The following is a 72089-nucleotide window of genomic DNA, read 5'->3' as shown; positions in this document are numbered from 1 at the left end:
TGAATGGTCTAGTGGTTTTCCCTACTTTCTTCAATTTAAGTCTGAATTTGACAATAAGGAGTTCATGATCTGAGCTATGGTCAGCTCCCAGACTTGTTTTTGCTGACTGTATAGAGCTTTTCCATCTTTGGCTGCAAAGAATATAATCAATCTGATTTCAGTGTTGACCATCTGGTGATGTCCATGTGTAGAGTCTTCTCTTGTGTTGTTGGAAGAGGGTATTTGCTATGACCAGTACGTTCTCTTGGCAAAACTCTATTAGCCTTTGCCCTGCTTCATTCTGTATTCCAAGGCCAAATTTGCCTGTTACCCCAGGTGTTTCTTGACTTCCTACTTTTGCATTCCAGTCCCCTATAATGAAAAGGACATCTTTTTTGGGTGTTAGTTCTAAAAGGTCTAATACAATGCAAATGTTATGGAAAGAATAGTAAATACAATGTAAATGCTATATAAAAAATTGTTGGCACACCTCAAATTGAAATTTAATTTTTTGGAACTTTCTGGATTTTTAAAAAATATTTTTGATGATCTGCAGGTGGTTGAATCTGTGGTTATAGAACCTGTGGATACTGAGGAATGACTATATTAATAATTGCATACATACAAAAGAATTAAATACCATCTCCTATGTTCTATAAAAATTTTAATTTTATAAAATAGCTAGAAGAATAGAAGATCCCAGTCAATCTACCAAAAATTAGACATGGTATTGGGAATTCTGAACACATAAACCATTCTTAGTCTAGATCAGAGAAGGGAACTTTTTACTGTAAAGATACTCAGACTTCTGCATGGACCCTGACTTTTGAGAAAACTAACCCTGGATAAATCCTGCCAATATTGGAGATAACAGAAAAACAAGCAAATCAACAAAGCATATGGGCTAATAAAATATTTTATTGTAAGGAAAGGAAAATATTACTCTGAATACACAGAAGGAGAATACACATTGAAAATTATTTTCTATAGGAAACAATATATTTTTACTGTGGTAAAATATACATAAAATAAAATGTATCATTGTAATCATTTTTAAGTGTACAATTCAGTGGCATTAAGAACATTCATATTGTTATACAGCACAGAACATATTTTTAATATTCCTTTACAGTACCTTCCCCTCAAAAAAATTTACAGAGATAGCTTCTGAGATTTTTTTTTTTTTTTAATGCAGGAAGCCAGTAGAATAGAATATAGCACAAGGAACTCTGTTCAATGTTCTGTAACACCATAAATGGAAAAACAACTTGAAAAAGAGTAGGTAAACGTATATCTATATCTGAATCACTTCGCTGTACACCTGAAATTAACACAACATTGTTAATCAACTACACTCCAATGTAAAATTAAAAAATAATTTTAAAGAGAAAAAATTGGAACAAAGACAGAAACAAAAGGGAAGTGGTTAAAAAGTAAAATGTAATACAAGTTTTAATGAAATGGCATTAAAATTCATGTTGAAGGCAGTAAAAAGCAAAACTTATTAAAGATGAAATCCATTCAGAAGTGTGGAGGACAAACTGGAGAAAGGCTCCCAGAACAAAAAGGAAAGACGTATGAAATATTAACATTGAGAGAGGTGGTAACAGAAAGGAAAGAAAGAAGTTGACTGATGTAAGGCCATCTAGGCAGCCCTATGCCACCATCATGGTGATTGGTTCAGAACAGACATGTGACCCATGATAAGCCAATGAGAGTGAAACAGAATATTTAAAAAAAAACCACAAATCTATGTTTACAAAGTTATAGTGAAACAAAAACAGCAAAGAAAGACTAAAAATACAAAAAACAGCGATAATAAATTTTTGAGATTGAGGAGGACGTTTCCTGTTGTCTCAGAATTTGTTTAGAGCCCCAAAGCTGATTATATCAGGAACCAAGTATTGCCAAATTCTAAAGAGAGCCATAAGTAGCTCACATATGCTTCCAGGGCTTATAAGACACTCTCACCTCCTTGTCCCAACTTGCTTATGTAAAGAAAAATGAGCAACTCACAGGAGGCTTAGTTGAATTTTGAGTGATTTTAGAGGAGGCGTCATTAGGAAAGTGTGATGAGGCTTTTCTTTCCCCTTGTGAAGGAGGGGAGGGAGCATAAGCCCCAAACTCCATAAAAACAATCTAGAAAGATTGTGAGTGCCTTTAAGAAGAAGAGCCCTAAGGAAAAAAAAAAAAGAAGAAGAAGAAGAGACCTTTCTCTTTTGAAAGTAACTAGACTGGAAAAGGTCAGTTTTTATTTCAATCCCAAAGAAAGGCAATGCCAAGAATGCTCAAACTACCGCACAATTGCACTCATCTCACACGCTGGTAAAGTAATGCTCAAAATTCTCCAAGCCAGGCTTCAGCAATACGTGAACCGTGAACTTCCAGATATTTAAGCTGGTTTTAGAAAAGGCAGAGGAACCAGAGATCAAATTGCCAACATCCGCCGGACCATGGAAAAAGCAAGAGAGTTCCAGAAAAACATCTATTTCTGCTTTATTGACTATGCCAAAGCCTTTGACTGTGTGGATCACAATAAACTGTGGAGAATTCTGAAAGAGATGGGAATACCAGACCACCTGACCTGTCTCTTGAGAAACCTGTATGCAGATCAGGAAGCAACAGTTAGAACTGGACATGGAACAACAGACTGGTTCCAAATAGGAAAAGGAGTCCGTCAAGGCTGTATATTGTCTCCCTGCTTATTTAACTTCTATGCAGAGTACATCATGAGAAACGCTGGGCTGGATGAAGCACAACCTGGAATCAAGATTGCCGGGAGAAATATCAATAACCTCAGATATGCAGATGACACCACCCTTATGGCAGAAAGTGAAGGAGAACTAAAGAGCCTCTTGATGAAAGTGAAAGAGGAGAGTGAAAGAGTTGGCTTAAAGCTCAACATTCAGAAAACGAAGATCATGGCATCTGGTCCCATCACTTCATGGGAAATAGATGGGGAAACAGTGGAAACAGTGTCTGACTTTATTTTGGGGGATCCAAAATCACTGCAGATGGTGATTGCAGCCATGAAATTAAAAGACGCTTACTCCTTGGAAGGAAAGTTATGACTAACTAGACAGCATACTAAAAAACGAGACATTATTTTGCCAACAAAGGTCCATCTAGTCAAGGCTATGGTTTTTCCACTGGTCATGTATGGATGTGAGAGTTGGACCGAGAAGAAAGCTGAGCACCGAAGGATTGATGCTTTTGAACTATGGTGTTGGAGAAGACTCTTGCGAGTCCCTTGGACTACAAGGAGATCCAACCAGTCTATCCTAAAGGAGATCAGTCCTGGGTGTTCATTGGAAGGATTGATGCTAAAGCTGAAACTCCAATACTTTGACCACCTGATGTGAAGAGTTGACTCATTGGAAAAGACCCTGATGCTGGGAGGGATTGGGGGCAGGAGGAGCAGGGGACAACAGAGGATGAGATGGCTGGATGGCATCACCAACTCGATGGACATGAGTTTGAGTGAACTCCGGGAGATGGTGATGGACAGAGAGGCCTGGCATGCTGCGATTCATGGGGTCACAAAGAGTCAGACATGACTGAGTGACTGAACTGAACTGAACTGATCATAACACTGTTAATCAGCTATACCCCAACACAAAATAAAAAATTAAAAAAAAAAAAAGAGGAGACTTGCATCTCAGTCTCCTGTCAGGTACTCAACATGCTAAACTGCAGAAACTTGTAAACCCCTCCTGGTGTTGACATCAGAGCAGAAGAGCAAGTGGAGAAGAAGTTCTCTGAAGTTTGACATGCATCCCAGGGAGTTGAGGGCTTCCCTGGTGGCTCAGATTGTAAAGAATCTGCATGCAATGCAAGAGACCCAGATTTAATCCCTGGGTCAGGAAGATCCCCTGGAGAAGGGAATGGCTACCCACTCCAGTATTCTTGCCTGGAGAATTCCATGGACAGAGGAGCCTGGTGGCTACAGTCCATGGAGTCACAGAGTTGGACATGACTGAGCGACTAACACTTTCACCAGGGAGTTTGGGGGTGGTGAAAGAAAAGTGTGTGGTGCTTCTCTGAGAATTCTGAGAGCGGGAGTCTGGCTGGAGGAGCGTGGAAGGAGTAAAGAGACACAACAGAGTGGCAGAATAAGAGTGAGAGAGTTTTCTCTGGGTCAGGAGGACCTGGAAAGGCAGGCAGGACTTGACATTGTTAAAGAGAGTTCTCCAAAGAGAGCTGCTTTCTAGGGTGAGGAAACCCAACAGGAAGAAGTGTGCTGCTGGGATAAGAGTTTGGGGCAGGGGTCCTAAGATGACAGCAGAATTATGCAGTGGGTCTCTGATAGTTCATTTTATGTGTCAACATGGATGGGCCACAGTACCCAGGTATTTGGTCAAACACTCTTCTAGATGTTTCTGCAAAGTTTTTCTCTGGACAAAATTAGCATTTAAATCAGTCAGCTTTGAAGTAAAGCAGATTAGTCTCCACAATGTAGGTGGGCATCATCTAATCAGTTGAAGGCCTTAACAGAAAAGAGACTGGCCTCCTCCGAGAAAGAAGGAATTCTGCCATCAGACTGCGTTGGCACTTGAACTGCAACCTCAGTTCTTCCCTGGGTCTCCAGACCCAGTCGGTCTACCCTGCAGAGTTGGGGCTCACCATCCTCCACAATCGTGTGAGCCAGTTGTAAAATCAATCAATCAACCCCTCATATTTGCTCACTCTCTCTTCCCTCTCCCTTCCTATATGCATGCGCGCGCGCACACACACACACACATCTTATTGATCTGTTTCTCTGGAGAACCCTGACTAATACAGGGTGCTATCACACAGAAAGTATCTAAGCCAGGTGGTATTAACCAAGAGATTACTATACCACAAGATTAGTGTTTTGTTTTGTTTTTTTAAGATTTTTGATTTTTCTCTTATTGCTTCTGCTATGCATACACCCCCACCCTACTGCAGAAGACCTGCAAAATGAAGGGAAGAGGAGAAAATAATGAGGAAAAAAATCGATGCTGCCTGTTATCAGTGTCCCCTCAGTGTCCTGAACTTAGGGTTCTTTGGATGGAGATGGGGGTGCCTGGGGAAAGCCACAAATGGATGAGGAATTAGACTTTTACCTTAGACCGAAATGAACACTGTGGTCATTTCATCAGAGAGGGAGAGAAATATACAGGGCACATTTAAAGGCAGAGACCCGAGAGAAATAAAGCTGTTCTTAATTGTCTCCCAAGTATTTTACAGATTTCAATAAACCAGTTACTGCTAGGTCAGAAAAATACCAAAATATAGGGGAAAGAAAAAGGAAGAAAACAAAGAAGAGAAAGAGAGCTTGAGAGGGAAGCGAAAAAAGCCATCAATAAGCAGGGGAAGCGAAATAATTACCAAAGTAGGAAGAAGTCAAGGCAAAAAGTCATTAAATTGGACTATGGATCACTATATGTTAATTAAAGTATAACTCACAATAAAATTGAAACAGACATGAACCTAATAAATTAAGTAATAAAGCATAGATATGAATAAAAAATGGAGGTAGGGGGAATGTAATCTTCTAAAACTGATTCTAAAAATATTAGCCTGAAGAGGTCAATAGCCAGAGAAGAAATTGAAAAAGTTATCAAATAATCATTTTCCATAACAGGTCTAAGTTATTTCATAGCTACATATCCAGATACCTGAAGGAACAGATAATCCTCAGGCTACTTAATTTTTTCAGTGCAAAGAAAAAGATGAAAGGTGACCCAATTCATTTTGTGAATCTAGCATAACCAACTCTGACCCTAAAACCTAACAAAAATGTTTTAAACAAGAAACCTATATATTAGTCTCATTTTAGGCATGCTAATTCTAAATAAAAAGACTAGCAAATTCAATCCAGTGGAACTGTATAAGAATAACCCCCTATGATCAAATAAAATGTATCACAAAATGTAAAAATAGTTAAATACTAAGAAATTAAAAATATCAAACCAATAATGCAGTAGGAGATAAACCATAAGATCATGACAGCATATGCAGAATAGGTATTTAATAAAATTCCAAACTTGTCACTAACAATCTGTCTGAAGCTTAGAGCTAATGCATTTAACAATGAAATATTAGATATAACCCCATTAAAATAAGAAGAAAGTGTACGAATTCATATCATCACCATTATTTAATCTTCTGGAGGCTTTAGCTGGTATAAGACACAGAACAGGAAGCAAGAGACATAAACCTTAGGAAAAAAAGGAATCTTTCTTTGCAGACAAGAAATAATAATATGTCTAAAATTTCCAAGCGGATCAATTGAAAATCTAATGCAACATAAAAACATAAAAGTCTATTATGTTTAGGTACGGCAGTAATAACTAGTTCAGTTCAGTTCAGTCACTCAGTCGTGTCCGACTCTTTGCGACCCCATGAATCGCAGCACGCCAGGCCTCCCTGTCTATCACCAACTCCCGGAGTTCACTCAGACTCACATCCATCGAGTCAGTGATGCCATCCAGCCATCTCATCCTCTGTCGTCCCCTGCTCCTCCTGCCCCTAATTCCTCCCAGCATCAGGGTCTTTTCCAATGAGTCAACTCTTCCCATCAGGTGGCCAAAGTATTGGAGTTTCAGCTTCAGCATCAGTCTTTCCAATGAACATCCAGGACTGATCTCCTTTAGGATAGACTGGTTGGATCTCCTTGCAGGCCAAGGGACTCTCAAGAGTCTTCCTCAACACCACAGTTCAAAAGCATCAATTCTTCGGAGCTCAGCTTTCTTCACAGTCCAACTCTCACATCCATACATGACCAGTGGAAAAACCATAGCCTTGACTAGATGGACCTTTGTTGGCAAAGTAATATCTCTGCTTTTCAATATGCTATCTAGGTGGGTCATAACTTTTCTTCCAAGGAGTAAGCGTCTTTTAATTTCATGGCTGCAATCACCATCTGCAGTGATTTTGGAGCCCCAAAAAAATAAATAACTAGTTAGAAAACATAATTTAAAATTCCCTTTGTATTACAGCAAGAAAAACAGAACATGTAATACCTAGGAATAAACTTTTAAAAATAGGACTTGCCTGAAAAAGAACTAAACTTTACTAACAGACTTTCTTGTATAAAAATCACATAGAAAAATAAGAAAGAAAATAGAGAGGTAGATTAAAGTAAAAATGACACCATTTTTCACCTAGCAAATTAAGTTTTTTTGGTTTATTTCAGTTCAGTCGCTCAGTCGTGTCTGACTCTTTGCGACCCCATGGACTGCAGCATGCCAGGCCTCCCTGTCCATCACCAACTCCCAGAGTTTACCCAAACTCATGTCCATTGAGTCAGTGATGCCATCCAATCATCTCATCCTCTGTTGTCCCCTTCTTCTCCTGCCATCAATCTTTCCCAGCATCAGGGTCTTTTCAAATGAGTCAGTTCTTTCCATCAGGTGGCCAAAGTATTGGAGTTTCAGCTTCAAAATCAGTCCTTCCAATGAATATTCAGGACTGATCTCGTTTAGGATATGACTGGTTGTATCTCCTTACAGTCCAGGGAACTTCCAAGAGTCTTTTCCAACACCACAATTCAAAAGCATCAATTCTTTGGTGCTCACCTTTCTTTATACTCCAACTCTCACATCCATACATGACCACTGGAAAAACCACAGCCTTGACTAGACAGACCTTTGTTGGCAAAGTAATGTCTCTGCTTTTTAATATGCTATCTAGGTTGGTCATAACTTTTCTTCTAAGGAGAAAGCATCTTTTAATTTTATGGCTGCAGTCACCATCTGCAGTGATTTTGGACCCCCCCAAAATAAAGTCAGCCACTGTTTCCTCTGTTTCCCCATCTATTTGCCATGAAGTGATGGGACCGGATGCCATGATCTTAGTTTTCTGAATGTTGAGCTTTAAGCCAACTTTTTCACTCTCCTCTTTCACTTTCATCAAGAGGCTCTTTAGTTCTCCTTCACTTTCTGCCATGAGGGTGGTGTCATCTGCATATCTGAGGTTATTGATATTTCTCCCAAACATCTTGATTCCAGGTTGTGCTTCATCCAGCCCAGCGTTTCTCTTGATGTACTCTGCATATAAGTTAAATAAGCAGGGTGACAATATATAGCCTTGACATACTCCTTTTCCTACTTAAGTCTCTGTTTTTAATGGAACCACCCAATACTGGCGAGAGTGAGATAAAGTAGATACTTCGTGGTTTTACACACTGCTGGTACCATATAATTGCAACAATTTCCCTGAAAAACAACTTGTCCATGTATATCATTAATATTAGTTATGATATTACATTTGAACATAGTAATTCTTCTTTCAGGGATCCTTAGGGAAATATTTGGATATATCAACAATGATTTGTTCCAAGGTGTTCACAGCAACATTAAAGCAAATAAAAGGGATGAGGGTAAGTAAATTTATAACATTAGAAAAATAATGAGGCACATTATATTTTTACATATTATTTTAATGATTTGTAATATTTCAGTGTATACTATTTATAAATATATGTATAAATTTACCATGAAAAATGATGTCTACAAAGTTTTGGAAACTACTTACTATTATATTGTTAAGAAAAAAATATAAAATCAGTATATAAAATCATATCAGTAACAATTAATGTAATCTCAACTTATTTTTAAAAATGAAAATATAATGATCAAAAATAAATATGTCCAAATACTGTGAAAAATAGCTGTCTTGGTGCTGAAGTTAAAAGTAATTCTTCTGCTTTTTCATGCTTTTTGATATTAAAATTTTAAGAATATGTAGTATTACTTAAAAAGAAAAATAACTTAAAAGCATTCATAACCTGGGGTTGATTGATGGATGGCTTCAGGGTGTCCATGGCTCAGCTAAGACTGCAAATACTTTTTTTGTGCTAGTGAATTTGCTTGGAGAGAGAGTGATAGTTTCAAAGGGTTTCATCATCCCAGAATTAGAAGCCGCTGATTTAAAACTTTCAGGAAGTGATTTAGAAGGGTCATTATTATATATTGACAGTGTTCCAGATTTGCACCCCCCCAGAGAAGGCAATGGCACCCCACTCCAGTACTCTTGCCTGGAAAATCCCATGGATGGACGAGTCTGGTAGGCTGCAGTCCATGGGGTCGCTAAGAGTCGGACGCGACTGAGCGACTTCACTTTCACTTTTCACTTTCATTCACTGGAGAAGGAAATGGCAACCCACTCCAGTGTTCTTGCCTGGAGAATCCCAGGGCCGGGGGAGCCTGGTGGGCTGCTGTCTATGGGCTCGCACAGAGTCGGACACGACTGAAGCGACTTAGCAGCAGTAGCAGCACATTCATATTAAAGGGTTAGATATTTTAAACATCATTATTTTCAAAACTAAGCCAGAAAAATTCTACTTGTCTTATATTCAAATGGAAAAATTCTCAAGATATTCATGAGTATCTTTCTCATTTAAATTATAACCACTACAAAAACTGTAATTCCATAAATATTTATTGAGCATCTATATAAGCAGGGTCCCATGAAGCATGAAATGCTTTTTCAAATAAGAACTCCAAGTTCAGGGTACACTGAAATAAGGAATATATATGATACCTTCACATGATTTGTTTATTTATGTATGCTTATATATGTGTGCACATCAGTTCTGGGGGTCTTATTTTTATTCATGTCTTATTTTGTTTAAAAAAATATTTAAGGAAACTTACCAAAAAAAATATAACATAGAATGAAATTTAAAATAAGTAGGTGAGTCAATTGGGACAAAGGCTAAAATGAGGTAGAAAAGGTAAGATGAAGCCAAGAGTCAGTACTCCTAGTTCATGCCAAAGTTTCAAGTTCCCTTGTAGTCTAAACAAGAAGGTAAACATGATCTGTTACATGAGTCTTTGTGCCTGAAAGATAAAAAGAAACCAGTTACTCAGGAGAAGCCCAACTATTGCAAATTGTACCACCAAAGGGAAAGTTCTCCCATGGGCCTTCATAAAGAAGGCACTGTAATATAATGAACAACATCTTCTCAAGGTTAAATAAAGAACAACAACCGGATGTAAAATACACAGGGTAATATGTGGGTTGTACCAGGCATCACTGAAGAGCTCTTCCGTGACCACCTACTTAAAATCACAATTCCCCATCCCCCTTCCTAGCTCCTTTTGTTCCTGTAGCACTATCATCAATGAGGCTTTATCTTTTTTAAAATCTCTCTCCCCCCTCCATATAAATTCAATGAAGGCAGACATTTTGGTCTATCTCATTCATCCACATTCCCAGGGTTCAAAACAATTTCTAACACATAGAAGTTGTTCAATATATATTTATTGAATGAGTGAATTCATGAATTATCATCATACAATTATTAGTGAGTAATATCATTATTACTATCAACATGTCATTGTCATTAGCAGGATTCACAGAACTCTTTTGCATTATATTCTTCAAGTGAACAGAGCATAAAATTAAAACATAATTTTGTAAAAGCAATTTTATGAAAGTCAGATAATGTGGCATAAGAATGTAGCTTTCAGGAGTCAAGATATGAATTTCAAAACATCTAAAGGAATCAATAAACTGCATGTTTTTAGACAATCCTTCTTAAATAAGAATTTGAAAAGTATGATGAAACTACAAGTTGGGGTTATATTTCCTGAAAGCAGTTGGTAAACAGCTATTCTGTGTTCCTGCAAATGGCACGGCTATATGGTTTGATTCAACTAAGCTGGGTTAGAAATTAGAGCAAGGAATCTAAAAATGAGGTATTCCTGAAAGTAAGTTTTGATACTTGCAAAGACAGGCCAAGAGATAAACCCCAGCCAGAACCAAGACTTTTTTCAGAAAGAGATTAGATTACCATGTTAACATAAAGACATTTATATGATGTTGGTGCCAAATGGATAGATTCATAGCCCTAAAAGATCTTCACCTAGAAAAAATTTAAAGCAGGACACCCAAAAGTTCATCTGAGCCACATGACATCTTAGTAAAACTCCCAGAAAGTGACATAACCTTTCAGTATGTTATAATCACGAAATATACACTTAATTAAGCAAGTAAGTTAGCCTGCTAGATAGGGCTGTTTTCCATAAGAAATTTAAATATGGAGAGATGTTTACATACTTGAGAACATTAATTACATAAGCAATGTTCTATAGTGATTCTTCCTGAAACTGTTATATAACAGAATCAGTTCAGTTCAAGTCAGTCCTGGTTGTCGATAATAAAACTGTATATCGAGCATCCAGGAGAACCTTTTTCTTGCTCTCAGGGCTTAGAGATAGAGAGATGGCTCACTGAGTTCAACGTGAACAGGTCCTTTTCTTTTTTTTTTTTTTTCAGTGAACAAGAGGAACCATAACACCTCTCTTTTACTCCTGCCAAATATTGTTTGATTCATAAAAGCCCATGCACACCAACCTGACTCCCAGTGACAGCTAATTCCCAGTGATGCTCAGCGGGAGGTGTGCGTCTATCGAGGATGCTGAGGTGCGCCCCCAGGTGCCCCTTGAGGACTGAAGGATTTATGACCCCAACTCCTGGAAGTGCTGCCCACAGTCCTGCCTCAGCTGTCAGCCTCTTTGGGAACCCGCTGAGGCAATGGGTGCCTGGCCCAAGTGCACGGCGACCCCCGGGCACCCCTGCTGTGCTCTCTTGGGCTGTCCATCTCTGTGTGTCCAAATCCAGCCTGCCCATAAGGCCCTGCTCAAATACCACCCTCTTCCAGAGGCCTCTCCAGATTCTTTCCTTTTTTAAATGTTCTTTTCTTTTCTAAATGACCATGCTCCCTCCCCAGGTAGGGTTGCCAGATAAAATACAGGACACCCTGTTAAATTTGAATGTCAGGTCAACAGCAAATAGTTTTTGATAAAGGCATGTCCCAAGTATTATATGGGATACACTTGGACTAAAAAACTAATCATTGTTGATCTGAAATTCAAATGTAACTGAGCATTGTGTATTTTTATTTGCTAAATCTAGCATCCTTATGTCCAGGCAACCAGAATCCCATAACTGTTCTACACAGAAGGATAAAGGCCAGTCCCCTTGCCCCAACATGGGAGAGTTCTGAGGGGTCTTCCCAGTTTCAGAGTTCCCCTGGGGGACAGTTGATGTTTTCTATTGAGGCTGTATCTAAGTCTAGCTTCTCCCTCTGTGTAATCCTGCTTCTTTGTCTACATCGGTCATTAATCCCAAGTGTTAGTTGTTCAGTCATGTCCAACTCTTTGCAATCTCATGGATTGTAGCCCACCAGACTTCTCTGTCCATGGAATTCTCCAGGCAAGAATATTGGCATGGGTAGCCATTTCCTTCTCCAGGGGAACTTCCCAACCCAGGGATCTAACCTGGGTATCCTGCATTAGACACAGATTCTTTACTGTCTGAGTCACCAGGGAAGCTGATTAATCCCAAACAGCTCCCCCTAATAAATTTCCTGCATAAGCAGACTCTCCCTCCTAGAGTCTGCTCCCTGGAAACTCAACTTGAAACAGGGCCTGAGGATAAATAGAGTGGTTTGGATAAAAAACAAGGTGAATGACTAAGAGAGATGGGGAGTGGTCCAGAGAGAAAGATTCAGGTCAAGTTATGAAGAGTATACACAAACACTGTATATGGTTGAATATTGCAAGACAGACTAGTTCATAAGACACACGACCTTATAATTTAGAAGTTAGTATCTGGGAAATCCCAGTTGTTTGTGACTCCCCGTGGTGCAGGGTGGGGGGGTTGTGGAAATGGAGGTCAAATGGTGAGGAGTTTTTCCTTTCCTCCCATCAGTGCTTCCTACACCTTTCTACCAAGGCTGGGTGAACCTCCATGGTCTGTGGTGGCATAAAATTCCCTTGAGGTCTTTTCTTCAAATACTGGTGCAAATCATGACTTTCATTTAATCATTTATTGCATTGCATTTTAAAAACTATTTTTCCAAAATTATTCCATTAACTGACTTCCAGGAAGATGTCCCCATGTCCTGTAGCTTCATATACTTCACAGAACCAGTCACTCACACCTGAGGGCATTTGTATCCCAGGGTGAGTGGCACTGCCTTTAAGAGGTTTGTTTCTCTCCTTTCCTTCAGGGTCTATTCTAAGGAAAGTTATGTAAGCCTCTCTTGAGTCCAGAATCTCTTTCTCCCTCTAGCTTTCTCCTGGCTAAAAGTTTCTGCTCGTGTGAAGAAAAAAACTGTACCGTGGCAGCGCATCCCGACTCCCACTGCTTTTCCACACAGACTCCAGACTCCTTTAACGGGCACACAGTGTCTGAGGTTGATGTATATCTTTTGTCTAGGTTGCCCCTAGCAACACTTGATAACTAGATTCCAAAATTATATTTAAAGATATCAGATCAGAAGCTGAAACAGCCCCCAAATATAATTGAGTGATATTATTGCCACATAAGTTGGGGCCAGTTCACCTCAACATACTGTCTGCCACATGCCCATGCCCACACAGAAGTGTGACATTTTACTAGGTAGACAGGAGCACAGTTATGGGGAAACCTGGAGTTTTCTCCATGGTACAATCTTCATTCTAGATTACCTATAAAAATCTTCATTTGAAAATCAGGTAAGATTCATTTGAAAATCATTTGAAAATCAGGTAAGAAAAAATAAATTTACAGTGAGCCACACCAAGCCTCCCTTTCTGTACACGTGTACATTAGCCAGTCAGTTGTGAACAACTCTTTGTGGCCCCATGGACTGTAGCCCTTCAGACCCCTCTGTCTGTGAAATTCTACAGGCAAGAACACTGGAGTGGGTTGCCGTTTCCTTCTCCAGGGGATCTTCCCAACCCAGGGATTGAACCTAGGTCTCCTGCATTGCAGGCAGATTCTTTACCATCCGAGCCACCAGGGAAGCCTTCTGTATGTGATTCCCCATGAAAAGATGTTGGTTAGATGACCAAGACATAATTTCTCCTTGCACAAATCTATTCCCCAAATTCTGTGTCAGTTAATGCAATTTCTAGCAATACAACAACAATTAATCCTGCATCCTAGCCATTCTTCTATGAAGACTAAGTTGCTGCAGAATTAACAAATTTTTTAATACTCGTAATATTTCCTGAAGATGAAAAATAAATCAGAGTGTTCAGAGACTGTGAAATGAGTCCTGTGTTGATGAGAATTGTAGATAATTGTCTCATATATAGGAGAGACAAATGTTAAAATAAATGTAATTTCAAACTCTGAGTCTTGGAAGTGACTTATTTCTACATGAAATAAATTTTTCTCATAATCGTATCAATGCAATATGTATATTCCTTGTTAAGTAGAAGTAGTAAAGGTACTTCCTTCTTTTGGAGCAGACAGAAAGGAAGAATGCTTACCTCTAATTACCTGTAAAATGTTAAGATAATCTTCCACTTGGGATACCATGAGAGTCCTAGAAAAAGAAATAGCATCATATTTATTTTATAGGGGAAAATAATCACCTATCTACTTCTCATGATACAAAAGATGTTGTTTCAAGCTCACTTCCAAACTCTCTGCCTTTTTCAAATTTCTTGAGAAATCTACATGCAAATTCTTATGCAGCTTTTGAAACCAAATACAACCAAGATTTATTGGTTCTCCTTCCTCTGTGAAAATCTACTGTGCCCCTTTGATTTTCTAAAAGACCTAAGAAAACCAATCTTAGGGGGCCTTCTAGATGTTGTTAATACAAAGTTATTAGTGATCACTTCCAATAGACATCAGATGCCCCCTCCCCTGAAACTGTCAGCGGCACCACCAACCCCAAGGTCTTCTAGAACTAACAGGAAGCTAATATAAACAGTGAAAATGAGTCTCAGGGAGGTGCTGACAAAAGAGAAGAAAGGAAAGTCACAGGGGAAAATGAAGAACATGAAGAGGTCACTCCAAAGACATCAGTGCCTAGGGCAGGGCCTGGCAGGCCACTCCACATTCAACAGATATTTATTGAATGGTGGAGCTCTTTGTTATCAACTGAATAGTCTTCCCTAGAGCCATGAGCAACCTGCCACACAAAGACAGCATCCAGGGATAAGAATATCAGTGGGAAAGGGGTTGACAAGGTGGGTGGCAGAGACCTCACTTCTGTTCACAGCTCTGCCACAACTAGATGTCTGACTTAGGGAAAGTCACTTAAATGTCTGAATCTCTAATTCCTCAGCTGAAAAGTAAGGGGATTAGACTCTGATCTGTAAGATTCCTTCAAATCCAAAGTCTACAATCCCTAGGACACAAAAAAGGGTGCAGTCATCACACAGTGTCTTGGCCTTGACCAGAAGTCAGGTTTGGCCTGTCTTCCCTCACACTCTCTGTGGCCGTGACCTCTGACCCTATCCTGCTGCAGTTCCAGCCCTGCCTTCCTTCCATCTCAGGGTCAGCCTGTTATGGGACCACCAGCATCAATAAGTTTAGTAACTGACCTGCACAGGGACTAGAGAAAACCACTCTCCCCTCAACTTATATTCTCAAAGGTTTTTTTTGGTTGTTGTTGTATATTATGGACCTATACTTTTTTTCATTATTTTGTTTTCATTTTGTTTTGTTTTTAGTTCAGAAATAACCCTGTCAATGGATACATAAGCTGTTTCTCTGGCATGGTAATATTGAGGTTACGAATAATAGCCTGATGTACCTTCTCTCTGTTCCATGAAGAGATGCTGAACTCTAATCTTAGCTATCTATCTCACTGACTGTGGGCTATTAATCATCAAAAGACCAAGAGAAAGAATTTAGGTGTAACCCAAAGTCAGTCCTGGAAAAACATTCCCAAGAGCATTGTCCATTGCTGACAATAAGTTCTATCAGATGTACACAAAAGGAAAAGCTGTACCCATTTCTCTCTTCTCTTTCACTTAACCCTGGCATAAAAGCAACAGATTCCTCATAAACAGACTGAAAAAATAAATCATTTACCACTTATAGGGCCAGATTCAGGAAAAGAAAACATTTATGTAAGCCACTTCCTGAATAGTCAGCTTTTAATGACAGCTACAAAGCCTCCTGAATGTTGTACCCTAAGGCTCCCTGAAGACCCTAAAACACAAACAAATGTAAATAATGGTCAGGAAGTCTTTGTGAATTGATTAAGCTCCTTTAATTCTGACCTGTCCCTGAGATATGATCAAGTGAGCTCATTAGTAAAATCCCTTTTTAAATAAATAACAGATGCTTTTTAATAAAACAAACAAGCAGATGGGTGGCATCACTCAGACCCACCATTCCACCTCATTTTTACCACTCAGCCAGTTACCGTTATAAACACTCAATGAATTATATGGTTTCCTTATGGTGGAAATGCAGGGGAGGAAAACAAGTTCTTGTTCGATGGACATGACTCCTTTTAAATAAATTCCAGAAGAAGAGGCTTTGGCTCATTAATTTTTAAATCTGCTAAAATGTTCAATTAGCAGCAAAGCACAACTTCCGAGTCTAGTTTGTCAACACAGAATCTGAGAACACAAATTTAAGGAGACATAAATCAGTAAGGTCGAATCCTCTAAATTAATAATCAATGACTTCCTCCAGAACAAAAAGTGACTAAAGTCAAGGTATTTTCAAGAAAATATCTTGATAGATATCAAATAATAAAAGTCTCTAGGGTTCTAACTGAGCAGAAAACTTATCAACTTCTTTTCTATACACAACTTTGTTCAGGGTCGTGAAGCCAAAGCCTTTCCATAAATGCAGGGACTAAGTCCGCTAGATGCAGCGATTCTCTAAGAAGATCACAGGACTTAAATCAGTGGTCCAGATATCCTGGGAAGTTGTTTTCTGGAGTGAAGCAGAAGTAAGATTTTGAAACCAACCAGCTTTAACATTATAAAATGATCTCTTTCCATCCATTCCTAATTATATGTTAAGGGGAATAATTAATTGAGAGAATGAAATAAATTTCATCTTATTAGATAATGAAGGGCATTTTGCATCAAGCAATAAAATTGAACCTCCTGCAACAAGTCAAAACCATGATAATAACTTCAAATCATCTTATAAAATAAACCAAGGTGAGGGGGAGAAGTCCTTGAAGTAATGTCAGGCCAAATTGATATTTAGAATCCACAAATTTTATAAAGGGCATACATCAGCAGAGACATCGGGTGTTTCCCTGCATCCAGTCTCAGCTTACATTTAAGTTTGTTATGATGGAAAGGGGAGAAGTTCTTAATATCCTGCATAGATTATTAGATTAAATAAAAGGTGACCTCAAGTTAATTTCATCAGGTTACTTTATTCCTTCCCAAAACCAACCTGAAATAAGGCACAGTAGAAATGGGACTTTATGGGGATGGTTCTAAGTGTTGAAAAGGAGGTCATTCAAGAAGGGGAAGGGAGAGGAATGGGAAGGACAGGGTAGCCAGACAGCATCAGGGGAGCAGTGAGTGCAGAGGGTGAGGAAGTAGGCAGGTAGTCAAGATTAGCTTTCCCCAAATCCCTCCTGGGGCTGGTTCCATGTGGAATGTTCCCAAATCTTTCTGCTCTATCCCCCCCTGCCTCCCTTTCCTGAAGTTTAATTTGAGAGTTACTTCCCACCAGTGTTTATATGGGAGAAGGCAATGGCAACCCACTCCAGTTCTCTTGCCTGGAGAATCCCATGGACGGAGGAGCCTGATGGGCTACAGTCCATGGGGTCGCTAAGAGTTGGACATGACTGAGCGACTTCACTTTCACTTTTCACTTTCGTGCATTGGAGAAGGAAATGGCAACCCACTCCAATGTTCTTGCCTAGAGAATCCCAGGGACGGCGGAGCCTGTTGGGCTGCCGTCTATGGGGTCGCACAGAGTCAGACACGACTGACACAACTTAGCAGCAGCAGCAGCAGTGTTTATATGAGGATAAGAGAAGACACCTCCTCCCAATTATCAAACACCATCCTCAAGGTTAAACAAATAGTTGTACTTGGCTTTGTCTCCATTTTGCAAATTGCATTATAATTGACCCAAAATTCTCCTCTATGTAGCGGGGAATGAGGGAAACAGCTGTCAAGTATCTACTTCTAGCTCCTTTTCAACCCCAGCACTTGGTCAACCTATACCTTCCTAAGGTGGCAAAATACTGAACTTAGCAAAACTATCCATAAACAGGGATATCTTTCTTTCCATCCCATCATTTCCAGAACCTACTAATGGCAAGCACACATACAGATTTTTTAAAAGGTGAAAAACACATTAATAGATTTTGGATTTCCCAACCACTGGAAATAGGTGTGCCCCTGTGGTCATGCATGGATGTGAGAGTTGGACTGTGAAGAAGGCTGAGCACCGAAGAATTGAAGCCTTTGAACTGTGGTGTTGGAGAAGACTCTTGAGAGTCCCTTGGACTTCAAGGAGATCCAACCAGTCCATCCTAAAGGAGATCAGTCCTGGGTGTTCTTTGGAAGGACCGATGCTAAAGCTGAAACTCCAGTACTTTGGCCACCTCATGCGAAGAGTTGACTCATTGGAAAAGACTCTGATGCTGGGAGGGATTGGGGGCAGGAAGAGAAGGGGACGACAGAGGATGAGATGGCTGGATGGCATCACTGACTCGATGTGAGTCTGAGTGAACTCCGGGAGTTTGTGATGGACAGGGAGGCCTGGCATGCTGTGATTCATGGGGTTGCAAAGAGTCGGACATGACTGAGCGACTGAACTGAACCAACGCTTACACCAAAAAAGATTCTGAATAGATATGTCCTTTTGAGAAACCCTTATTAAGGAATGACCCTCAACATTGTATGTATTAAAGTCTCTCATTCATGTCCAACTCTTTGCAACCCCTTGGACTGTAACCCACCAGGCTCCTCTGTCTTAGGGATTCTCCAGGCAAGAATACTAGAGTGGGTTTCCATGCCTTCCTCCAGGGGATCTTCCCAACCCAGGGATCGAGCTCAGGTCTCCTGCCTTGCAGGCAGATTCTATACCATCTGAGCCACCAGGGAAGCCCAGATTCTCAGCTCAATGCTCTTAATGGCCTGAGACTAGTTCCTGCTGTAAGAATCTGTTAGGTCCTGTTGAGTCACCATCCATCCCTCGACAGACCACAGGGGTATGGACACGGGTTCCCTCTTGCTTTTCTTAGAGAAGGAGGAGTTTTAAGTTGGGAGTAATCAGTAGCAGTCTGCCTCAGCCTTTAGGATTTCTGGCCCTGAAGCTCATCTGATGGCCTCAGGTATGCCTACTACAGTCCTGGTACCTCACCACTGATGTTGTGAAGTGACAAGCCAGAAAACTCAAAAATGCCTACAGCTTTTTCATCAACCAGAGATTGTCAGTGGGTTGACGAAAAGGGATCTCCTTAAAAATAAGTATATATACAGAGCACTCGACAGACCACAAATTATTCTCATAGTTTGGATGACAGAATCCTCACAATCTTATGAGATGGGAAGGTAATTTTATCTCCATTTAAAAAATGAGATTCAAAAAAGTTAAATGGGATTTTTATAATTGTAGGGTTGATCTGTCATAGGAATAGAACTTGAACCCAAGACTCCAGATTCCAAGGTTGAGTGTGCTTTTCAAGGTGCCCCAGTGCCTGCCATATCAGAAATAAAGAAAACTGAGTCTGGAAGCACAGTGCATACCAGTTGGCTTCCTTGACTCTCTTATATTTAATTGTATTTTTATCTTGTTACATGCCCTATATTTTTATAAGTTGTCCCACATCCTTTGGGAGAGCAAGGGAAAAGAAAAAAATTAGAAGAGAAAGAGGAGAAGAGGGGAAGGGGAGAAGGCGGGAGAGAGGAGGACAGCTGGAGCCCAAATTCCCCATCTTCACTAAGCATTTTGTACTATTTACTTGTTGCAGATGATATTCTTATGAATATGGATATCATATTACTTCAAGATACTCATAGCTCATTGCTGTGGTTTTCTAAAAATGTGTTTATGTGTTCTAGTAAGTAAGACAAATAAGACTAACTGTTCTTATACATTTCTCAATTTAGAACTGTAAAATAAGTAAAGCAAGGGATAAAATTCATTTGTTTCTGTAGCAAGTTCCCTACTAAGCCCTTACCACACTACATCATAATTACATATTAGTCTATCTCCCCTAAGAGACATGTCCCGCCTGCCCATTACAGTATCCTGGCACATAGCAGTTGTTTAATAGATTTTTGTTGAATGAGTAAATATGATTAAAGCAAAGTCATGTTATTACTCATGTGCCTAAAACTGATTCTCAGCTCCCTGGAATCTAGTACATATGTTAATAAAACATATAAACATGTGAATGCAAATTATTGTCCTATAAAGTAAGGTATGAAAAGCATTATTTAAGTGGCAGAGAAAAGTGTTATAGGAATTCCAAGAGGGGAGAGCTTTCTTTTAGGGGAGCACCCAGGGAAAGATTTATGGAAAAGGGGATTGTCACTAGCTGGAAGCAGCAGAGAACATGCGTTTCAAGCAGAGAAGACTTCACAGGAGCAAAGGAAAAGCGGGAAAAAGCAAAAGAGTTGAGGAGACAAGTTGGCTAAACAAGTCAGTTGAAACTGAGGGATGATGGTGATTGGTATGAAAGACGTTGCTGTTATTTCCCAACACCCATCAACCCCCTCCTCCTTAACATCAGAACCTTGATGTTAGCTGGTCCCCCCTTGCTGCCTCACGAAGAGATTACATTCCCATCCTTTCTAGAAGTTAGCTGTATCCATAGAGCTATGTTTGGGCCCACAGAGTGTTACCTAAAGCATCTTGTGGACTTCCAGCACAGCTCTGTAAATCCTACAGGGGCACACACTTCTCTCCTTCATGACGTAGCTAATGCTCGTCTGTGTGGACTGAAGCTTTAACAGCCATTTAGGGCCATGAGGATGGAACACACAGCCTAAGGTTGGTGAGTGCTCAAAGAAGCCTTGGTCCCTGAGGATTTCATAGGTTCACATACCAGGCCTGCACCACCTACTACTTATTTTACAAGAGAAAGAAAGAATTTCTACAAAGTTCAAGACTCTCATGGCTGTTTGTTAGTCACTAAGTTTGTGACCGTATGGACTGTAGCCCACCAGGCTCCTCTGTCCATGGGATTTTCCAGGCAAGAATACTGGAGTGGGTTGCCATTTCTTCCTTCAGGGGATCGTCCCCATCCAGGGATCGAACCTGAGTCTCCTGCCTTGGCAAGTAGATTCTTTACCACTGAGCCACCAGGGAAGCCCTCAAGAATTTCATACCAAATTTTAATATTATGTGAAGCAAAACCTAATCGAAATGGGTACATTAAAAAAATGTGAGCACAACACATATAAACACAGCCACACTATATAAAAATATAACCCTACTGCCTTTCTTGTTCAGCCAACTTTTCCACTTGTCACTTTTTGACTTTGCTAAACCCGGATGACACAGCTCTGCTACATTTAAGTAATGTTTACCACCAACATAGCCCCTGAGAAATCTTTTTCAATAGCATCGTTGAAAGCAATTTTCCAGCATCTGATTTTGGTGTAAATCATTAAGATTTTTGCTTTGGCATGCTGCAATTACAGCCAGGCAGGGCTGCAGCCTGGAATTAATCAAGAAATCGCAACCAGGTCAGCTTCAAAGGACTTCATTCCCGTGGGAGATGATGGCAAGGGCAGGGAAAGTAGTGACTGAAACTTAACCGACAAGGCAGAGAGCTGCTTGTTATCCCTGCTGCTGCTCCTGCTGCTAAGTCTCTTCAGTCATGTCTGACTCTGTGCGACCCCATAGACGGCAGCCCACCAGGCTCCCCCATCCCTGGGATTCTCTAGGCAAGAGTACTGGAGTGGGTTGCCATTGCCTTCTCCTGTTATTCCTAGCAGATATAATAAATACCAAAATCTAGATTTAAAGAGACAATTGTGCAGCAAGATAAATTTATTTGCAAAGCAAAACCTGGAGTCTTCTGCGTAAGTGCAGGAAAGCCGGTTCTGTGGTAGGAGCTCCAGGGAACATTAAAAAGGAACACACAGAAGTAGACAAAACAGAGTTTGGGAAAGGGTGGCGCTGATGAGAAACAGGAGCCATATGATAACAGCAATTAACCTGAAACTGAGTTAATCAGTGGGCTTCCCAGGTGGCTCAGTGGTACAGAAGTGAAGTGAAGTGAAGTGAAAGGAAGTCGCTCAGTCGTGTCCGACTCTTGCGACCCCTTGGACTGTAACCCACCAGGGTCCTCCGTCCATGGGATTTTCCAGGCAAGAATACTGGAGTGGGTTGCCATTTCCTTCTCCAGGAGATCTTCCCGACCCAGGGACGAACCTGGGTCTCCTGCATTGCAGGCAGATGCTTTACCATCTGAGCCACCAGGGAAGTCTCAGTGGCATAGAATCCATCTGCAAATGCCAGGGGTTTGATCCCTGGTTCGGGAAGGCCCCCTGGAGGAAGAAATGGCAATCCACTCCAGCATTCTTGTCTGACCTGGTTGCGATTCCTTGATTAATTCCAAGAAAATGCCATGGACAGAGAAGTCTAGTGGGCTATAGTCCCATGGGGTCACAAAGAATTGGATACAACTGAGCAACTGAGCACACAAAAGGAGATAAGCATATCCTGTCTGATTAGTTATCCAATTGCCCCATTTCTGGGTGACCTGAGTGGCCCCAGAAGTTACTCCAACATTTACCAGTGGCTTGGAAAGTCCCCATTGAAAAGTAGGGCTCCCAGGAGCTCGGGGAAGGGCACATAGCTTCCTACTGACTGGACCCGTCCCTGACTCAGTCCAACCTGGTTTTCTCATCCGTTTCTGATCGGCTACCTCCATCTTCAGAAAGCTCAAACAAAACCCATACTTTTATCACAGTTTAAAAGCATTTCCACATAGATCTTTTGATGCTCATAACACTTCTGGCCAGGAACTGAGTCCCAGAGTTTCACTTCTTTCACAAGCACCACTGAGCGATTCATTTTTACAAGAGTCTGCTCCAGGTGGCGCTGGCGGCGCAGCTGCAAAGTCAGAGGGAAGAAGGAGAGGAAGAGGGAGGGGAGCCCGCGGGAGCAGTGGCAGAAGCCAGAGTACAGGGAACACTTGAGAAGAGCTGTTTGCTTTGGATGAGGATTCATAACCCAGAGAAGGAGGAGGTCAGAATGGAAAGGCTGTGGGGCTCAGATTGTGAAGGACTGCTTCGAATGCCAGGCAGAGACCTGTGTTTTGATTCCATGGTCAATGTGAAGTCAGGGGGTATACATCTATGCAGGCTAATCACATGCCTTAAGAACTGGCTTTGGGGAAACTAACCTGATCATGATGTGTAGGTTGTACACACATGCAAAAGCTTGAGACTAGGCAGAAACTTTGGGAGAAAGTTTGTTCCTGTTGTTCGATCACTCAGTTGTATCTGACTCTTTCTGACCCCATGGACTGCAGCACACCAGGCCTCCCAGTCCTTCACTGTCTCCTGGAGTTTGCTCAAATTCATGTCCACTTGAGTCGGCGATGCTATCTATCTCATCCACTGCTTCCTCCTTCTCCTTTTGCCTTCAGTCTTTCCCAGCATCAGGGTCTTTTCCAATGAGCCGATTCTTCACATCAGGTAGCCAAAGTATTGGAGCTTCATCTTCAGCACTATCAGGAGCGAAGTTTACAGGGTGACAAAATTTTCTGTACACATTTGTACCCCCCAGTTGTTCTTTATGGCCAAAGCAATTCCTAAGCTGAGGTTTCCTTTACTTTTGGATGTCCCTACATTCAGAGCCTAAGCCAAGTCTGAGCATCTGAGAAGCCCATGTGCACGTCTCTTAAGGGACCATGCTCTTTCTCCAGCAGCTACCCAACATCACCACAAAACAAATAAGTGTGACTATTGACAGAAAGCAATAACCCTTCCTACATCTGTTGAATAAATTGCCTATTAGTAGTCCCACACCATAATTCATGTCCGATTATGCAGATTCAGCCCTTATGAATGAGTGGAAAAATCTTATCATTAAGTGAAGTTCTATACCAAATCCCTAAGCATTTTCTTATTATTTCCTAAAGCTGTTCCTCCTTCCGTCTCATCCCTGAACTTTCTGAGAGCTAGCTGAATCAAAGATAAGCAAGAAGTTCATACTCTCTGTATACCATTCCTCTGGGGAAGAGCCTCTTGGGTGCTTGGGATTTATATTATAGAACCACAATTTAAATGCAGATTTTTAACTCCCATGTTGAGCAGCCAAGAAGGAGGTTTCTGACTTGATTAAAATACCGACGCATAAATTTTATACTTAACAGTCTTCTTTCTACAATGGGGTGGTATTGAAGAGATGTTTTTAATGAACTTGTGGGACATGCATGAGGTCTCCAAGAAAGTTTATTGTTCATAGATTGGTTTTCTAAGTCTTAAAGGAACAGGGGTCTGCTACTTTTAAAACAGTATTTTTAACCATGTCTCTTACCAGTGTATGCTTATAAACTGATGGGACATGTTACTACTTGGTCTTGTTGGGGGACAAGGGAAAACAGCTAAGTGATAGGAGATAAAGTGTGGAGTGAGCAATCAGGCTGAATAGGGTTTTGCAATTTGGGGCTGGGAAGATGTCAAGTACTTTGAGCCTCAATTTCATTATTTGTAAAGGGTGTTTACCATGATGAATGAGATAGCAACTAGATAGCACCTGAAACATAGATGTCACACGATAGACATCAGTGCCATATTCCTGCACTCAGGGCATCTGGGTTTGCCACTTACTTTATGAACTTGTATAAACCACTTGACACTCTCATCCTCAATTTCCTCTCCTGTAACAATGAGAAAGTCTAGGTTAGGGGATCTCCTAGGCTACTTCTGGGCTTCCCTGTTGACTCAGCCGGCAAAGAGTCCACTTGCTATGATGGAGACCTGGGTTTGAAGCCTGGGTTGGGAAGATCCCCTGGAGAAGGGAAAGACTACCCTCTCCAGTATTCAGGCCTGGAGAATTCCATGGACTCTATAGTCCATGGAGTCACAAAGAGTCAGACAGGACTGAGCAGCTTTCACTAGGCTGCTTCTAGTCCTAAAACAATGACTCTCTGACTCTAAGCATCACAATTATTATACTAATCAATATAAATATGAACACATACGTGGAGGGCAAGCAGTGATAAGTGATTCACTATATTACTTGCTATGTAGACAGCAAATAGTATGAGAATAAGAGAGAAAGGGGGAAAGCAAGCAAAACTGAGCTATTCCTTATTCCCTTTCCTAGCTACACATGGGCCATCGCTTCAAGGAAAAGAAAGGGGGAGATCTTGGTGAGAGATGGTGAAAAAAAGAAAAAGTCAAGAAGGAAATTAAAACAGAAGTATATATAACAAATATCATGCTTGGTGTACCATATAAAGCAGAAGATAAATAAAAATTCTATACTAGAGACAACAGAGCCTCTTTTTTTTAATTTATTGGAGTATAGTTATTTTACAATGTTATGTTAGTTTCTGCTGTACAATGAAGTGAATCAGCTATCTATACACACATATCCCCTCCCTTTGAGGTCTCCCCACACACTATCCCACCCATCTAGGTCATCACAGAACAGAGCTGAGCTCCCTGTGCTATACAGCAGGTTTCCACTATCTATTTCACCCATGGTAGCGTATATATGTCAATCCCAACCTCCCAGTTCATCTCATCTCTCCTTCGCTGCCTGTGTCCACACACCCTTTATCCACACCTAGTCAGCAGAACTTCTTAAGGCCAAAAGGTCAACATCTTTCCTTCTCTTTCACATTTAAAGATCTTATTGTCATGAAGACAGCCTCGGGACTCGAGTATGAACAACTCTCAAAAGCAGTTCTAATTCTGTTAGATCTTGTTCACAGTGACTAACCAATCTAGTAGACAAGTCCAGTACACAGAGGTTTGGGAGGACTGTACTGCTTCTAAACCCAGACAGTGAGAAATGGGGTTGAGAAAAGTCTTAGTGAAAGTGTTAGTCTCTCAGCCATGTCCGACTCTTTGTGACCCCATGGACTGTAGGCTGCCAGGCTCCTCTTGTCCATAGAATTCTCCAGGCAAGAATACTGGAGTGGGTTTCCATTTCCTTCTCCAGGGGATCTTTGTGACCCAGGGATCGAACCCTGGTCTCCCACACTACAGGCAGATTCTTTACCATTTAAGCCACCAGGGAAGACAAAAGACAAAGAGAATGAACATCATTTGTGTTTGCCAGCTGCCAAAAGGAGATTGTTGTTGAAAATGTTTTAAATTATAAGGACCGTCCATACCCACTCCTTAGGAAGCAGTAGGTCTTCCTTCATTAGGCAACAACATTCTTGGGAACTCAGTAAGAGAAAAGGTTCAACCACAGGCAGTACTCAAGCAAAAGGCATGTGGTTATTCCTCAAGAAAGTTCACCAAAGACATTCTTGGCATTTCATCATTCTATTACAGACAATGAAGAAAGGAACATGTTGGTTATACTGAATTCAGGATACTTATGCCTGATTAACCAAAAGAAGCAAAAATTACTCTACCACCACCAGGAAGAGCCATGTTGATGTGTTTTGAGATCTTAAGCCAAAAATTGATGAACTTGGTCACTTGATAAGAATCCCCTCAAAATTACATTTCTGGTAATACTATTTGCTACCCATGGACAGAGGAGCCTAGTGGGCTACCATCAATGGGATCGCAAAGAGTCAGACACGACTGAGCGACTTCGCTTCACTTCTTCACAATAATCTTTCTCTGCCTCCTGCCAATATTTCCATGTCTCTCTTTACTGAGTGGACTTGTCAATAGCTCTCTGTTTTGTGTTTTATGTATGATTCACATGCTGCCTGCTACTTCTGTTTTTGCCTTTTGCCATTTATGGGCTTGAATTCTTTGCAATCTTGCCTCTGACCTCAAGATGATCCTGCTATGACTCTCTCCCTGTAGAACCCAACTTTCCCCATCTGCTAAGACTGGAGCAGAAGGATTTTCAGGATTCTGCACTTCACCACATGAAGAGACTTGGCATTAAGGCGCTAGAGCACTGTTTCTCTCTGAGAGTCGGCAAGGTCAAAACTAGATTCCTAATAACATTAAGGACTTTTTCACTGTTGAAAAATGCAAAAGCAGTAGTGGATAAAACTTCTGCCACCAGAGTATGAACCAAGGCCATGGCTCCAGGTACGCACAAAGCCCTTCTGCCACGTCCAGGAGCAAGTACCATGTTGTCTCAAGGAAAAGCTCTGTGTAAATGTTTGGGTTGTGATTGAACTTGCTGCTTTCTCCATGGAACGCCATTTTGAGTTGGCACAACAGTTGATAAACTAGAACCTACTAAGGCGTGGCAGATATTTTGTCAAAAATGAACAGAAGGAGCCTATCACTTCAAGGAAAATGATGACAGTGTTCGTTTCCAATAAGAACATTTGTGCTCTCAGGCAAAAATTCAAATTTCAGAGAACTAGAATTCACTACCTGAACTTGACACATCCCAGTACTTAAAGATCTTTTTTATAAGATCAGTGGTGATATTGATGAATGTGATTTTTATATTATATAATTAAATGTGTAGATATTTGGAAGATCTATATAGCTCCATGAATCAATATTTTCCAAAACACCAATGCACACTGTTATAAAATCATGCATGTGTAAAAGATCCACTCAAAGCACAAGACAGAGCAATAGATTTTAATGTAATAGAGTAGAAAAGTTTATTAATGTGGTTTCAGATTTTATAGAGCAAATAACCTTTCAGGAAGTACAACTTGTCAAACTTTGTTGTAATATCAAAGAAAAATATCCACAATCACCTGAAAAACCTCAACGTACTTCTCCTGTTTTCAACTATATCAGTATGAACAAGATTTTCTTCTTGTATATTGTTCAAAACACAATCTCAACAGACTGAACACAGAGCCTATATCCTGTGGAGTGCAGCCTCAATAGCTGGTTAGATCCCTAGTTCCTGGGTCTCCCAGACTCCCTGTAGATGCCCCCTCACTTGTGTTTGCTTAAAGGCTCTCTGTATCCCTTACTTTCCATTGACCATCTAATCATCCAGCAACACTAGCTGTTAAATACTATTGTTGTTGCCATTAACCTAGACAAGGTGATTCCCATTAATCTGGCAGGTATGTGGCAACACAGAAGCTGAAACCAAGGTGGACCAACTCCAGAATCCAGCCTCCAGACCTACCACACTTCACTGTTTCTGTGCCAGGACCCTCTCCAGGTGAGGGATATCTTCAACTTAGAGCTTAAGCCATGTTCTTCAAACTAGCTGAAAAGACTTCATGCCTCTTTATTGATCTCCTGAAACTAATATTTTTCCTCCTAGTTGTTCCTCTAAACTAAAATATGAGTTGGTATGATCTGAATGGTATTCCCCCCAAACTCATATCAATTTGGAGTCAGGGTCTTTGAAAGGAACTTAAATTCAAATGAAATCAGGAGGGTGGGGTCCTCATAAGTGGGATTAGTGCCTTTATAAAAGACAGCAGAGAGCTTGTTTTCTCTCTCTCACCCCTCACTTGAAAGCACCAAAGAAAGATCATCTACAACCCAAAGGGAGGGCCTCACCAGACACCCACCCTGCTGGCACCTTGATCTTGGACTTCCAGTCTCCAGAACAGTGAGAAATAATGTCTTGTTGTTTAAGCCACCTAGTCTGTGGTTATAGAGACTCAAGTAGACTAACACATGAGCACACAACTTTGTTTTTTAGTTCTCCATTTCACTTGAACTACAGTTAAGGTGCCTCCTGGTTTAGTTTTTCTCAGTCACACATGATTTCCCAGGCAAGGTTACTGGAGTGGGTAGCCAGTCCCCTTTCCAGGAGATCTTCCTAACCAGTGCTGTCCTGAAAATGAACAAGCTGATAGAGGACTGTGTTCTGGCAGAGTGGCTATCCTTCTTCAGGCTCTGGAAGATCCACAGCCCTGTTTCCAATCATAGAAAGCAGAAGAGATTCGCCCCTGGAGTTCCTACACACACGTTACATTCTCACTACTTTTAATCTTCTGTTTTTTTAATGTCCATATTCTCCTAACTTCTTGGGAAACATGTAATGATATTTAATTTTAATTCCATGGCTACAGTGGATTTTGCTGATTAGAAATGGAGGCTTCTTGATGCAGTACCTTAATCCTTTTTAAAGACAGTGCCTGGGGCTCTCTATAGCTGTAAATTATAAAAACAAAAGCTGGATTAAAAAATATGCATGTGCAGTGAATAATTATTTAAAATGCAATATATCAGGCTTAAAAAGTATGTAATAATGTATCCTTGGGATAAATGAGACATTATAAGTATAACTCTTGATTATTGGTTGCTCTTCTCTGGTTTTATAATGTAGACAGTATGTAGCCCGCTAGGCTCCTCTGTCCATGGGATTTCCCAGGCAAGATTACTGGAGTGGGTAGCCATTCCCTTTTCCAGGAGATCTTCCTGACCCAGGGATGGAACCCAGTCTCCTGCATGGCAGGAAAATTCTTTACATGTGAGCCACAGGGAAGCCCAATAATAAAAATCACTCCAATGGGAAAAATTAACCCATGTCTTTCTCTTCTTGGGCCCAGAGATAGAGACAGATAACAGACTTGAGGAGCCTTTCTGCTTCTATAACAATAGGCGCCATCTTCATTATTTGCATGATTCCTCCATTACTTGTGCTCAGAGAACATTTTTTTCTTTCAGACACGTCTAGGTTTACAACCACACATGTAATTATTTGCCATGAGACTGTAAGCTCTGAGGGCAGACCCTATGTTTATTTTTTTCTACATCATACTCCTAGCTTAGGGTGAGGTATAATTCCAGGTTGCTTGGAACAGTCTCAGTTTCAGCACTAAAGGTCCTGCATCTCAGGAAATGTCTAGGTTGCAGGCAAACCAGGATAGCTGGTCTCCATGTGCTAGCACCCACTTCAATAAACAGGTTTTGAATGAAGGAACAGCCATAAGTAGTAGCGTATGCCTTGTCTAAAGGAAATAACATGCATTAAAGATAGAACCAGGTGTTTGTTAGGAACATGACTGTGGAGCTAGATAATGCTCAGTCACAAAGTCATGTCTGACTCTTTGTGACCCCGTGGGCTGTAACCCACCAGGTTCCTCTGTCCATGGAATATTTCCAGGCAAGAATACTGGAGTGGGTTGCCATTTCCTACCCCTAGGGATCTTCCCACCCAGGGATCAAACCTGCATTTCTTGCATCTCCTACTTGGTAGGTGGATTCTTAACCACTGCACCAAAGATAGCCTGGGTTCAACTCCAAGCTCCACCACTTACCATCTGTGTGAATTTGACCTTGGGTTACTTCCTATGCTGCCATCTCCTCATCTGTAAAATTGGAAGCTAATGGTATCAACCACAAAAGGGCTGTTTGAGAATCAAGATTGTTAACATACGTAAAGCACTTAGAACAGTGCCCACTGAGTGTTATTAAAATTCATGAAAACCTCTAATATAGTACTTGGTCTGGTAGATGTCTGAGCTTATTTAAATTAGTATGGGCAGGAATAAGCCTAGGCCAAATTATGAACAAAGTGAGATTGTTCTTCAACTGACTGTTTTCTAGGCTAGTGAGAAATCAGACCAGGTGCCTCACTCCCGGCTATTCCATATAAGCCCCAGCTCACTCAGCCCCCACCATGGAGCACTCTCCCACCATCTGCTCCAGACTCCTCCCTTCCTTGTTCATCAACACACACTCTGTATCCATCACTGTCTTTGCCCTGTTACAGAGCTGAGTTGCTGGTGGTCGATGAATTCGGTTGTGCTGAAAAGCCTCTGTCCCATCTTACTTCTTCATGTCCCTTCCACAGGATATAATTTAAAGAGAACTCCCAGAAACCTCATCCTTAATCTAGGGAAATTAATCTCTAATGATTGGGACTTGATGCTATGTGGAAGGGGAGGAGAGAATTTGAAAACTGGGTCATTTCAGTGGCATCTTGCAAATCACCATGAGGACAACTGCCTGCTCCATGGAGAACTGGTTTGGCTGGATGCTATCTCTGAAAAGTATCACTTTGAGACACATATGCATCACTGGTTATCTAATATGTCCTGATGCTGATTATGTTGGAAAGCTGCAAACAGATGAAGACTTACCTTTTACACTTGAGTAGAGGTCCAAGGAGAAGTAGCCTGAAGAAATCATTTGGAGGGAATATAAGTTGTCAGCAACCACCTATTTGTTAGGGAGAATTTCTGGAGGTGGACAATGCTTTGAGAGATGCTTGAAGGTGAAGCTCAGGATGAGTGAAGAACACTTCCACTGTGACCTTTACTTTTACCTGGGAAAGAAGTTTTAATCATACCCAGCCAAACTCACAATTGTGAAGTGACCAAAGATTAATTGTAATTTCCCTCTATTGCTATGGAATACTCTTGTTATAGCCTGGTCTTGGGCATTAGATGCCAGCTAAACCCACCTTGAAGACCATATAACCTGTCTTCCTATATATAGTTTGTCTTCCTATGCTTCTGACTCCCCTCTCATCAGAACTTACCTATTCTATGTCTCATTTCTTCAGAATCTTATTCCAAGCAAACCTAACACAGTTGTACCAAGAGCTGATGGATATTGGTTCCATGTGACCCCTCCCATTCATATCCTTGTAGTGCCTTAACGTGAAGGTGAGTCTCAAGCATAACAGATTTTAGATAGAATAATAGGCATATAGAGAAAATTCTTAATGAAGAGTGTGCATATTATACTGCAAAATACATTCTAAAGTTTCCCATTAATAATTGGACAAGGTAGAATTGAGAACAATAGTCTCTTTCTATGGCAAGATTTTTTTTTTTAATTCTCGTTCTATTTTGCATTTGGTGAGTGTTTAAAGATACGTCACCTTTAGTTTGGGGTTTTAATTTTACAGAAAAGAAATGTTAACAGTTCAGGTTGACACTTGGTGACCACCCACTGCCCTTCTAATGCTCCTTTAAGAAAATCAATGCAAACAATAATAGCCCTGAGTACTCCAGGGACAAGAATCCTACCTCCTTCTTTAATAAGCCTGGACGGGCCTTGACCAAGACCACAAAAAACAAATGTCAATGCATAAGGAATTGTGTAGAAGCTCTGAAGTTCAAGGTTAACCACAAGAACTTCAACAATAACATTACTGGTTAAAATATAGCACACAGTAACCAACAAACTTTAAACAGAAAATGCTTCCTGGAATATAGTCAGTTACTTGGGTTATAATATAAGCTCCATTTCCTTTATTCAGTTTTCCAGAGGTGTGGAAATCCAAGGTGTGGTGTCTGGTCCAGATCTGTGGAGCGAATTCTCTCATAGATGATGTCATCTGGAGGGGGTGGGATGGAGGGGTGGGTACATTTTGACTTATTCTCCTCACAAAATATTTTCCTTTCCCAACTATCACAGAAGCTGAAATTTTTATTCACTTTCCCCCAAGGTGGAATCTCTCTAAAATTCTCTGAATACCACAGAAATGGCAACACATGAAGCCAAAATCTATCATTAGGACTTTCTGATTGCCATGGAGGAGGGAATGAAAAGATAACCATAGTATTCTGATATGGAAGATCTACTGAATAAATGAGACTTCTCAATAAAAGTGGATTTATGTACAAGTGATAAAAGCTGAGTTGTGTCCCCACAAAATTCACGTGTTGAAGTCCCAACCCCTATTAACTTAGAATGGAACCATCTCTCGAAATACGATCTTTACACAGGTAATTAAATGAGGTCATATGGGTGGCTTCTAAACCTGTGACTGTATATGGAAAGAGAGACTTTCAAAGAAATGATAAAGGTATAGTGAGGTCATTTGGGTTGAGTCCTTTCAAGAGGAGGAAGAGACACCAGGGATGCATCAAAGAAGAGAAAAGACCGTGTAAGGACACAGCAAGAGGGCTGCTGCCTACAAGGCAAGATCGGCCTTGGGAGAGACCAAAGCCACCAAGCCACTGATCATGGACTGCCAGGCTCCAGAACTGTGAGAAAATAAATCTCTGTCATTTAGGCCACCCGATCTGTGGTATCTTGTTATGGCAGCCCAGGCAGACTAATCCCACAAGGATCCCACTCACAAATGAAATGATACTGCATTTACTTTCTTCCTAAGAACAGATATGCAGATAACACACCGCTTATGGCAAAAAGCCAAGAAGAACTAAAGAGCCTCTTGATAAAAGTGAAAGAGCAGAGTGAAAAAGTTGGCTTAAAACTCAACATTCAAAAAACTAAGATCATGGCATCCAGTCCCATCACTTCATGGCAAATAGATGGGGAAACAATGGAAACAGTGACAGACTTTATTTTGGGAGGCTCCAAAATCACTGCAGATCATGACTGCAGCCATGAAATTAAAAGATGCTTGCTTCTTGGAAGAAAAGCTATGACCAACCTAGACAGCATTTTAAAAAGCAGAGACATCACTTTGCCAACAAAGGTCCCGTCTAGTCAAAGCTATGGTTTTTCCAGTAGTCATGTATGGATGTGAGAGTTGGACTATAAAGAAAGCTGAATGCTGAAGAATTGATGGTTTTGAACTGTGGTGTTAGAGAAGACTCTTGAGAGTCCCTTGGACTGCAAGGAGATCCAACCAGTTCATCCTAAAGGAAATCAGTCCTGAATATTCATTGGAAGGACTGATGCTGAAGTTGAAACTCCAATACTTTGGCCACCTGATGCAAAGAACTGACTCATTGGAAAAGATCCTGATGCTGGGAAAGACTGAAGGTGGGAGGAGAAGGGGACAACAGAGGATGAGATGGTTGGATGGCATCACCAACACAATGGACATGAGTTTGAGTAAGCTCTGGGAATTGGCGATGGACAGGGAAGCCTGGCGTGCTGCAGTCCATGGGGTCACAAAGAGTCGGACACAACTGAGCGACTGAACTGAACTGAACTGAACTGAGTACAGATAACCATACATGCTGGGTTTAGGGGAGTAACTCAGTGCCCAGTAGCGCTGCTTATAGTGCTCATCTACTTGCCTAAATCATATGATAGAAGAACAAATAAGTAAACAAACTAATTGTAACAATATCAGATATGTTTAAAGAGTTTCCTGCCTGAAAGGTAAATAGTGGAGAACAGGAAGTACAAGTTTTTCTTTTGCTGGTTGTTTGCTATTATTCATTATTAATGTTACAAGAGTAGGACAGGGAAAATATTTTACCCTCTACCTTCTAGGCTCTTGGCTGAGACCTCTCTGTAATACAGAATAACAGGAGTAAAAAGTTTAGTATGTATTCCTTCTGTAAACAGGGGAGATACCCAGGAAAACTGAGGAACTCTCTGAAAGGGACCAAGTTACCATCTTACATACCACGACCAGCTAGAAAAGGCAGTTATGGGAGGTGACCAGGAAAAGCACAGGAGATAAGGGTAAGGTGGTCATGCAGATTTGTCTTCAGTAGGTACCTTTTTCATTGAAAAGAATTTCTTGTTTAGTCATCCTTCTCTTTCTGTACAAAAAAATCTTGTATTTGTACCCTGACAAATAGAGGTTTCCCTTCTAATGTAAATGTCTTTTACAAAAGGGGAAATATACAGTTCAAGATTTTCAGAGATTGAAGTTTCCTGCGTCTGAAGTTTCTTGAAATAATCAACTCAATATAATCCATATGCCAAATAGGCATTTTGGGGGAGCTCAAATTCTGCTCCCCTTCACATGGTTGACTAGCTTTCAGCCTAAACTCAGACCACAAAGATTCCAACTTTCACCACAAAACAATTTGCTGGCCTTAAATCACTGAATGTTTTAGGTAGCAAATATCTTCCTCTATGTCTCTGCATGTCTCTCTCTGTCCCCCTTCCTCTGTCTCTACTCATATAGTAGAATAATTTTATGGAGATGAAGTAATGCTAACAAGTGAACCAAAAAGGGCCTCATCTTGGGAGGCTGTAGCAGATCCTTTTGGTGACTAGTCCATAGAGCTTTGCACCCAGCACTTCAGCACACACCAAGAATTCCAGGGCTGCCCTGGTGGTCTAGTGGTTAAGACTCCCAGTGCAGGGGAACTTGATTCACTCCCTGGTCAGGGAACCAGATCCCACATGCCCCAACTAAGATCTGCCACAGCCATATTTACAGAAAGAAAAGAATTCCAGCTGTACCTTACTGCTGGATGATTCTTGTAACTGCCAAAACCAGGTCCCCATGTCCATGCCCCACACATGCACACTGCCCTCTAGATACCGTCAACCAATGACTACAGGCGTTAGAGCATAAATACTCCAGCCCCCTCTCCCCTTGGGTGGATAGCTGATGCGTGTGCTACACAGAATGCAGATGTGCACTAGTAGCTTAATAAGTTACCTTCACTGTCTGTCTTCCTTCTCATTTTCTCACTTGTCCTTCACATCCCAAATAAACTAATTGTACTTGAATCCTTAATTCAAAGCCTGTTTTTAGACAGAGCTAAATTAGACAGGATAAACAAGGATTCCTAGTTTGGAATTCCCAGTTACCCCACTTGCAAGGTTGCTGCTGCTGCTGCTAAGTCACTTCAGTCGTGTCCGACTCTGTGCGACCCCATAGATGGCAGCCCACCAGGCTCCCCCGTCCCTGGGATTCAGGCAAGATAATAATGTCCCTAAGTCACAGTTTACCTATTTTTAAATGGAAACTGTTAATACCTACTTTGTAGGTTTAAATGAAATACTGTATATGAAGCATTGAGTCTGGCACATAGCATTTGCCTAGTAAGTGAGTTTCTCCCTCTTTGGGTTGGCTCTCCATGCAAGAGATTTCAAGCCAGCAAAGAGGTATATCATTTGGAATTGCTGTGTAGCAAATCAACTTAGTGGCCCCAACTTAGTGGCCTAAAACACCAATGTTATGTAACTCACAGTCCTGATGATCAGCAATATGGGCTGGGTTCAGTTGGATGGTTTTTCTACAGATCTGAGTAGGGCTCACTCACACAAACGTGAGCAACAGTGAGTCAGCTGGGTACTTGGGCTCCTGAGAGTCAACTAGCTTCTGGGGAGACCAGGTTGATTGAGCCATATGTCTCCTATCTTCTAGAAGGGTAGCCCAAGTCCCCAAGGGCAGCAAGAGGGCAAGGCCCCTTATGCACAGGTGTTTCACAAATCTCTGCTTGCTATTGTCTCTTTGGCCAAAGCAAGTCCGGATGCAAGGAGGAGAGAAAGATTCTTCTTAATGGGAGGTGGTATGAAGTGATGTTGAAAGCTTTAAATATAAGTGGTGCAGCAATTTCTGGCCATTTTTGCAATCCATCAGAGACTCTGCCTTATATAAATGAAGTGAAAGTCACTCAGTCGTGTCCAACTCTTTGTGACCCCATGGACTATACACTCCACGCAATACTCTAGGCCAGAATATTGGAGTGGGTAGCCTTTCCCTTCTCCAGGCGATCTTCCCAGCCCAGGGATCAAACCCAGGTCTCCCACATTGCAGGCAGATTCTTTACCAGCTGAGCCACAAGGGAAGACCTAAATAAATGAAAGGCTTGCATAAAATGTCTGGAGACCACCAAAGTGATCTCCCCTTGCTGAGTAGCTTGCTCAAGAATTGAAAGGCTGCCTGGCTGTCACAGAACACAAGGTAATTCCTAAGTATTACTAAGTAAATTGAGGAGGCAAAAAGTATAGCTTTTATCTTTGATGGAAGCTAGAAATTTATGTTGGAAGATGGTAAATTGAAAAGGTCATTTTGGGACTTTTTTGAGAAAAGGTTTTTAAAACTCAAAAATATATTTGTTATACTAAATTGTTTAGATGTGTTATCACCATTTTTCTGCCATTATTAATGTAGCTATATTAATCACTGAAATGGATGTCCATCCTTCTAAATATAGGTGTTCACACAAACACATTCTTCAAGATTCTGCCTAGAAATGTGACTATAATCAATCTAGGGAACCATTTTAAGCTAAGCTGCTGCTTCCTTCCACCAAAGACCAATTAATTGCAAGCCTGAAGACTACACAAGGTAGATAACAATAATTTCTGCTTCCTCATGAAAACAAATAATTTTTCTAAGTTTACTGTGGGTCATAATTACTCATCTTAATTTTGGTAATAATTACCCTTATAAAATTCCTTATAAAAATGCCTTTATAAGACTGTTTTATAAAATTAATTCCTAATAAAAGAAGAAAAAAATTATAAATAACCTCAGAGGGGAAAATGGCACCTTGGAGTTGGTAAACTGCAAGCAGAATTTCTGGCTGCCAAACAAAATTTGGTCTACTCAGTAAAATCCAGAAAGGCTTGGAGCACAGCCACAAGATTGAAGTCATTCTTAGGCTCTTGTAATTGCATTTATTTCTCATTAAATTGCTACATACTTCTGGTATCTTGTTAGACTCTGTGCATAATTAGGACAAAAGAATCAAGGCTTGAGAGTCAGCCTTCCAGGAGTCTCCTGAGAGGACTAGGGTGGTGGTGACAACCTCCTCCCCTGCCCTCTCCCAAAACTAACAGCAATCAGCTTGAGCAAGGCTCACATGCTTCCTCTAAGTAATGCGATCAGGACTCAGGGCAACAGGTGAGACAAATGAGTAAGTCTCATTCCCCCACATGTATAAACGGAAGAACAAGTCAGCGCCTTGGCAGTCACGGTGCAGCTCTCTTGGGGGCCCCTCTAGAGGGACCAGTCTGAGGTCTGAGTCACCCTCTCTCAATATGGAATCCAAGAGAATGGCTCTTTGGCAGGCAGAGCGAAAGGGAAGTTCCGGGCATAAGGGACCTCTGGGTTCAGCTAACCCATATCTAGAGACAGATTAACTGCACAGTGAGACAGGATGACACAGTGGAGGGTGAATGTACTGTTTATCATCCAAACCAGGATATGCTTAATTATGTCCGGAAACAGGCATAAACCGGAGCTGCCCCCAGTTTGGGCAACATCTATATGAGAAAGCTAATAATTTCTCTGATGACTTAAAGGCTTTTTTTTTTTTTTTTTTCTGGTCTTGTGAGACATACGATCAGACCAAGCAATGACAGAGCAGAAATCAGCTCTAACCCATCACAGGGCCGCTTTCAGTACCCAGCCTCCCAGCAGGACTGTCACAAGCCATACCGAACATGGACGCTCCGTGTGAGTGGTGGGTACAAGTGGTTGACTGCAGCTCCCAGGGCCACATGGGCCCCCTTCCTGTGACTTTGGAGAGAGTCAAGAAAATATACGGAGGTTATTCTAGCTGTGGTCTCTACTCTATTCATATCAGCAATCACTGGGAGAAAGAAGGATTTGTATTCATCCCTAATAAAGATGCTCGTGCATGTGTGCTAAGTCACTTCAGTCATGTCTGACTCTGTGTGACCCCATGGAGCCCACCAGGCTCCTCTGTCCCTGGGATTCTCCAGGCAAGAATACTAGAGTAGGTTGTCATTTCCCTTCACCAGGGGATCTTCCTAATCCAGGGATGGAACCCATGTCTCTTATGTCTCCTGCATTGGCAGGCAAGTTCTTTACCACTAGCGCCACCTGGGACACTTTATGTGGCTCAGCTGGTAAAGAATCTGCCTGCAATATGGGAGACCTGGGTTCCATCCCTGGGTTGGGAAGATCCCCTGGAGAAGGAAAAGGCTACCCACTCCAGTATTCTGGCCTGGAGAATTCCGTGGACTGTATAGTCCATGGGGTCGCAAAGAGTCGGGCACAACTGAGCGACTTTTACTCACTCACTCACTCACTCACTCATTCACTCCACCGGGCTAAGGGGGGCCAAATTGGTGGTTTGGTAAAAGTTCTCAAATACTAAAATGCTCTCTGGGAATTCTCAAGAATTCTAATCACCCTCCCCATGTCAGGCCTGGGGGTCTTTTTGGTATTTTATCTCCCTGTTCATACCAGGGATCTTGCCATGCCCCTCTGGAATGATCTGGCCACATGCATCTGTGTCTTTAGGAGTAGCTTCATTCATTATCCCCACAGCTCACCCTCGGTCCTTGTGCACTGGCCTCGGGGGTTCAGATGAAAGAGAAGGCTGCACTGTGCTTTTACACCTCTTTCCCTTTCAAGACAAGAGAGGGATTAGAATTTTAGTCTTCCTTTTGATTATTAGCGAACTTCTTTTCATCTAGGCACTTCATGGGAGGAAAAAACACCCTCTCCTGCCCTAGGTGAATGCTTATACCACAGATGACAGTGGGAAGATCTTTCGAGGGCTCAGTAAGTATTAAAGTATTAGAGTTTTATCTCATTTGAAAGAACTGACTCATGCCGACCGCAAGCCGAGTTTCTTTTCTACTGCAAAGTTACCAAATACTACTGTATTAAAAACAGGTTTGTGGACATGATGCAAACTGCCATGAAATCTTTACAGCTAACACTCACTTCGTCACTGCCACACACGGTGTTGGATTCTGCCCCTCCTAGTAATACCTGTCACCTGAGACAAAGCTTTCTTTAATCCTTCCACGCTCTCTCTCCCCCACATCCAGTCACCTTCAGTTCTTAAGGACCCGCCTCTTCCTTTCATTTCCGTTTCCCTCAGCCCAGCTACTGACCTGTTAACCTCACACCACCACTAGGGCAACAATCATCTAACTGGACCCCCAGTCCTCAGCCTCATTCATCTTCATTATCAGTCCTGCCCTTGAGCTAAATTAGCTTTCTCAAATCACTATCTCTTGGAACATGTCATCCCCCCTTTCAAAGCCTGTAATGGTTCTTTCTTACCTTGGAGAAACTTCCCAAATGCTTCAGATCTGCCAAAAATCCAATGTCAATCCAGTCACCATTGCATCCCTTACTATTCACTCCCCCCAAACAGGCCAGAGACCCTGCCATTCCTCCTGTGGGTTTGGACTGCTTCCCCAACTTTCCCAATGCTTCTCCCATTGTCCAGGTTAGAGGTCAAAGTGGTGCTGTTGCTGGTTTTGAAGATGAAAGGGGCCCACAAGCCAAGGAATACAGACAGCCTCTAGAAGCTGGAAAGGCAGGGAGATGGAATCTTCCCTGGAACATCCAGAAGGAAACCCTGCTGACACCCTGACTGTAGCCCAGGGAAACCCATTTCAGACTCTGACCCTCCAGAGCATATGGATGATAATATGGTGTTCTAAGACCCCAGTGTGTGGTAATTTGTTATGGCAGCACGTCCCAATCACTTAAAATTAGGCAGATGCTATGCTAGAAGCTGAATGCTCATTACTTCCCTCTGTCACCCCATAGCCCTTGGGACAGTTACTACTGTTACTCCATTTTACTTACAAGGCAAAATATTTAAGTTACAAAGGTAGATAAACAATTAATAAGCCCATGAAAAGATATGCAACATCATTAGTCATCATAGAAATGCAATTAAAGCTATAATAAATATCACAGTAAGTATCATTAGAATGGCTAATATAAATCCTGACAACACAAAGTCATTGCGTGACACGGTTGGAGCTCTCGAACAGAGCTGATGGGAGCATAAATTGATCCAACAGCTTTAGAAAACAATTCAAAGTATCTACTAAAACTAAACCTATGTATGTCCTAGGATCCAGCACTCCTGGATATATATTCCACAGAGTGGTGTAGACACGTTCACCAAAAGCCAGGTGCTGTGTGTTAGAAGCATTATTTTAATTGGGAACCAAGCCAAGTGCCCACTGACCAAAGAATAGAGAAATTGAGATGAATTCATACAAAGAAATGAAAAAAAAAAACCACCATAATTCCAAGCAACATAATACTGAGCAAAAGAAGCCAGACACACATGTGTATACATATGGCTGATTCATGTTGATGCATGGCAGAAACCAACAGAACATTGTAAAGCAATTATCCTGCAATTAAAAATAAATTTTAAAAAATAAATGTAAAAGAAAAATTCAGGACCACTGGAATATGTCAACTTTTGTTTTGGAGTTGTGTGTATAGTTTTTGTGAATCTGTTTGCTCTTTTTAATTGGAGTATAATTGCTTTACAATCTTGCATTAGTTTCTGCTGTTGCTTATTTTTGAAAGAAACTGAAACTGCTGGTAAAATAAATGCTTTGTTTTGCTTTGAAGTTTTGAAATTGTTCAGGTGTATCATGGTTCATAGGCTTATGAAGGATGCCACGAATTCTTTTTACTCTTATATGAAATGTACAAATTTGGGGCGATGATAGTGTTAGTCGTGTCTCTTACTGCTGCTAAGTCGCTTCAGTCGTGTCCGACTCTGTGCGACCCCACAGACGGCAGCCCACCAGGCTCCCCCGTCCCTGGGATTCCCCAGGCAAGAACACTGGAGTGGGTTGCCCTTTCCTTCTCCAATGCATGAAAGTGGAAAGTGAAAGTGAAGTCGCTCAGTCGTGTCTGACTCTATCGACCCCATGGACTGCAGCCCACCAGGCTCCTCCATCCATGGGATTTTCCAGGCAAGAGTCTCTTACTACCTTATGTAAAACTTGAACATTTTTATCAATATTACCATAATCTGTTTAATACTCCCAGTGTATGTTCTCAAAGTCTATTTACTTAAAATTGTATGCTGTGCTGTGCTTAGTCATGTCCAACTCTTCGTGATCACCTGAACTGCAGCCCGCCAGGTTCCTCTGTCCATGGGGATACTCCAGGTGGGAATACTGGAGTGGGCTGCCATTTCCTTCTCCAGAGGATCTTCCCAACCCAGGGATGAACCCAGGGCTCCTGCACTGCAGGTGGATTCTTTACTGACTGAGCCAATGATACAACTAATGAGTCGTGAAGTCTAAATAACACACACACACACACACAAAAGAAGCCAGACACAGAGTCAATTTTTATGAGGTTCTAGAACAAGTAGCACTAGACAATGGTGTTTGAAGTCAGGATATTGATCACTTTGGGGAACCAGAGATGGGGAAATGCCAGCTGGTGTTACTAGATTTTATAGGTAAAGAAACTGAGCCCTAGGAAAGTTACCTAAGGTCATGCAGACAGCCACTAAGTAGTGGAGCCAGAGGTCAAACTCAGGGTCTTCACACCAAATCCCATGAGTCTCTCAACCCTTTCTTAACTGAGTGAAGGCAGACTCCCAAGGTAATAATACTAGGAAGAGAAAAGGAAATGGCATTGCCACCTCCTGGCTGGCACACTCATGGGAAAGGAAGGCTGTTGCTCTTTTCAGTGGACCCTCTAACTGATAAAAAGAATAGGCTCTTTGCTGGAGCCTGGCAAGCAAGCAATTTCTGGGAATTCACACACAGTGTTTCTGTTTTATTCTTGCATTTTCTTAAGAACAAAACTTTATCTTTTTGTAGGCTCTAGGAATAAGGGGAGGAGAAGGCAATGGCAACCCACTCCAGTACTCTTGCCTGGAAAATCCCATGGACAGAGGAGCCTGGTAGGCTGCAGTCCATGAGGTCACAAAGAGTCGGACACAACTAAGTGACTTCACTTTCACTTTTCACTTTCATGCATTGGAGAAGGAAATGGCAACCCACTCCAGTGTTCTTGCCTGGAGAATCCCAGGGATGGGGGAGCCTGGTGGGCTGCCGTCTATGGGGTCGCACAGAGTTGGACATGACTGAAGAGACTTAGCAGCAGCAGCAGCAGGAATAAGAGGAGGGGAGAATGGGAGTGATGTGGCTCTGGGTACAAACCTGACCCTTTCCTTTGCTAAACAGCCTGCCCAAGATAGAGGAGGGGATCCCAGGATGAGATGTTTCCTCCGAATATTGCTTCAGATTTATGAATAGATTTTAGTCCAAGATCATGTCTATCTTGGTTCACATTCTATCTTCAAGGAGTTACCCTTCAGTTCTGTCTCTTCTAATACCCCTTCCCCCCACATAGGACCTTATCTGCAAATCCAGTCCGCTCTACCTGCTAATTTATATCCTGAATCCTTCTATTCCAGCATCTTCATTGCTATCATCAGTGGCCACCCCTTCATCATTTCTCATCCAGGTTATTGTCACAGCGCCCTGCTTCTGCTGCTGCTGCTAAGTCGCTTCAGTCATGTCCGACTCTGTGCGACCCCATAGATGGCAGCCCACCAGGCTCCCCTGTCCCTGGGATTCTCCAGGCAAGAACCCTGCTTCTGCTGCTGCAACCCAAAGTGCTTCTCTGCACAACAACAGAGATCACAGTTACAGTAAAACCCAGACCCTTTCACCTGATTTCCAAAGTCCTACAAAATCTGACCCATGCCTTCTTTTATAACCTCATGCCATGCCAACCTCATTTTAAGGCTTTTCTGTTCATGCAATAGGTCAAGTTCATCCAAGTCTTAGGATCCATGAGCTTTGTCCTCATGTTCTGCGCTTCAAATGCTCTGACCCCAACCTCCCTCCAAATGGCTGAATCCTTCTCAGCATTCCAATATCAGCAAAGTCACCTCCTCTGATGTTCCAGTCTAAAGCAGCCACCTAGTTGCCCTCTGTCATATTCCCCTTAATAAGTTTTCTGCATGGAACTCACTGCTATGTAATATTTGTTTCTTTGTTGATTGACTGCTCTTTTCATTTAAGCTTCTTGAGAGCAGTGACATTGTTTTTCTTGTCTTCACAATATCCCAGTGACAAGAACAAGGTGCTCACTAAATGTTCCTTAAGTGAATATATAAATGAGTGACTTCCTGGCACTTTGCCTGGTGTGTTTTTAGCAAATATTTTTTGAATGAATGCACAGTAACCTGGGTTTAAGTTATTACAGCTTTCTTCATTTTCTATTCAGTTTGATGACACAGTTAACTTCAGTATTTGAACATTCTGATTACAAAGCCTCAATTTGACATACATAAATGAAAACCTAGCAAAACTTGCAGAGACAAATCTGAGATCCAAAAGTATGCAGTGCAGCTTTGCTTTGAACAAAAAATAAAAGCTTTCTGGCTCTGGGTCCCTGCTTTCTACACATTCTGAGATCAACCTAGCACACAGAAGCACAAATGAACTTGTAAAATGCCTTCATAATGACCCCTTACATTTGCATAGCTACCTAACAAACACTGCTCAAGTTTCCTGTCCTTTCCTGCAGGGATGAAATTAAGATGATAGTAAAAATCATAAAATGGTAAACACCAGGGGCGCTCTGCTCCCCAGTTTCTCTGAGAGGGCTCTCTGACCATACTTTCGATCCCCCTTCCAAGCTATCACAGCGCTCATTCCCTGGGGCTGTCCTCCACATGCTCCTTGAACTAACCTCCTTTTCACTTTTATTCACTCTGAAAAGATCTCCAGTTGTTGCAGCTATCAAGATCCCACCAAAGCCCTCGCTGATGAGGCTCCCTGGCATGCCCACCCTCCCTCAGGAGCCCTCATCTCCTCTGTGAGGCGACTGCCAGAGTTCACATGATAAAGGGGCATAACGTGCTCTAAATGACACCAGAGGTCATTTTCTATCACTGCTGTGACCAACCTGCTGAGAATTTCCATGTGGTCTCAACATTTGCCAGGCATTTGAAAGAAGCTATGGCTTTTAGTATCCGCTTGCTTATTAATTGGAAACTACCCGCAACCCATCCCTCCCCGGGGAGAGACAAGTTATATCATGCTCAGAATCAGGATACCCTCCCAATGGCCATTACTCTTGAATCAAACGTATACTTCGGCTTTCTCTTTTTCTAAAATAAGCCATTTTTCAGGGTGCAGGATGGCCAGGCGTATAAATAAATCATTGGTAGATGTGCCCTACCAGACCTTGGATACCCTGAGAGGAACACAGCTTGCACTTATATTGACACCATTGCTCCTCAATTACTCACATATATCTCATTTGCTTCTCATAGCAATAGTGTAGTGGAAGCAAGACGGCGATTTCTACAACTATTCTACATGTAAGGAAATAGAAAAAAGATTAAGCGAGTTGCCTGAGATCACACAAGCAAGTTACTGCTGGATCTGAATTTCAATTCAGGCCTCTAGACAACAGCTCTAGAGCTCTTCTAGTATAACAAGGTCCCTCGACCATCTCTGAATCCAGCTGCTTCGCCAGCTCTTCCACAACCTCAACCACACTTGAAACATCTCTTGAATCATTTTAGAGTTCTACTGATTTCCAAATGAAAGGTTTCGTTTTCACTTTGGGTTTCACTGAACCTATTGCCAAGCCCCCAGTTCAGCATCTCATAATAGTCACGGATGCTACAAGGCTGAATTCTTACTGGTTTTAAATAGAATCTGGGAATTCCCTGGTGAAGAGTCCAGTGGATAAGACTCTGCACTTCCACTGCAGGGGATGTGGGTTCAGTCCCTGATCAGGGAACTAAGATCCTGTGTGCCACACAGCATGGCCAAAAATGTTAAAAAGTAAAACAATAGTTTTAAAACATGGTTTAAAAAATAAAACAAAATGGGATTTACCAGCCCAAATCCCATAATACCTGGGTATTATAATACAGAGTCATCCACTATACTTATTCAGAATAAAGGCTCAGTCAGAGCTGAGCAAATTGAGCCCCTGTTAAATTGTATCCCGGTGCCTTTACTCCATAACTAAATAAGTTTTCCTAAAAAAGGATTTGCCTTTCTTTTATGAGTACATGGATTGCTCCCCTATTATTCAAAGGGATGATGACATTTTTGTTTGTTTGTTTGTTTTTTGCATCACATAGATGATGATCTTCTCTGATCCTCAGTTTTCTCATCCATAAAAAGGAGAAAGCAACAGAAATTCATAGGGTTATGGTAAGCACCAAAAAGATTATCATTAAATACCAATACAGGGTGTGGCACACAGATGGAAGACGGCAGTCAGGGTTTCCTTACTTCCTACAGAAAATCGAACAACTAGGATTTCATACACATTCTCTGTTCTCTTCGAGTTTACCTGATGTGTTGTAAAGAATCTGTACAAAATCCTTCCTCAATTATTTTTTAATCCTTTGCCTTGTTAGAAGATTTTGCTACTTCCTATTAAACAGAGTAAATTGATCTTGGCCAAAGTCAGAATAATGTAACTCCTGACTAGCAATTTAACTGAACATTCTAACTATAGAAGGGTTGGAAGCAGGGAGGGAGAAATGGAAAGGGAATCTGTCACCTTAACAGGAAATCAATCACTACTGACTAAAATCAACCAATCAAGAAATAGCAGTGAAAGCATATTGTTTAGCTGTGTAGAGAGAAATATGAAAAGAAACAGCTAAATTTGTTGAAAGCGGTTGTTTCTGGGAAGCACCTAGAACATTGCTCAGCAGATTGTGTATTAATCAGAACTATTGCAGTTGCCAGTGACAGAAACTCAGATTCAATTAGCTTTAGCAAGAAGAGGGATATATTAGTTTATATAACTTAAAAAAAAATAAATCCATGGATCAAGGAGGCTGGAATCATGTTTTCAAATACTGTTTATATAATATCATGGCAAATAGATTGGGAAACAGTGGCTGGCTTTATTTTTCTGGGCTCCAAAATCACTGCAGAGGGTGATTGCAGCCATGAAATTAAAAGACACTTACTTCTTGGAAGGAAAGTTATGACCAACCTAGACAGCATATTCAAAAGCAGAGACATTACTTTGCCAACAAAGGTCCGTCTAGTCAAGGCTATGGTTTTTCCAGTGGTCATGTATGGATGTGAGAGTTGGACTATATAGAAAGCTGAGTGCAGAAGAATTGATGCTTTTGAACTGGGTGTTGGAGAAGACTCTTGAGAGTCCCTTGGACTGCAAGGAGATCCAGCCAATCCATCCTAAAGGAAATCAGTCCTGGGTGTTCATTGGAAGAACTGATGTTGAAGCTGAAACTCCAATACTTTGGCCACCTCGTGAGAAGAGCTGACTCATTGGAAAAGCCCCTGATGCTGGGAAAGATTGAGGGCAGGAAGAGAAGGGGATGACAGAGGATGAGATGGTTACATGGCATCACCAACTCAATGGACATGGGTTTAGGTGGACTCTGGGAGTTGGTGATAGACAGGGAGGCCTGGCATGCTGCGGGCACATGGGGTTGCAAAGAGTCAGACACGACTGAGCAACTGAACTGAACTGAACTGAATATCTGCAAGAAATGGTCTCTTGTTCTCCTTCTCTCAGCCCTTCTTTCTTTCCCCTGGGTTGGCTTAATTTTCAAGCACACTTTCCCTAGTGGGAGCAAAGATGGCCCCTGTAGAGCCAAGATTACTTGGCCTTAGCACCCAGACTCTGAGAATAGCACCTCATTCCTGGTAGTTCTAGCAGAAATCCCAGGAAGGGCTCTCATTGACCTGGATTTGGTTGTTGTCCATTCTTGAAGCAGTCCCTCTAGTCAGGGTAATTTTATACTGATTGTCTGAGCCTGCATCACATGCTCACTCTTGGAAACAAAAATGAGGGGCCCCATCTAAAGCACATGGACAGGAGAGCAGTTCTCCAAAAGCAAGGGGGGATATGTGATGGTTAATTTTATATGTCACCTCGGCTGGGCCACAGGACCCAGATATTTGGTCATGTTGCTATTAAGATATTTTTTAGATAAGATTAACAATTTAATCAGTACACTCTGAGTAAAGCAAATGATCAGGATAGGTCTCATCCAATCAGTTGAAGTCCTTAAGAGAAGGAAAAAACTGACTGCATGTCTGCCCTCTCCTTTCCCCCTTCCAAGAAAGAGGGACTTATGCCTATAGGCTGTGTTCAGACTCAACTGAAATGTCAGTTTTTCCCAGTCTCTAGCTTGCTTCCTATCTTATGATTTTTAGGCTTGCCAACCTCCAACTATTTCAAGAGCCAGTTCATTAAAATCTCTCTTGAGATAGAGCTGATAGAGATATTGGTTCTGTTTCTCTGGAGAAACCTAACTAATATAGACACGTATAGATATAGACACATTAACCTAAAGAAGGAAATAAAGATGCTAGGTAGACCAAAAAAAAAAAAATATATATATATATATATATACTCATTGATAGTTAACAAGTGTTACAAAAGGTGAGTTGGCAGATTTTTTTTAAATAAGGCTATCATTTCTACCTTAAGTGGGAACACAGAATGCCTGAGTGTACATAAATCAACAAACACCCACGTAATAAAAATATGATTTATCCAAAGTATGTAGCATGTGTCTAAAATCCAGCTTCCTATTCTTTTTCAAATATGGGAGATAAAATCAGTTTAGAGACATCACCAGACGAGGATATGGACAGAAGTGGGTCTGAAAAGTGCTTTGTGGATGCCCACAGATCTCTAATAACCCAGAGCAGGAACTGGTGCCACAGCCAATGTATCTGATAGATTCCAACAGGCTGAGGACTCTGCGGGAACACGGATGTACACTGGACCTTCAGGGATGCATGTATGGAGACTTAACAGAACCTTCAGCTGTCCTGGTTTCTCTACTATCTGAAGTCTATTGTTTGGGTTCTTTTGCTTGAAAACAGAATCTTTTTACTAAATCACAACCTGCATTTTTCCAAGTGAGAAAACTGGTGTCAACATTTTAGGGATCATGGAAACAGATTTTTTTTTCTAGGTCTTTGGATGGGGGTCCAAAGTGTTCTAAGAAAAGCAACCTTAAAAATTAATCCAGGACATTTCAGTCTATGACACAACGATTGCACAGTGAAGCTTGCTTTACAGCTCCTTCAAAGGACACTGAGGAAGTTAATAAACATTTCTCACCCACCATAAACAATAAAAAATAATAATTTTTAATGCCACGTATAGTATGCCTTTCACTGAGGCACACAAGTTGTTGTTTTTGTTTTTTTTAATGACAATTTCAGGAATTTTACTGGCCTCTGGTCACACCACCTTGCAGTTCAGTCTATACTGAAAATAGCTGGCATGCTAGCACCATGCCAACACCCACCTAAACACACTAGCTTCTCATAAAACTTCCCTGAGGGCAGCATACAATGAACAATTTGAATTTCAAACAATTCTTGAGTGAAACAGGGAAGAGATGATGACAAAGCAAGTCAATAAAGACTGGGACAACAAATCTAACTTGAAAGTAATTTCCTATATTAAACAAAAATGCAAAAGATTCAGCTACAATTCAGTTTTGTGTTCATAAAAAGTCATAGCTATGAAATGATCAAAATAAATAGATAAAATTAAAATTTAAAAAGTGAATAAGAAAGACAAAATTGGAGCTGAAGCTCCAATACTTTGGCCACCTGAGGCAAACAGACAACTCATGGGAAAAGACCCCGATGCTGGGAAAGATTAAAGGCAGGAGGAGAAGGGGGAGGCAGAGGATGAGATTGTTGGATGGCACCACCAACTCAATGGACACAAACTTGGGCAAATTCCAGGATATACTGAGAGACAGGGAGGCCTGGTGTGCTGCAGTCAATGGGATCACAGAGTCAGACACGACTTAGTGACTGAACAACAACAACAAATGAAACACAATTAAATAAATTGATGTATTAAAAAGACTGACAAAATGGTAAACTAAGTTTTAAAAACAATAAAAATGAGTCTTAGGTAAAAGAATATTCTAGAAAACATAAAGAGCATGAGAATAATTTAGAATATCAATTAAAAGAATATCAGAAAACAAAATAAAATTACAAACATTTTTAGAAATTCAGAAGTCCTATGATTAATACCCTATTGAGAAGTAAATAGGGTCCCTTGAAGCAAGACGACTCATGGTAGCCTTTCAAGAGGTTTTATATCTCTGGGCAAATATTCCTAAACAGAGGCACGTGGTCCAGAGAGTATCTCAGAGTAACTTCTGTAGATCACATTTCCAATTACTAATCAAACCCAAAAAATTACCTCATAAACAACACAACCACAGAAGTCAACAACTTCTTGGCAGACTGCCTGGAGAGGAGAAACAACACTCTCCCAGGAACCCCTCTAAGACTGTAAGATCTCAGAGGACTGGACCCCATCATGAAGCACAGAGCCTGAGGGGAACTCAGTTGAACTGGACAGAGCTGAATCATTCCATAAACTTCTAACCTTAAGGAAAGTGTGTGCTCACAACATAATTAAGCTACCCCTTTAATCTCAAAGCACGTCACCAGCTTCATCCTCTTCTTCCAGGTACATCATGGAATGCATCTCATATCAAGCTAGAGCAGCCCAGTTCCTTCAGGTTTTCAGCACCTAAATGAGAGTCTTGAGTACAGAAATTGCAGGTAGACCAAGGCCACATATGGGAGTGAGCATTTTCACCTTTCTCAGAATCTCTGGGGGTGCTAGTTCAAGGTGAGATTCTTGGGGCACATCACAGACTTAACACATCAGAATCTCTGAGGTTGCTGCCCAGGAATCTGCCCAGTGAGTAAGCACCAGGTAAGTGACTGGTGTGCTCACTAACACTAGAGAGTTACCAACTTCAAGGGAAAGTAGGATCAGGGAAAACTAGAGTCCATAAGCCAAAGATGCCCACTCTGGGTAGGAGTAAGGATTTAAAGCGGAGACTGTGGCGAAATCCAGCAGCAAGAGTAAGGTCACAGGAGTCAAGGTCATAGAACCAGAAAGGTAGCATTAGGGTCTCAAAATATTTTCTGGATCCCAGTGGCATCTCTTTGGAAAACCACAGTCACCATCCCCTCCAGGCATGCCTCTGCAGCTATTAAAGGTGTGGTGTGCTAACAGATTACAACTCCTTACTAATTAAATTACAAGTCTTGTTTCAACTGTCTTAAAAAAAGAAAAAAAAACCCAAGGACACTAAAATGCAGGCATCTTGAAGCTAGCACAGAGTCACTGTCTTAATCTTCAAAGAACACAGCACCCCAACAAAATCTATATCAGAGCTAAAGCAAAGAGTCCTTGAGAGCTGGAGAGGGGAATTGTTAGCATGATCAAGTGTAGTTAAATATTGCCAGAACAAGAAGTCCTGAACAGACCCTTGAAGTCTTGGCAACAACCTGAGAACCTTCTTTCCAAATTTATAGTCTGCTCAAAAGATCGTACTGCCACACACCTTAAATCTTGTGCTCAATTCTAGATTTCTCCTAAAAATCTGGGTCTCTCATAGTTTTTGAACAATAATGCTAGAGTTTCTCCACTAATTTTAATGGAATACAATCTAGAGTTCCAGATCTAGGAGATTCCTGGGAGGTCAACACATTGTCCCTCTACTCTAAGAAAGAAGGCAATTACAAACATTTTTTACAAAAGATGTCTCTGCTTGCCACACTGGTTCATGCTAGGGATTCAGAAAAAAAAAATAATCACAAGATCACCTTTGACATATGATTCTCACCCATGTCAATTTCTCATGGTGAGGAAGAGAGATAACACATACTTCTATTAACCTGGCTTCAGGCTTCCATGGGACATCATCACTATAGCTCATGACCTCTCCTCACATGCTCACTCATTTTATTCCATGGTGGGTGGAATGATTTGTAAGACTACTGAGGTCTTTGACCTCATTTTCCCATTCTTCTACCTTCCTTGCAAAGAGCTCTGGCCTGATCCTCTATCTCCTCAAGGTTGCAAGGAAGCCCCTATTTTACAACTGGGTAGGTGAACCTCCTTAGTTCTGGGATAAAAAGCCAAGAAGTTCAGTATTCCCAAAGGTTTAAGTCATAGTCTCCAAATTAGCCTTTATTACTAACAAAGGGGATATTCAGAATTCCACCTACCTTATTTTTTCTTTCTCAATTGGTTGAAGGAATTGGAAAGGAAAAGTGGAATAATGTATTCAGTTCAGTTCAGTCACTCAGTTGTATCCAACTCTTTGTGACCCCATTGACTGCAGCACACCAGGCCTCTCTGTCTATCACCATCTCCCAGAGTTTACTCAAACTCATGTCCATTGAGTCAGTGATGCCATCCAACCATCTCATCCTCTGTCATCCCCTTCTCCTCCTGCCTTCAATCTTTCCCAGCATCAGGGTCTTTTCCAATGAGTCAGTTCTTCGAAGTAGGTGGCCAAAGGATTGGAGTTTCAGCTTCAACATCAGTCCTTCCAGTGAAGATTCAGGACTGATTTCCTTTAGGATGCACTGGTTGGATCTCCATGCAGTCCAAGGGACTCTCAAGAGTCTTCTCCAACACCACAGTTCAAAAGCATCAATTCTTTGGTGCTCAGCTATCTTTATAGTCCAACTCTCACATCCATACATGACTACTGGAAAAACCATAGCCTTGACTAGATGGACCTTTGTTGGCAAAGTAATGTTTCTGCTTTTTAAAATGCTGTCTAGGTTGGTCATAGCTTTTCTTCCTCAAATGGACTGGAATGGACTGGAATGGGTGAATTTAACTCAGATGACCATTATATCCACTACTGTGGGCAAGAATCCCTTAGAAGAAATGGAGTAGCCATCATAGTCAACAAAAGAGTCTGAAATGCAGTACTTGGATGCAATCTCAAAAACAACAGAATGATCTCTGTTCATTTCCAAGGCAAACCATTCAATATCACAGTAATCCAAATCTATGCCCAGACTAGTAATGCTGAAGAAGCTGAAGTTGAATGGTTCTATGAAGACCTACAAGGTATTCTAGAAATAACACCAAAAAGAGATGTCTTTTTCATTATATAGGACTGGAATGCAAAAGTAGGAAGTCAAGAAATACCAGGAGTAATAGGCAAATTTGGCCTTGGAGTACAGAATGAAGCAGGGCAAAAGCTAATAGAGTTTTGCCAAGAGAAAGCACTGATCATAGCAAATACCCTCTTCCAGCAACACAAGAGAAGACTCTATACATGGACATCACCAGATTGTCAATACCGATATCAGATTGATTATATTCTTTGCAGCCAGAGATGGAGAAGCTCTATACAGTCAGCAAAAACAAGACCGGGAGCTGACTGTGGCTCAGATCATGAACTCCTTATTGCCAAATTCAGACTTAAATTGAAGAAAGTAGGGGAAACCACTAGACCATTCAGGTATGACCTAAATCAAATCCCTTATGATTATACAGTGGGAGTGACAAGTAGATTCAAAGGATTAGATCTGATAGACAGAGTGCCTGAAGAACTATGGACGGAGGTTCGTGACATTGTACAGGAGGCAGTGACCAAGACCATCCCCAAGAAAAAGCAATGCAAAAAGAGGCAAAATGGTTGTCTGAGGCAGCCTTACAAATAGCTGAGAAAAGAAGAGAAGTGAAAGGCAAAGGAGAAAAAGAAAGATATACCCATTTGAATGCAGAGTTCCAAAGAAGAGCAAGGAGAGATAAGAAAGTCTTCCACAGTGATCAGTGCAAAGAAATAGAGGAAAACAATAGAATGGGAAAGACTAGAGATCACTTCAAGAAAATTAGAGATACCAAGGGAATATTTCATGCAAAGATGGGCACAATAAAGGACAGAAATGTCATAGACCTAACAGAAGCAGAAGATATTAAGAAGAGGTGGCAAGAATACACAGAAGAACTCTACAAAAAACATCTTCACGACCCAGATAATCATAATGGTATGATCACTCACCTAGAGCCAGACATTCTGGAATGCGAAGTCAAGTGGGCCTTAGGAAGCATCACTATGAACAAAGCTAGTGGAGATTATGGAATTCCAGTTGAGTTATTTCAAATCCTAAAAGATGATGCTGTGAAAGTGCTGCACTCACTATGCCAGAAAATTTGGAAACTCAGCAGTGGCTATAAGACTGGAAAAGGTCAGTGTTCATCCCAATCCCAAAGACAATGCCAAGAAATAATGTATTGGCTGTCTTCAAATCTCCAAATTAACATTTGGCTTTTAATTTTAATTTTAAAAAGAGTGTAAACCCCTCTGGTCAGAGAAATAGAGGATTCCCCTCTGCCCAACACCATGGATACAGACTACAAGGAAAAACAGCTTCCCTATATTGCCTCATTACAAGTATTTCAGGGTGACTGTTGGCAGAAAACCAAAAACCAAAAGCACCGGTTGCACAGTTTGCAGGTAAGGATTACTAGTGGATTGAAAGCATCATTGCTCTGTGATCCACCCTGTTTCTGGTTCTAAGTGGACTAAGTGAATTTTCTGTTTGCCATTTCCACAATTGTTGATACTTTCTCACCTGCACACCTTTGCACACACTATCCCCTCTGGAATGGCCTCTCTCCTGCCCATCTCCAGCTGTTGACCTAAAACCTCCTGCTTATACTTCAAGACTTAGTTCAAATTTCACTTCATCCTGGCCCTATCAGACAGAGTTAAATACTGCTTTGTGCTACAGTAACATCGCACTTCCACCTTTATGAATTGCTATCATTATTCTTTCCATGCATTCCCCTTCTCTCAACCCCTACCCTGTTAGACTGAGAACTCTGGAAAGTATAAACTGCCTTCTTTAGGATCCGTATAATCTCCAATCCCTAACCTAGTGCCTGGCATGTGGTAACACATAATAAATATGTGACGAGAGAGGCGGATGGAAAAAAGAGAGACAGAAGATACGAGAGAGAGAGAGACACACACACAGATACAGTGTCAGGAGAGAGACAGAGAAATAGGAACAAAAGCCCAGAAAGAGAAACCAGAAAAGGGAGGAGAAGCCCTGATGAGGAAGGAAGGAAGAAAAGAAAAATTAAGTCATGGACATAATAACTACATAGCCCCCTACTCCTACAAAAATATTTGCTAAGTTCTTGCTGAATGTTGAAGACAGGTATCAGTGGAATAAAACTAGCCAGCACGGACAGGTACAAGGGCACGTGGAAATGGCTAAGAAGCAAAGGGACTGCTCTGACAAACTGTCTAGAATCTAGGCAGACCTGCAGACCTTCATTCCCCTGCTCATCGAAGTATAGGGGGAATAGCGAGTTTGCTTGCTGCAAATATTCATGAATCCTCCCACATGTGGAAGCTTTCTATTTCAACTGTGTTGTGAATAAGTGACTTATCTGCTTGCTAAGAGCATTTCCCAATTCTACTTGACTTGTTTCATGATTTAAATGCAGAAGAAAAGAGTTTAAATGGATTCATTTTTAATTTTGACCTCTAAACCCGAGGGCGGGGCTGTGGGTCTCTTTGGTAACTTAAACATTCATGCTTGCGTCAGAAGGCACTTCCCAGTAGTCATGCCATAAATCTGCAGGATGAGCTGTGAGTCACTCCTGTAGGTGTGGAGGTGTTAGTGTGTGATTACATAAGCATTCCCAATAATGGAAAAATTACTGGAAATTATGACAAAGGACAAATAAAAGCAGCAATATCTATCGAAATGTTGTATCTCCCTGTCATAATAAAAGATGGTCTGTGTATAAAGTAGTTTATAACAGCTAGCAAGCAAATCAACACTTTTTAGATGATCATCAGCCAAATCATCATGTACCAAAGAGGAAAAAAAAAAGAACAAAACATAAATAGAAATAATAACTAGTTGTCTGTTATTGTTTAGTCACTCAGTCATGTCTGACTCTTTTGCCACCCCATGAGCTGTAGCCCTCCAGGCTCTTCTGTTCATAGGATTTTCCAGGCAAGAATATTAAAGTGGGTTGCCATTTACCTCTCCAAGGGATCTTCCTGACCCAGGGATTTAACCTGTATCTCCTGCACATCTCTTATATTGCAGGCGGGTTTTATACCACTGAGCAACTGGGAAAGCCCAATAATAACTAATAATAATAACTATGAGATGTCCTCATTTTTACATTGTTTCCTCCAATGAGTTTGATTAATTTCTTCACAGAGTAAGGAAGTCCATGATGTATACAAAGCATTTCCTATGTCTACCTTAATGCGTCTCTACTAGGCTGTCAAGTCATAGTGGTCAAGGACCAAAGTAATTCCTTGGTTTGCATTTAGCACTAAAGCATGTAAATAGGTTTTTATATTTCTCTCTTGGTGGTAGCAGTAGTTTTGTTTTAGGGGTTCTGTTTTTTAACATTTTGTTTCCAGCTCCATGCACCCAGCATCTGCTGGGCACCTTCTCTTTGGCAAATACTATGCTAAGACCTAAAAAAATGTTGTAAAAAAACAAATGAGACTCAGGCTCTATATTCAAGTTTCTCAGGGTCAGTAGATTAATATAGACATTCTATCTTCCATCAGAGTGGTCCCCATAGTTTCCCCAGGGAACTTAAAGAGAGAGCTTAGAGGTCCACTCTGCCACCCTCCATCTCTCTTTCCCCTCAAGCATGTCTCATTGGGCTCATTTCACTCTTTTAACACCTATTTTATTTGCCTCTACATCAATGCCACGCATCAACTTGCAATATCCTCTAAGCAGGTCATGGGTGTTTTCAGTACAAAAATAGGTCTTACTTGTTTGATGTCATTCAGACCAAGGAGACAATACCTAGGCTAATAAACTGTTTTGTCTCATCTTCCTAATGCTTATTTGAAGACATGAACTATGTCTGATTTTTTTTTTTTTTTTTTGGTGATAGCCAAATACTCCAGCATAACACAAATTCCATAGAACACTCTTAGGAGATATTTGTTGAATGAACTAATAGGAACATGAACTACTCAGAGCAGAAGCACTTTTGTCTGCTGGTCTAATCCCATTCTCTTCTGGCTCTGGAATTTTGTTCTGCTGTTCTGTTTATTCTTCTAAGAATGATTTCAACTACCTCAAAGTGTGTTATAAAAATGAAATACTTTGAAATGCTGTATACAGTTCTTGGCTCTCAGAGAGTGCCTTAGTAATAGTAGATGTAGTATAACTTAACTCTCAAGATTAGAGGATTAATCTCAGGATGAAGGAAGACCACCCCTCCAACTCTTACTTTGAGGGGTGAAGGAAATTGAACCTCCATACTCTGGCCTGAAATGTGTCTCAAAAAAGCTCAATTTGTCAGATTTATAGGTGGAAACTAAAGGAATTTCTGAGGGTCTGTGTGAGAGCTTAGCAAACAGTGGTTTTTAGCTTAGGTGTCATGAATGGGCTTCAACCAATTCATTAATTCCCAAATGCTAATCCAAAATGTATGTGTAAGCATGAAGATGAATTTTTCTGTGCAATGATCACACAGCTTTGATTAGATATTCAAAAGAATCAAGGGCTCATGATAGAGTTAAGAACTCCTGCCATTGAATAACCTTAGGGTAAGTTCTGGTATTCCCTAAAAATCATTGAAGAGAATTTTCTTCATGAGTTGAAGTGTCCAGGAAGATCCTTGCACCTAGGGCAGATGTCATATTTCATAAAGTCAAAGAATTAGTGATTTTAAAAAACAGAGAACTGAGAAAGAAGGGAAAGATCTGATATCCAGAGGCACAAAATAGCAAGATGCCCTATGAAGGAACAAGTTCCAATGATTAAAACCTGACACAGGCTCACTCAACACCTGAGCTTGAAATATATTAGAAAGAAATGTCATAGCAATTAATAAGCTTCCATTATACCTCCTCTCCATATTCATTGGGGGAAAAAAATAAACAGAAGATGAGCAATTGCAAAAATCAAACAGCTGAGTTTTGTTAGTTCCATAGGAAATTCCAAAGAGAACATATGTCTTGTTTAATGAAATATGCCACCAGCAGCCATGAGATAACATAAAGGAAATTTTGTGGCAATATAAGAATATTGTTTCATGGGGTCAGCTCTGTACATCTGATTTCAATCATCTCAGATTTCAGAGGCCCATAAAGTGCAGTGTTTCCAGATATTCTTCCTTAGTATTACTATTTAAAACTACCCGATTATTTCCTTAACTAAAATTTTACCGCTGCTTTCTTTCAGTGCTTTTATCCTAGTTTGTTGTTTGTTATCATTCAGTTCAGTTCAGTCGCTCCGTTGTGTCCTACTCTTTGCGACCCCATGAATCGCAGCACGCCAGGCCTCCCTGTCCATCACCAACTCCCGGAGTTCACTCAGACCCACATCCATCGAGTCGGTGATGCCATCCAGCCATCTCATCCTCTGTCGTCCCCTTCTCCTCCTGCCCCCAATCCCTCCCAGCATCAGAGTCTTTTCCAATGAGTCAACTCTTCGCATGAGGTGGCCAAAGTACTGGAGTTTCAGCTTTAGCATCATTCCTTCCAAAGAACACCCAGGGCTGATCTCCTTCAGAATGGACTGGCTGGATCTCCTTGCAGTCCAAGGGACTCTCAAGAGTCTTCTCCAACACCACAATTCAAAAGCATCAATTCGCCAGTGCTCAGCTTTCTTCACAGTCCAACTCTCATATCCACACATGACCACTGGAAAAAACCATAGCCTTGACTAGACAGACCTTTGTTGGCAAAGTAATGTCCTAATGAGTGCTATTTTATTGAATGCTTTTTTTCTGTATCTGTTGAGTTATTTATATTTTTTATTAAATTATAGTTAATTTACAATGTTTCAGGTATATAGCAAGTGGCTCACGTGTTATATATATACATATGAAGTGAATTGAAGTGAAGTCGCTCAGTCATGTCCAACTCTTTGCGACCCCGTGGACTGTAGTCTACCAGGGTCCTCCATCAATGGGATTCTCCAAGCAAGAGTACTGGAGTGGGTTGCCATTTCCTTCTCCAGGAAATCTTCCCAACCCAGTGATCGAACCCGTGTCTCTCGCATTGGAGGCAGATGCTTTAACCTCTGAGCCACCAGGGAAGCCATATATATATATATACACACACAAATATATGTGAATATATATACTTTTTCAGATTATTTTCCATTATAGGCTATAGGTTATTACAAGATATTGAGTATAGTTCTCTGTGCTATACTGTACATCCTTATGTTTATCTATTTTATATATAATAGTCAGTCAATTCAGTCACTCACTCATGTTCGACTCTTTGCGACCCCATGGACTGCAGCACACCAGGCCTCCCTGTCCATCACCAACTCCCGGAGTTTACTCAAACTCGTGTCCATTGAGTCGGTTAATCTCAAACTCCTAATTTACCCCTTCCTTCTCCACCCTTTTCCTTTTGGTAACCGTAAGTTTTTTTTCTATGTCTGTGGGTCAATTTCTGTTTTGTAAATTAGCCCATTTGTATCATTTTTTTAAGATTCTACATATAATGAATATCTTATGATATTTGACTTTTTCTGTCTGGCTTACTTCACTTAATATGATACTGTCTAGGTCCATCTATGTTGCTGCAAATGGCATTGCTTCTTTTATGGCTGAGCAGCCTGCCATTGTATACATGTACCACATCTTCTTTATCCACTCATTTGTTGATGAACATTTAGGTTGCTTCCATGTCTTGGCTATTGTAAACAGTGCTGCTATTAACATTGGGGTGCATGTATCTTTTCAAACTAGAGTTTTTTCTATATATATGCCTGGGAGTGGGATTTCTGGATCATATAATAACTCCCTTTTTAGTTTTTTCCAGAAAGTTCCTTCTGTTTTCCATAGTGGCTGCACCAATTTACATTCCCACCAACAGTACAGGCCATGCTATCATCCCTCCCAAGTTCAGAGACTCCTGCACTAGGCCCTAATTCCAGATTCCTGGGGAAAGATTTCTGGCTCCACTTGAACCAGGGGTTCATAACTGAGGCAAAGAATGACATTCCCTTGTGTAAAACAGCTTCCAGGGAGGCATTCTGAGCTGGGACACACTCCAAAATGTATTACCATATCCAACATGAAGCTTTCAGTCATCTTGATTATATTATATGCCCTAGATTCTAAGACATCAGCCATTGTAAAAAGCATCAGTTACTGAAAACTCTTCCAGGAAAATCAAATAGCATATTAAATATATATATATATATATATATATATATATATATATAGAGAGAGAGAGAGAGAGAGAGAGAGAGAGAGACAAGAAAGACTACAAAAGTTTGTATCTATTCATATCATAATATACTACTTTCTTCTCCAGAATCAGTATGACCATCAAAATTTGTCTCTAAGCTTCATTTGCAAAGTATAAAAATAATTCTGAGTCACTTTGGGGTCATAAAGATTTTCTAATTTTCATCACTCAACTCCATTGTCTTGACAATTGTAACATTTTTGGACTGCCCATATAATTTAAAAGCACATCGAAGAATCTGGAATTTTGCCTACATTTCTGCTTTGATTATGCTTATAGGATTTTTTAATGGACTTACATATTACTGGAATTTAAACTGCTTTTCTTGAAAGTCAGCTAAAAGCTTTTATCTGATGTTCTGAGCTTGAGTGATAGACCTTCACAAAACTGGTTGTATACACCTTTCTCCTAGCTTTGAAAATTCCATGATGTATTCTGAAAAACCTGGCCTTTTCTGATAGCTTTAATTGCATTGCCTGATGAGTAAAATGTTGTCTTCTATTGAAAAAAAAAGAACTTTTAGTTTCTATGTGGCTTGATGGTGCAGGCTTGTTTAAAAATATTTTTGTTGATTCTTACAATTACACTTCTAAATTTGATTTCAATGATATAGCAGCTGTGGGACTACCAATGGTTCTAACACAACTAAGGTCAACATCTACCCTCCACATCTAGTAAAGTTGGTACATGAACACAGGTAAGTGATGGCAACTTGTCAGGTTCTCTCGCAAGTACCTGGAAAGTCTCTTTGGAAAGGTTTTCAGACACATCCTGATTTCAAAAATGTCACAATGTGGGAAATGTTCATCTTGATATCAAGCTAATAGCTGATATTCTTTTATTGAGATAATACACGATAGACTTTTTCATGTAAGTAAATCACATGGTTTAATTCATTTGATCTGCACAACAATCTAGGAAGCTATAGCTCCTATGCCCATTTTACAAGTGAGGAAACTGTGGTCATAAGGTTAATTAATTTCCTGAAGACCACCAAGTTAGATAATAATCAAGTGAGATTTGAGGCCAGCCCAAGGCAATGGCACCCCACTCCAGTACTCTTGCCTGGAAAAATCCCATGGATGGAGGAGCCTGGTATGCTGCAGTCCATGGGGTCGCTAAGAGTCGGACACGACTGAATGACTTCACTTTCACTTTTCACTTTCATGCATTGGAGAAGGAAATGGCAACCCACTCCAGTGTTCTTGCCTGGAGAATCCCAGGGACGGGGGAGCCTGGTGGGCCGCTGTCTATGGGGTTGCACAGAGTCGGACATGACTGAAGCGACTTAGCAGTAGCAACTTAGCAGCATCTGATTCCATATCCCATGTGTTTAACCAGTGTGTCAAAATGCTTCCTAATTAATTGCACCATAGCCAAGAAAAGTCATTAAGAGAAAATTAATAATCAGAATCAATCTATCTTGATATTATTCAATAACTGAGCTATTGCTGTTTAATCCAAGAAATGCAGACAGTGCTACTAAGCAGTTAATGTATACATCAACATCATTTCTGGTACTAAGTTGGATAAATCACAAGTCACATGTACTTAGTTCTCTCATCTTAAAATGAATGGAACCATTTAAAATGACAATAATAATAAGTGGAAACTAACTCGCAGTTAAGGGGTTTTGAGGCGCTGAGCTCTTGTTTCACCTCTTCTGGTCCAGGAGGCTGGAGCAGGACAGTGCCACCCTAACCATCATTTTCACAGGATGAGGGACAGAGCAGATGAGCATGAAAAGGCCCCTGCCCCTTTCTTTTGTATTTATGTATTTGCTTTTATTGATACATAGTTGCTTTATAATGCATTAGTTTCTACTGTATAACAAAGTGAATCAGCTAAGCATATACATATATACCCTCTTTTTAAAAATTTCCTTCCCCTTTAAGTCACCACAGAGCATTGAGTAGAGTCCCCAGTGCTATAAATAGGTTCTCATTAGTTATCTATTTTATACATAGTATCAATAGCCTATTTTATACATAGTATCAACAGTGTATATTGATGCTATGTGTATAGTCTCAATTTTCCAATTGGTCCTATGCCTCCATTTCCCACCTTGGTATCCATATGTTTGTTCTCTACTTCTGTGTCTCTATTTCTGCCTTGTAAATAAGATTGTTGATACCAATTTTTTCAGATTCCACAAGTATGTGTTAATATATATGCATCGTTTTTCTTTTTCTGACTTTTTCATTCTGTATCACAGTTTCTAGGTCCATCCACATCTCTACAAATGACCCAGTTTCGTTTCTGTCTATGGCTGAGTGATATTCCATTGTCTATATGTACCCCATTTGCTTTATCCATTCCTCTGTAAATGGACACTTAGGTTGTCTCCATGCCCTGGCTATTGTAAATAATGCTGCAGTGAACACTGGGATGCATGTGTCTTTTTGAATTATGGTTTTCTCTGGGTATGTGCCCAGTAATGGGATTGATGGATCATATTATAGTTCTATTTTTAGCTTTTTAAGGAACTTCCATGCTGTTCTCCACAGTGGCTGTATCAATTTACATTCCCACCAATAGTGCAAGCTGCTGCTGCTGCTGTTAAGTCGCGTCAGTCGTGTCCAACTCTGTGCGACCCCATAGACGGCAGCCCACCAGGCTCCACCATCCCTGGGATTCTCCAGGCAAGAACACTGGAGTGGGTTACCATTTCCTTCTCCAATGCATGAAAGTGAAAGTGAATAGTGCAAGAGGGTTCCCTTTTCTCCACACCCTCTCCAGCATTCATTGTTTATAGATTTTGTGATGTTGGCCATTCTAGCTGGTGTGAAGTGATATCTCATTGTAGCTTTGATTTGCATTTCTTAATAATTATGATGTTGAGCATCTTTTCATATGTTTATTAGGGCTCCTGCCCCTTTCACATCAGGACTGGTACCAAAGGAATGGGAATGGTACCAAGGGGCGGAGTGTGGGACAGCAGGATGTCACTCGCCTCAAAGCGTCAAAGGACAACTCAAGCACAGTAGCTGTTGCAGAACATTAATGTCATCTAAGGGCCTATATTCTTTATCAGGAAACTCCGATGCTTCCTCATCCAGACCTGCCAGGATGGGTGAGGAAGGCCTTACTCTGTGCTGTGCTGTGCTTAATCGCTGTTATGTCTGACTCTATGAGACACCACGGACTGTACCCCGCCAGGCTCCTCTGTCCCCAGGCTCCTCTGGGGATAATCCAGGGAAGAATACTGGTGTGGGTTGCCATGCCGTCCTCCAGGGGATCTTCCCAACCCAAGGATTGAACCCAGGTCTCCTACGTTGCAGGCAGATTCTTTACCATCTGAGCCACGGGAAGCCCAGGCCTTACTCTAGCCACAACCAATAGCAAACATCTTGCCTATTCAGTTAAAGTGCATCAATAAAGTTTGCAACATTATGCTTCAAGCACAAGGAACATTTGCAATCCAAGCATAGTAACTCAATCAGGGCACCAGTAGGTTCTTAAGATTTCCTTCCTTGATTCTGGAAACCCATCCTGGAAAGCTTTATAGACTTTCCAAAGTCAATGTGGTTATTTGTTTTTCTTTAATAGTTTATCTAATGAACTAATGAAACACATGATTATTGTTTAGAGAACTAAAGAGAAGGCACAGCAACTTTCTGTGTGGGCTTTAAATGTGTTTACCTTATTTCTCGTTTCCTATTACTTTCAGGCTCTGGGCTTGCTCTGTTGCCCATCTTTATGGCTTCCTTCCTTTGACGTTTCCATCTCCCTGCAGTTCATCAGGCTCATCCTTGTGACTTTTAGGTTAAAACTGGTTACCTTCTGGTTGGTGTATCCTTTTCTTTCTTTCATTTGTATTTTTCATTCATCTGTGCTACAAATACTGACTGAGTCCCTGCCACATCTCAGGTGCTGCTAAGTATGTTTGTCTGTGGTCCTTAGTCACTGGGAACATTGCAGTCAGTTCAAACAAACACTAGCTTCATTCAATAACAAACAGAAAATTCAGTTCTATTTTTCCTTGGAATTACAACTGGCTTCTGCATTGCCTTGGGACACCCTTAGAACAGAACCTAGATCTGCCTGTCTTTAAGTATCATCCCTGCTGTGCAGCGGGAACCTCAGCCTTTGGAGGATTATAGATTTTGGCCTTGTTCTCTTCCCATCCAAATTCTATATCAACTACCAGGTGTGAAATCAGAAATAAGCTTCATAAATTCTCCAAGTCTCTGTTTTCTGCATTTAGTAAACGTCATTGTGCCTTTACCTCAGAGTAGTTCAGAGGATCAAACGCTACTGTAAGTAATGACGAACCAGGCAGTCAGTAAATGTTACTTCTCCAAGGATCTACCCCATTCTTATTTATGTATTCCTCCTATTTACATTGTGTTACATATTCATTCTTCATCTGTTTACTGAGCCCCTATTATGTGCCAGGCCCTGGGCCAGGCTTTGAGGACCCAATAGGAAACAAAATGACTCTATGGCACATCCCATAGAGTTTACTGCCTGGTGAAGATAAACTCTTAACTGAATACAAAGACAGTTAGACGTTTTTCCTCTCAAATGGGGCAGAAAAGAATGACAGTTCCGGAAGTTCTAAATAGGTCTTACAGGCACTCTGATGGAATGGAGACTTATCTCAAGGCTTTATTTGCAGAGCAAGCTAGCTTTCTACTAAAATCTCTGTTCATGGGGTTGGGACAGCCCTACCCCACTGCACCAGCCAACCTCCCCATAGAGAATGCCTCCTTCTGCTTACACCCGAATTGCTTCAGCTATTGATACTGCAGGCCTGCCCTGTGCATGGAGGTGTTTCAGGCTGCCCTCACTCATGAACCAGACGAAAAGAAGGTTCCATGGCTTCCCACATCCTTGTCCAGAGTCCCCAGCTCTCCTGCCAAACTGGCTTCCAGGAAGGCAACCAACTTCTCTGCTGGTTCATCTTTTCTGCCCTGGCTGTGGATGAGGAGACCTCTTAAGCCAGCTTCCTTAGTCACTGGATTCTTTTTCTTCTACTCACAAATCCGTTGCTTATAAGGCAGCCATAGTTCATTTAATTACTAGTGACAAAGCCTATTTTTTTATTTCCTTTGTTCTTGGGTTTGAAAGTGAAATACTTTTGTGCATATATATTAGGAATATCTGTTTAGTGTTTTTTTAGGCCACATTTCACATACCTTATCTCATCTAACTTTTAGGACAACCCTGAGATATAGGTGTTATTACTCCTCCTATTTTGAAGATTTAAAAAAATCAAAGCATAGATTGACATGTAGGAGTCTTCAACTCCATAGGCTCTTTCCATTACCCCAATAATGAAGAATTACTACAAATATTCTACAGACAAATTCATAAGTAGAATAGAATACAAAAACTGTATGTGCAATGGCCAGCTGATGCAGTCACTGAACTTGCCTTTATTTTTCACTTGTTAAATATTCAATCCTAAGCACTCATGCATCTTCTACTCTATAGAGAGCACTTGAATCTCAATTTTGAGAAGCAATATCTCAACTTATTCATCCCTATCAAGGGGCTATTCGGTAGTATATTTTCTTAAGCATCAGTAGACCAGAGGACTTTATAAAAGTAATGGAGTACAATTATTACCATGCACATCAATTCTTTGTGTCTGTATTACATTTATTTACTGACAATGTCCCCCCAGCGTCAGCACTATATCTTTAATACAGCTTTAGAAGAGAATTGTGTTCTCCTCTGACTCATACATCTCTAACAAAATTACTTGCAAAGATCCAGTTCTCATTTACAAGCACAAAATAGCCTACATTTTAGCATGTATCAAACCCATCTAGTTCAACAAGTGTTCTCTGATACTGATTAGGACGAACAGAGAACACTGATTAGTGTTCCCTGACACTGATGTATTTCATCAGGATGGGACAAGTCAGGAAACCTTACAAGTTCCCCTAATATCATATTATTAGATTGTATTTTTCTTTTAGATAGTCAGTTTTTGCCTTCACACCCTAAAATTAATAGCGATCAGTTTTAAAGTAGATTTTTTAAGGCATGTGTAACTTTGAAATGGACACCTCACCATCAAGATGGGAAAATTTTAGCAAATTTGCCCAATAAAACTCCTCTAATTTTATAAGTGAAGTTTTGGGGGTCAACCAACTTACTGCTTTATTCTTACTCACCCTAGTAAATGTTCAACAGTATAATATATCCTTAATGTTACAATATGAAGGCCTGCCTTAGTCTTCTCGAGCTGCTATAACAAAATACTATAGACTGGGGGAGCTGAAACAACAAACATTGGGAAGTCCAAGATAAGGTGCTGCTATGGTCACATTCTGGTGAGAGGTCTCTTCTTGGCTTACCAATGGCTACCTTCCTGCTGTGTCTTTACACAGCAGAAAAAGAGTATGCAAACTCTTTGGTCTCTTCTTCAGTTCAGTTCAGTCACTCAGTCGTGTCTGACTCTTTGCGACCCCATGAGTCGCAGCATGCCAGGCCTCCCTGTCCATCACCAATTCCCGGAGTTCACTCAGACTCATGTCCATCGAGTCAGTGATGCCATCCAGCCATCTCCTCCTCTGTCGTCCCCTTCTCCTCCTGCCCCTAATCCCTCCCAGCATCAGAGTCTTTTCCAATGAGTCAACTCTTCGCATGAGATGGCCAAAATACTGGAGTTTCAGCTTTAGCATCAGTCCTTCCAAAGAACACCCAGGGCTGATCTCCTTCAGAATGGACTGGTTGGATCTCCTTGCAGTCCAAGGGACTCTCGAGAGTCTTCTCCAACACCACAGTTCAAAAGCATCAATTCTTCGGCACTCAGCCTTCTTCACAGTCCAACTCTCACATCCATACATGACCACAGGAAAAACCATAGCCTTGACTAGACAGACCTTGGTCTCTTCTTATAGGGCATTAATTCCATCATGAAGAATTTACCCTTATGACCTCCTCTAGACCCAATCACTTCCCAAAGTCTCTACCTCCAAATACCATCACAGTTGTGTTGGGGCTTTAATACATGAATTTTCAGAGGACATAAACATTTAGTCCATGACAATGCCCTAATCATCTAGGATGATTCATAGATTCATTCTGTGATGATCTGTCTAAAAGGCTTTAAATTGCTGGTCCTATTACTGGCTTGTGTTCACTCCAAACTATGCCTAAAGTATCCTTTGCTAATCATAATAAAGCAACAAAAAGCCAGGGTATGACCAGGGAGGAAGAGTAAGAGGGAATAAGTTAGGATAATAAAAAGAAGAGACAATTAGGAGTTCAGGGACCTGGATCCTGTACAGCTCTGTCACTATTTCTGTCTCCTTAAATTGCATCATTTGCTTGGGCGGCACCTTACTTACCAGAAAAATGAGTGAGGCAGAATGATTTCTAAAGTATCACCAGGTTCAATAAATAAAGATTCTATGATTATATGAATAATTTATATCCTGAGATTGTTGAGAAAACATACCACAGACCTCACTGAGGAAAACTTTACAAAGAATAAGTGTGAACAAAACCGTAGTGAATAAATAGTGGCTACTTACTGAAATAGTTATCTTGCTAGCTTCTCTGTTTCTAAGGGGAACGAACTTAAGTGAGATCAACAAAATTTTCCTGCTTAGAATAGACTAAGTAATAAAATGTGAATTTATAATCTATAATACAAGTAATGCTTGCCATCTGTTGGGTTGATATTCTGTGCTGGGCACTTTATGTCTTTACCTCCTGTGATCCTTAAACAACCTTGCAAAGTAGACTCCATCACTACCTTCTGCTCTCTGCTCCAATCACATTAGTTTTCTGGGTCCTTCAGATACAACAAGCTCACTCCCACATCTCCTGGCTCATCTTGCTTCTAGTTTTATCTCATCATTTGGGTGTCTACTCAAATGGCACATATCATCTGAGAGTTTTTCCCTGGCTAAGTACCTACTCTGCCTTTACTCATAGTCACTTTCTATCCCATTGCCCTATATTCTTCATACCACTTATCACTATGTGAAATTATTTTATGTGTGTTTTTTCTCCCTCCATTCTCCACCCTGGCTGCACTGTGAGCTCCATGAAGTCAGGTACTTAGCTTGCTCACAGCTAGATCCCCAGCACTTAGGACAGAGTTAGCTTAGTTTCTACACATTGAATAAGTGAAGGTCATCCTCACCTTACAAATACAAAACTTCCAGCCCAGAGAGGTTCAATGACTTCCCCAAGGCTACATATCAAAGTGCAAGGGCCAAGGTTTCAAGTCCAAGGTTCCTGAGCCCTAACATCCATAATCTTCCCAGTGTTTCCCAAATTCATAGACGTCGGCATCCTCTCTACAATAGTTTGTTTTTTTTTGTTTCGTGGTTTTGTTTTTCTGGTAATCTAAAAGTAAGCATCTTCAGAATGATATATCATGTCAGCTTATTACTTTAAAAATGAATACGGCTCCCAAATTTTAGGGCTTGGCTTGCTCTTGGATTTGCCACGACGTTAACACCATCTAAGCAAACATACAGAGGAGGCTTATTTCCAAGAGAAGACTAAGTGATGTAATGACATACTATAGGAAATAAAAGTTTTACAATAGTTCAAATGGGAAAAAATGGTAGAAGAATGGAATCATCACTTGACTTATGATTTAAACATGCCAAATTCTAATGAACCTGTATCCTAGCATCTAGCACCAAGACACATGAGCAGAATTGTCTGAAAATGGTCCTAAGAACTCACTCTGAGTCACCTGAATCACAAGCCCAGTGTCCACCTTCCCCCAGCAGGACAGTCCGGCCAAAACCCAACTCTACATGGATTCCTTAATGTCTCCAAGTAGCTGGTTTTCTCAGACAACTTTTTTAACACTGGAATCAAAAATTCAGATATCCTATGGAGTTGAATAGTCTGTCTCACTTCTAACATGATGGCTTTGCTGCTTTTATACTATTAAAAAGGTACAGCAGTAGGGGGCAAAGAACCTTCCCGAAAACACACATCCACAGCATGTCCAGTTAAGCTTGCTAACTCCAACCACCTCCCTCCATAGCCAACCGTATGTCTTTCTTCTCACAGAGTATTGCCTTGTAAGTTTCCCCTAGTGAGACCTGTTCCCTATTCATTCTGCTGGCATTGTGAAATTATTTCTGAACCTTCTTGCAAGACGAATAGTGGTTATGAAAGGAACTATCTTCAACGAAAGGTGGTAGCTACAAAGTATCCACTCACATAATGAAAGGTAATTTCATTTTTAACAAACCAGCATTAAATAAGTGTCCCAGATTTGGATTCTGTTGATCTTATAGGTTGTATCTAACTAGTTTGTAAATTTGATTTGTGTTATAGTTATATAAAAGCTATAAGCATAAACTGTTGATATCTGGTTCTGGATTTATTCATATAGTCACACCTCATTTTATTGGGCTTCACAGTTACTACAGTCTGGGAGGGGGGGAGCTTTTTTTTTTTTTTTTTAACAGATGAAAGGTTTGTGGCAACCTGTGTCAAGCAAGTCTATCAGCATCATTTTCCAACAGCATTTGCTCACTTCATGTCTCTGTGACATATTTTGGTAATTCTCAAAATATTTTCATTATTATTATATTTCTTATAGTAATCTGTGATCAGTGATCTTTGATGTCACTGTTGTAATTGATTAGGGGCATTGCAAACTGTGCCCAAATAAGTAGTTTGGTGGGATATATATACACCACATCTTCTTTATTCATTCATCTGGCAATGGACATTTAAGTTGCTTCCAAGTCTTGGCTATTGTGAATAGTGCTGCTATGAACATAGGGGGTGCATGTATTTTTTGAATTACAGTTTTGTCTGAATATAAGCCCAAGAATGGGATTACTGGATCATATGGCAATTCTATATTATTTTATTGGTAAATTTCCACACTGTTTTCCACAGTGGCTGTAGCAATCGACATTGCTATTGACAGTATAAAAAGATTCCCTTTTCTCCACACCCTCTCCAGCATTTGTTATTTGCAGACTTTTTAATGATGGCCATTCTTTCCTGATTGAGGTGCTACCTCATTGCAGTTTTGATTATAATTTCTCAAATAGTCAGCAATGTTGAGCATCTTTTCATGTGCCTGTTGGCCCTCTCTATGTTCTCTTAGGAGAATGTCTATTTGGGTCTTCTGCCCATTTTTTAATTGTGTTGTTTTGTTGCTGTTGTTACTGACTTGTATGAGCTGTGACTAGCATATTTCTGTTTTGCTATGGAAAGAACTCCCTAAGGGGGTGCATCTTGGTAACAATGAGTTTCTGTAGTACTTCAGTGACACTAAGTAGCATCCCAAACATGTGGGTATGGGTAAGCCTGAATGAGGAGGATGCTATTCACCCCTCAATATTAGGAAATATACTTTGGGCTGAGTTTCCCTTTGCAGTCATGAGTTGTACTGAGTCACACATGATCACATGGTTCTCCCAGAGGTTGATGGGAGAACCCCTTGATATAGAATATTTTAGCCTTAAACTACTTCGGCAAAACCTGACCTTATCAAAATTTAAGATTTGACTGGAGTAAAGGAAGGGAACATTCTATAATACTCCATTCCTACTGGAGGACTGAAAATATTCCCTTGAGTTTCCCTATGGAATCAAGCAGTCCCAGGCCCCCTTTCTGACACCAACACTGAATTTGCCTAAGAAACTTAGAACAATAAGAGTTTTATCAGACACAGGAACCAAACCAAATAGTACAAACGTGAAGGACAAATCACTGGACACATTCATTTTTCTCTCCCTCATTGTACTTTATAAAATCTACAACCCCTAGTTCCATTTCTGCTTCTTCCTCTGCCTTTAGGGAAATCTTGCCAAGCATGTGATCCCTTGGAAATTAAGCCCTACTGACTACATCTCTAGTCAAGTTAAGTTGGGTTCTTCTCTCATTTGTTTTTCCATAAATCATTTGAGCTTGTGAGTTTGCCAATAAGCATGATTCATAAATTCATTTGCTATTGAGTTTCTCAATATAATTTTAATTCTGTAGTTTAATGAACTGGCTTATAACAATATTCTAAAGACATCAAATCTCACTGTTGATCCTGTTTTGGCATGCTGTGTCCACCCTGCCTCCTACCTACATGTTTATTCTTTCAGAGAATTAACTTATTAAGTCAAATTTCCAGAAGAAGACAATATTTAATCCCACTGCTGTTTCTAACTCAAAGCAAATGCAGTAATTGGTTTTGTATAGAGAAGAAGCAGCCAACTACATTAATATATAACGCTATCAAAATATATGTCAAATGCTATTTTAATGTGCTATTGTTTAATAAATTATCCAAATATTATCAAAATGCAATGTTTCCATGTACTTTAAACCATGCATCTGTTTAACACTTCTTTAGGAAAGTTTGCATAATTATTTTCCTGTTTTGTATTGAATTAGACTAAACAGACCAGTAGAAAGCTCCTAGGAACTGTTCAGATACCAGAGATAAAAGCTTAAAAATAGAACAATACTTTTTAGTGTTTATTAAAAACATTCCCCATAAGGCTTTTGAAAGGAATCATTTGAAAAGCTATAGCAGTTTTGCTCTTTTCGTGCCTAGCGCAGCCATGACCCGGGGTCCCAAGAAGCACCTGAAACGCGTAGCAGCTCCAAAACATTGGATGCTGGATAAACTGACTGGTGTGTTTGCCCCTCGTCCATCTACCGGCCCCCACAAGCTAAGGGAGTGTCTCCCCCTAATCATTTTCCTAAGGAATAGACTTAAGTATGCCCTAACTGGAGATGAAGTAAAGAAGATTTGCATGCAGCGTTTCATTAAGATCGATGGCAAAGTCCACACAGATATAACCTACCCTGCTGGTTTTATGGATGTCATCAGCATTGATAAGACTGGAGAGAATTTTCGTTTGATCTATGACACCAAGGGTCGATTTGCTGTTCATCGTATTACACCTGAGGAGGCCAAGTATAAATTGTGCAAAGTAAGAAAGATATTTGTGGGGACAAAAGGAATCCCTCATCTGGTAACCCATGATGCTCGTACCATCCGTTACCCTGATCCCCTCATCAAGGTGAATGATACCATTCAGATTGACTTGGAGACTGGCAAGATTACTGATTTCATCAAATTTGACACTGGCAACCTGTGCATGGTGACTGGGGGCGCTAACCTGGGAAGAATTGGTGTGATTACAAACCGGGAGAGGCATCCAGGTTCTTTTGATGTAGTTCATGTGAAAGATGCGAACGGCAACAGCTTTGCCACACGGCTCTCAAACATTTTTGTTATTGGCAAAGGCAACAAACCATGGATCTCTCTTCCCCGTGGAAAGGGTATTCGCCTTACCATTGCTGAGGAGAGAGATAAGAGATTGGCAGCCAAACAGAGCAGTGGATAAAATGACCTCTATGTGATGTGATTGGAAAAGTCTTTGTAATTAAAGATACTACCAAGTGATTAAAAAAAAAAGAAAGAAAGAAAAGCTATAGCAGTTTTGTTGTTCTGGAAATGAGGTTTTATTAAAGAGAGAGGAAAAAAGCAAGATGTTACCAAAGAGATGGAATTTCAAAGAAACTGTGAGTTAAAATTAAAACGTAATTTAATGTCTCAGTTCATAGGACTCGTAAGACTTCAGCTCAAATTTTAGACATGACTAAAAATATGATAGCAGTATTCTGATGACCACACTGTTCTTCCCTCAGTGACCCTCACTGACCCTCCTGCTCAAGCCCTTCATTTGGAGAGACTCACAAAAGAAGACTCTTCACACCTTCTTTATTGGGCATCTCAAGAAGTGCCCAAGAAATTAAGATGTAACCTGTCACAATCAGGAAAGGGAAATAGAAAAAGACTCTAGTATTAGAGAAGAAGAAAAAAAAAAAAAACTCACCCAGAGATAAGTTTAAGTATTGCTCAAAGAGGCTGTGTGTGTGTGTGTGTATGCGTGCATGTGTGCTAAGTTGCTTCAGTCATGTCCGACTCTTTGCGGTCCATGGACTGTAGCTCGCCAGGTTCCTTTGTCCATGAGATTCTCCAGGCAAGAATACTGGAGTGGGTAGCCATGCCCTTCTC

The 72089-nt window shown here is 40.8% G+C and overlaps 1 protein-coding gene and 2 long non-coding RNA genes across 3 annotated transcripts; 2 read left to right on the top strand and 1 right to left on the bottom strand.

The window, feature by feature from the left end:
* Window positions 1-9402: 9402 nt before the first annotated feature.
* LOC129658657 (uncharacterized) lies at window positions 9403-23360 on the bottom strand. The gene is made up of 3 exons (XR_008717493.1): window positions 23039-23360; window positions 14217-14272; window positions 9403-9788 (listed from the first exon to the last, which is right to left on the bottom strand). It is a non-coding gene; the product is annotated as an uncharacterized LOC129658657 (long non-coding RNA).
* Window positions 23361-35737: 12377 nt separating this feature from the next.
* LOC129658656 (uncharacterized) lies at window positions 35738-43226 on the top strand. Its single transcript, XR_008717492.1, has 5 exons — window positions 35738-36255; window positions 36509-36642; window positions 37635-37755; window positions 38745-38832; window positions 42479-43226. It is a non-coding gene; the product is annotated as an uncharacterized LOC129658656 (long non-coding RNA).
* A 27373-nt stretch (window positions 43227-70599) lies between these two features.
* On the top strand, window positions 70600-71499 carry LOC129658655 (40S ribosomal protein S4, X isoform-like). The gene has a single exon (XM_055589533.1). The coding sequence runs from the start codon at window positions 70624-70626 to the stop codon at window positions 71413-71415; it is 792 nt and encodes a 263-aa protein (XP_055445508.1). The 5' UTR covers window positions 70600-70623; the 3' UTR covers window positions 71416-71499.
* Window positions 71500-72089: the final 590 nt, after the last annotated feature.

This window comes from Bubalus kerabau, chromosome 8, assembly GCF_029407905.1.
Source record: "Bubalus kerabau isolate K-KA32 ecotype Philippines breed swamp buffalo chromosome 8, PCC_UOA_SB_1v2, whole genome shotgun sequence".
Lineage (NCBI taxonomy): Eukaryota > Metazoa > Chordata > Mammalia > Artiodactyla > Bovidae > Bubalus > Bubalus kerabau.
Note: the sequence above shows the minus strand (reverse complement) of the source record. Positions and strands in the feature narration are given on the sequence as shown.

Coding starts and splice junctions, on each gene's coding strand:
- LOC129658655 (XM_055589533.1), top strand. CDS start 70,624: ATGACCCGGGGTCCCAAGAAGCACCTGAAACGCGTAGCAGCTCCAAAA.